Source organism: Lithobates pipiens, unplaced genomic scaffold, assembly GCF_037356315.1.
Source record: "Lithobates pipiens isolate NorthernLeopardFrog02 unplaced genomic scaffold, aLitPip1_a1.2 Scaffold_13, whole genome shotgun sequence".
Lineage (NCBI taxonomy): Eukaryota > Metazoa > Chordata > Amphibia > Anura > Ranidae > Lithobates > Lithobates pipiens.
In genome coordinates this window covers 440,884,052-440,956,140 of record NW_027507718.1, presented here as the reverse complement: position 1 = coordinate 440,956,140, position 72,089 = coordinate 440,884,052, and positions in this window count along the sequence as shown.

Here is a 72,089-nt window from a genome sequence, read left to right as displayed (position 1 = left end):
GGATGGATCCCTATTACAGAGATTAATCACTTTCAGACCGGACCATTTTGCTGGTCAAAGACCAGACCACTTTTTGCGATTCGGCACTGCGTCGCTTTAACTGACAATTGCGCAGTCGTGCGACATGGCTCCCAAACAAAATTGACGTCCTTTTTTTCCCCACAAATAGAGCTTTCTTTTGGTGGTATTTGAACACCCCTGCGTTTTTTATTTTTTGCGCTATAAACAAAAATAGAGCGTAAATTTTGAAAAAAAACGCATTATTTTTTACTTTTTGTTATAATAAATATCCCCCAAAAATATATAAAAAAAACTTTTTTTTCCCTCAGTTTAGGCCGATACGTATTCTTCTACATATTTTTGGTAAAAAAAAATCGCAATAAGCGATTATTGATTGGTTTGCGCAAAAGTTATAGCGTTTACAAAATAGGGATAGTTTTATAGCATTTTTATTAATAATTTTTTATTTTTATTTTTTTACTAGTAATGGCAGCGATCAGCGATTTTTATTGTGACTGCGACATTGTGGGGGACCCATCGGACATTTTTGACACATTTTTGGGACCATTGTCATTTATACAGTAATCACTGCTATATAAATGCAGTGATTCCTGTGTAAATGACACTGGCAGTGAAAGGGTTAACCAGTGGGTGGCAGTGTCTGGGTTAATTGTTCCTAGGGGTGTGTTACTAACTGTGGGGGGGTCGGGCTTTCATTTAGTGAACACTGATCTCTGCTCCAATCACATGGAGCAGAGATCAGCATCACTAGTTGCTAGGCAGAATGGAGAAATGCTGTTTACACAGCATTTCCTCCATTCAGTCGTCCCGTGAGACAATCGCGGGTATGCCCGCGGCGATCGAGTCCGCAGGTCCCGCGACCAGACTCACGGGGGTCCCGACCAGCGCGGGAGCGCGCCACCGGCGGCGCGCTCCCGATGGCAGGGCGGCATTGAAGATTGGACGTACATGTACGCCAATATGCCTGCCTGTGCCATTCTGTCGACGTACATCGTAGTGCGCTGGTCGGGAAGTGGTTAAGGAAGCTTATACCGGGATGATCACAGGTGTGGAGATTTCAAACTGCATGTCTTGATACACTTGCAAGGATGAGCAGATTGGATGGATCCCTATTACAGAGATTAAGGAAGCTTATGCTGGGATGATCACAGGTATAGAGATTCAAACACCGTTAGATGGATAGCGTTGCAAGTACTCTCCAATCTGTCCCATATACCAGCAGACGACAATTGTGTGGAAACGTGTTGGATCAGAGAGTACTTTCAACGCTATCCATTTAGTTGGCAGACTGACACCACCACTAGAGATATCATCCATTCTGGAATGTTTTACCTTTATGTAAGTTCATCTACATATTTTTAAAATAAAATTGACTGATTTACACTATGAGGCTTCTCCCTTTTCATATATGATCTTTGAACACATGGAGCTCATCCCTGCAAGTGTATCAAGACAAACTGCTTGAAATCTCCACACCTGTGATCATCCCAGCATAAACTTCTTTAATCTCTGTAATAGGGATCAATCCGATCTGGTAAGAGGCTACTCTCTTTTTTTGTGGATGAAACACTTTGTCGCTTTTCTTGAACACTGGTAGCCACAAAGTTAAATGCCATTTTCACTTGTCACACCCTTTATTAAGTGTATGGATTTCTTATGGGCTTGAACTTTTTCAATATAACCAAATTTTTTTACACACTGGAATTTCTGCCAATTTTTTGCACATTGACATTTTGAATAATGCATTTTTTATGAAATCTGTTATTTGCATCATTAAGTTGCTATCATTTTGTTCACACACACACACATACTTTATGTTTTAACACTTAGATAGATATCTTGTTTATTCACTTTATTTTGTTCATTATTAAACTTTAAACTTGAAATGTTCCTTGCATTACTAATGTTTACTAACTCCATAACCTTCTTAATGTGGAAGTAAACCCATCGATTTAAACAGTTAAAAAAAAAGGGATGCCGGGAATGCTAACTGCACATTGGCTGTGCTCTCAGCCAAACTATCAAACCATCCAATGACTGGTGTCATAACGAATCACATATGCAGCACCATAGCAGTTGAAGATTAAACAGAGGCAAAGATGGCAGCTTCCTTGGCTATAAACGATAGGGGAGTTTACTTCCACTTTAACACTGACATGATACCCCGCTGGTCTTATCTGCAATCACACATTACTTTGCTAAAAGGCTTCATTAAAGCAGGCCATACCCAGTTCGAATCTCGGCCGTTTCAGCAGGAACTGTCCGAATTTCAAAATGTGTATGGGCAGGCTCAATGTACCAAGTTGATTGATCTCCCGCCCCCCCCCCCCCCCCCCCGGAGAAGACAATCGCTCGGCAGGAGACACACTGTCTTTGCAGGAAAGAAATTCCCTCCCTGTGTGGTCGGCCTAATGTTGGAAACAGCAAATTTCGTGATCATGCCCTTTAATGTGTCCACTCTGGTTCCAAGTGCACTAATTATTTGTGGAAGATCTCTGCCCACTCCCTTATTTTCCATTTAGTCCAGTTTCTTCTACACTAGACATGTCAATCTTGACCTATAAGCTTGCCCTTACTTTCCATCTGCTCAACACTCCAAAAACCATGATCCCAAGATTCTGGAAAATGGCCACCATGTACAATATGAGAGACTGATACCATCACATAGATGTTGCAGAAATGTTAGAGATGATCCACATTAGCCATGATAGCATGACCCCATACATTCATACGTGGTCCAGATGGTTGATGTTCAAGGTTAATGACACTTACAAAAACAAGACCTAAATCCTATTGAGCATCTGTGGAGCATCCTCAAATGGAAGGTGGAAGAGCACAAGGTCTCTAACATCCACCAGCTCCATGATGTTGTCATGGAAGAGTGGAAGAGGGCTCCAGTGGTAACCTGTGAAGCTCTGGTGAACTCCATGCCCAAGATGATTAAGGCAGTAGACATGTGCATTCGTTTTCGTCCGAATGCATTTTCGTCCGAATTTCAGCTATTTTCGTTTTCGTTTTGACAAACAATAACGAAAGCACAAAATCCGAAAAACGAAAAATCCGACATAAATAAATGCTTTATTTTCGTTTTCATTGTTACAACAGTTCGATATAGAATAGGAGATTCGACATGACTCTGACAACAATCTGTGTCTATAGAACCTGTGTTCGAATGTGCCTAACCTTACCTCTATTAGTCCAAGATTATATAGAGAAAATATTCGACAGAGAAAAAAGATTTGACAGAGAGAAAAGATTCTGCAAGATGCTGTCCTAAAAAGTGTTTGGGGACCCGGGTCCTGCCCCAGGGGACATGGATCAATGCAAAAAAAAGTTTTAAAAACGGCCGTTTTTTCGGGAGCAGTGATTTTAATAATGATTAAAGTGAAACAATAAAAGTGTAATATTCCTTTAAATTTCGTAGGGGGGGTTGTCTATAGTATGCCTGTGAAGGGGCGCATGTTTCCCGTGCTTAGAATTGTCCCTGCACAAAGTGTCATTTATGCAGGAAAAAAAGTCCTTTAAAATCACTCGCAGCTATAATGAATTGTCGGCTCCCGTAATACAGAGAACACTCATTGAAAGTCATTGATAAAAAAATAAATAAATAAATAAAAAAAAAAAGCGTGGGGGTCCCCCAAATTCAATTACCAGGCCCTTCAGGTCTGGTATGGATATTAAGGGGAACCCTGCCTCAAATTTAAGAAAAAATTTGACGTGGGGTTCCCCCTAAATATCCATAACCAGACCCTTCAGGTCTGGTATGGATATTAAGGGGAACCCCGCGTCAAATTTAAAAAAAAATTGTGGGGTTCCCCCTAAAAATCCATACCAGACCCTTTATCCGAGCACGCAACCTGGCAGGCCGCAGGAAAAGAGGGGGGGACGAGAGAGCGGCCCCCCTCCCTCCTGAACCGTACCAGGCCACATGCCCTCAACATTGGGAGGATGCTTTGGGGGTCTGTGACCCCTCAAAGCACCTTGTCCCCATGTTGATGAAGACAAGGGCCTCATCCCCACAACCCTGGCCGGTGGTTGTGGAGGTCTGCGGGCGGGGGGCTTATCAGAATCTGGAAGCCCCCTTTAACAAGGGGACCCCCAGATCCCGCCCCCCCCTGTTTGAAATGGTAAGGGGGTACAAAAGTACCCCTACCATTTCACAAAGAAAGTGTAAAAAATGGTTAAATAAAACAAACACACTTTTGAAAAATTCCTTTATTAACCCCTTCCCGCTGAGCGTACGCAGATCTGCGTACTCGGCTTCCGGGGGGTATACCGGGATGATGCCCGCACCTGCAGGCATCATCCCGGTACCGTTTTTTACAGCGGGCGATTGGCTTTCCAGCCATAACAACCGATGCGGCTAAAAGCCGCTCGGCTGTTATGCCGGAGGAGCGGGAGGGGACGTCCCCCCCTCCCGCCGCCTCTCGCCGCTGTTACCGGTGCTCCCGCTCGATCGGGAGCACCGATTCCCTGTCCGACACCTCCGGCTGCTGCGGAGGAACTGGAACGAAGCCGTAATCGGCTTCGTTCCAGTCTCCTCATCGTAAACACGGAAGCGACGTCATGACGTCACTTCCCGTTTACTCGGCTGCCAATGGCGCCGGTTTTAAAAAAATATCCGGTATTCAGAATCGCCGTTTTCGGCGATCTGAATACATTGAAGTGTAAAGGAGGGGTGGGGGGTCTTTTAGACCCCCGATCCCTCCATAAAGAGTACCTGTCACCACCTATTACTGTCACAAGGGATGTTTACATTCCTTGTGACAGCAATAAAAGTGATCAAATTTTTATTTTTTTTTTAAAAACAATTTAGTCGTTTTAAAATAAATAAAATAAATAAAAAAATAAAAAAAAAATTTTCAAAGCACCCGCCGTCCCCGCGAGCTCGCGAAGCAAAGAAAACGCATACGGAAGTCGCGCCCGCGTATGTAAACGGTGTTCAAATCACACATGTGAGGTATCGCCGCGATCGTCAGAGCGAGAGCAATAATTCTAGCAGTAGACCTCCTCTGTAACGCTAACCTGGTAACCGTAAAAAAAATTTAAAGCGTCGCCTATTGAGATTTTTAGGTACCGTACTTTGTCGTCAATCTACAAGTGCGCGCAATTATAAAGTGTGACATGTTTGGTATCTATTTACTCGGCGTAACATTATCTTTCACATTACGCAAAAAAATTGGGCTAATTTTACTGTTTTGTTTTTTTTTTATTCATGAAAGTGTCCCTTTTCCCAAAAAGTTGCGTTTAAAACACCACTGCGCAAATACCGTGTGACATAAAATATTGCAACAATCGCCGTTTTATTCTCTAGAGCCTCTGCTAAAAAAATATATATAATGTTTGGGGGTTCCAAGTAATTTTCTAGCAAAAAATATGGATTTTAACTTGTAAACACCAAATTCCAAAAATAGGCTTAGTCATGAAAGGGTTAAAAATAAAAAAATTAAAAAAAGATTCCAGCGGCGGTAATCCACTCTTGCTATCCAGCGACGGACGGTCATCTCTCCAGCGATGTCTCATGTCATCCAGCGCAGCGAATCCTCCGTCCTTCTTCTGTCTCCGTGGAGGAGACACTGCAAGGATTCCGGCGGGTGACGTTTCTTATATACGGAGGGCGGGGCCACCCGTCACCTGACCCCGCCCCCTCTGACGCAAGGGGAAACCCGGGGTTCCCTGTGACGTATGGGTGACCCCGCACCCCTCTGATGTAACACAGGCAGGTTTCCGTTACATCAGAGGGGGGCGGGGTCACCTATACGTCACGGGGAACCCCGGGTTTCCCCTTGCGTCGGAGGGGGGCGGGGTCAGGTGACGGGTGGCCCCGCCCTCCGTATATAAGAAACGTCACCCGCCGGAATCCTTGCAGTGTCTCCTCCACGGAGACAGAAGAAGGACGGAGGATTCGCTGCGCTGGATGACATGAGACATCGCTGGAGAGATGACCGTCCGTCGCTGGATAGCAAGAGTGGATTACCGCCGCTGGAATCTTTTTTAATTTTTTTATTTTTAATAAAGGAATTTTTCAAAAGTGTGTTTGTTTTATTTAACCATTTTTACACTTTCTTTGTGAAATGGTAGGGGTACTTTTGTACCCCCTTACCATTTCAAACAGGGGGGGGCCGGGATCTGGGGGTCCCCTTGTTAAAGGGGGCTTCCAGATTCTGATAAGCCCCCCGCCCGCAGACCTCCACAACCACCGGCCAGGGTTGTGGAGATGAGGCCCTTGTCTTCATCAACATGGGGACAAGGTGCTTTGAGGGGTCACAGACCCCCAAAGCATCCTCCCAATGTTGAGGGCATGTGGCCTGGTACGGTTCAGGAGGGAGGGGGGCCGCTCTCTCGTCCCCCCTCTTTTCCTGCGGCCTGCCAGGTTGCGTGCTCGGATAAAGGGTCTGGTATGGATTTTTAGGGGGAACCCCACGTCAATTTTTTTTTAAATTTGACGCGGGGTTCCCCTTAATATCCATACCAGACCTGAAGGGTCTGGTTATGGATATTTAGGGGGAACCCCACGTCAAATTTTTTCTTAAATTTGAGGCAGGGTTCCCCTTAATATCCATACCAGACCTGAAGGGCCTGGTAATTGAATTTGGGGGACCCCCACGCTTTTTTTTTTATTTATTTTTTTTTTTTTTTATCAATGACTTTCAATGAGTGTTCTCTGTATTACGGGAGCCGACAATTCATAATAGCTGCGAGTGATTTTAAAGGACTTTTTTTCCTGCATAAATGACACTTTGTGCAGGGACAATTCTAAGCACGGGAAACATGCGCCCCTTCACAGGCATACTATAGACAACCCCCCCCCTACGAAATTTAAAGGAATATTACACTTTTATTGTTTCACTTTAATCATTATTAAAATCACTGCTCCCGAAAAACGGCAGTTTTTAAAACTTTTTTTTGCATTGATCCATGTCCCCTGGGGCAGGACCCAGGTCCCCAAACACTTTTTAGGACAGTAACTTGCAAATTAGCCTTTAAAATGAGCACTTTAGATTTTGAACGTTGGAGTCCCATAGACTTTAATAGGGTTCTAAAGTATGCTGTATACTAGCTCCGTCGAATCTTCTTTATACATTCGACAGACACCATAAGCCTTCAAAGACAGATTCGACCGTGATTCATGTGGATTTTCGGACGAATGCAATTTTTGAACGAAAAACGAAATAAATAAAAACGAATTTCGGGAGTAACTAAATAAATTAAGTTTTCAGACGAAAACGAAATTCCGAAACGAAATATTTTACTCTGCACATGTCTATAAGGCAGTGCTGGAAAATAATGGTGGCCACACTTGGACAAATAATGGTGGGCCCAATTTGGACATTTTCACATAGGGGTGTATTCCCTTTTGTTGACAATAATGGCTGTGTGTTGAGTTACTTTGAGGGAACAGCAAAATTACACTAAGCTGTACACTCACTACTTTACATTGTAGCAAAGTGTAATTTCTTCAGTGTTGTCACATGAAAAGATATAATAAAATTGTTACAAAAATGTGAGAGGTGTACTCACTTTTGCCAAATACTGTATATATATGCTTATTTCTTGCTTGTCAAATACCAGGGATGCTGATTTCATTACTGGACACCTGTGGAGTGAGAGGGAGCCTTTTTAAGGCTTAATGATTTAGTTGTCCCTTAGGTTTTGAAGAAGCACTAGTTAACTGTGAAAAGTGTCACCTCTTCTGTGTCCTTGTCTTGGTGGTAATCATATTGGCATGAATAAATCAACATTGGATCTATGGTGGTGTGCAGCATAACTTTTTCCTTTTTTACTTTGGTGGTGAGCCGGGGCTAGCACCCAGTCCATTTGATCTGTTCGATTACAATCACCTGGAGCAGTATTCACCCTTTTTTGGATTTTTTCCCAGACACTCATCCATTATTTATTATTATAAAAATATGGGGGCACATGACTCAAAAATAGGAAAAACGGCTTATGGACATGTTGGACCAGTGTCCGTAGTTATTGTCATAAAAATTGTTTGGGGACCTGGGTCCTGCCCCAGGTGACATGTATCAATGCAAAAAAAAGTTTTAAAAAGTGATGTTTTTTTTGGGAGCAGTGATTTTAATACTGCTTAAAGTGAAACAATAACAGTGAAATATTCCTTTAAATTTCGTACCTGGGGGGTGTCTATAGTATACTTGTAAAGTGGCGCATGTTCCCCGTGTTTAGAACAGTCCGAGAGCGCTACTTCCGGTTCCGGCGACGCATGGAGTAGCTGTCCTCCTCACAGCTCCCGCAAACCGCCCGCCACATCGGCCTAAAAAATCGGTGTTTTTCCGCCCAGATCGTTACAGCAGCCTCCCCCACGACCCCGGCCACGAGATGGACCGGTTTGTTGAAAAAACCGGGCCGCGATCGTATCGCCGCAAATCGAGGCCCCGGCTTCGGCCTACGTGGATCCGGCATGTGCGGCCCAGCCTGAGGAGATGGCACCAGCGATGGAGGTAGGAGACAGGCCCAATCTTCAGCCCACTATCAGAGACACACTACCACCACAGCTCCAGGCCCCCCCTCCTCCATCCAGCCCTGACACTTCTACCTTTATTCAGCAACCTCTCATGCCTTCACTGACACAGGAACACCACACGGAACTCCTGGCACAGGCCGTGGCTGCTCTCCTCTCCCCTATGATAGCTGCATCAGTGGAGAAGGCTGTCAGCTCAGGCATGCAGAAGATCCAAGCCCAGCTGGGGGAACATGCTTCTAGGCTGAATGAAGCAGAGCATCGCATATCCACCATTGAAGAGGAACTTTACCAGACGCAATCTCTGGAACATGCTCAGGACAGAACGAACAAATTCATTCTGGAAAAACTCGACGACCTCGAGAACAGGTCCAGGAGGAGCAACCTGCGTTTTGTTGGTTTGCCTGAATCGCTGCATCAATCTGCCTTAATGGAACTTTGCGCTCGTCGCATTCCTGAAGCTCTGGGTCTGGGAGGCCCATGCACCGTGGAACGTGCACACCGCGTGGGTGCCTTCAACTCGGAACGCAAATCACCACGCCCGATCATAGCCAAGTATCTTAATTACTCGGACAAAGCCGCCATACTACAACAATACCGGCAATCCAGATCCCTGCAGATAGACGGAGTCCGCATTCTGATTTTTGCCGACTATTCGGTGGACGTCTCCAAAAGACGCAAAGCCTTTCAGCATATTTGTGCAGAACTTCACCAGCGGCAAATCAAGTTCACACTGGCATTCCCGGCTACCCTCTGGATCAAAACGCCCTCTGGTGAACAACTGTCCTTTCAAGACCCGGATGAGGCATCTTCCTACTTGAAATCATCGCGCTCAAGCTCCCACCACAGCCCCACGCCCAAGGCCCCAGCAATCAACCGAGCCCTGGATCAGAGAAGCCCGCGAAAAGACTCTCCCAAACGCTTCAGGGCTTCGGGTCCAACTCAACACGGCCTGACCGCGCGCTGAGGGGTGAAGCCTGGCCCCGATGTTTCCACACACAAGTGCATCCTTCTTTAAGGCACTGTTTGGCCTTCCTCCATACCTGGGTTAGGTGCTCTGACTTTGGACTCTCCCTCCTGGACAGTCCACACCTCTCAGGTAATATCCGTTACTACTTGATCGGAAGTGCGACTCTGTTTGCCTACATACCGATTTGACTTTTTTCTTTCTTTTTTTTGCCTGTTGCACTATTTCGTTCTGTTTTATTTTATTTATACTCTTTATCATCCTTCAATGGTTCATAGCTATACAGGTATATTGCTTAACGTAGTATGCTATGTTTAATGACTTGTGTTGATGGTATCTTTTTGTGTATGCAGCTATGCCCTCTTCCCCCTGGGTTTCTTTGTGCAGACCTGCTTCCACGCACTGTTATCTCGCATGCCCAGCTGCTATCTTATACCCCATCTCCGAGGGGCGGAAGCCCCTGACATAATACTGGGCTGGTTATGGGAACTGGTCTCCACAGTGATCCCCATGCGGAAAAAAGCGAAGTTGGTTAGCTATAATGTTCACTTCTGCTTACCCTATCTTTGGTTACTGATTCAGTTCTACCCCACCCCCTCTACTCCTCCCCCTCTACTCCCTAAGTTTACTAATAGTACACACTTCCCCCCTTCTAGGGCCATACACATATGCTCCAGTGTAGACGACCACTACCCTCTGCGCTTCACTTCCTGTTTCCTAATGATTTTACTATTTGCTCACCATACCCCAGTCCTAATCCCAATATGCTGCAAATAATTTCATGGAATGTGAAGGGCCTTCGTTCTCCCTCTAAGCGAATGAAGGTTCTTCGACATCTCAAACGGCTCAAAGCAGATATAGCTTTGCTTCAGGAGACACACCTTTCTTCTCCCGACTTTGCTCGGATGAAGAAACTCTGGGTGGGAGCGGTGGCTGGCTCAGAAGCTTTAGGCCGTAAAGCGGGAGTCCTTATCCTTGTACACAAGCATCTCCCATGTACCATATTGTCAACGGACACGGATACTCAGGGCAGATTACTCTCTATCCGGGTCCGCATAGGGATGAAAGAAATAGTGATATCCAACATTTACGCCCCTAATAGTCTCACGAAACAGTTCTTCAACACACTGACCACTTGGCTCCTGCGCTACCCGTCACTACCCCAAGTCGTTGGGGGAGACTTTAACACCGTGTTCCACCCATTTGATGACAAATCACCGAAACGACAACTCGACTCTTCACTGACTCCTACCAATGTCACCTTGCTAGCGGACACAATGGAATCCCTTCGTCTCCATGACATATGGCGCTTACACCACCCGACTGATAGGGAGTTCTCATTTTACTCACATCCACACAAAGTATTCTCCAGGATTGATTACATATTTGGCTCACATGACCTACTCCCATTAATCCCGGACGCAGAGATACATGATATTGCTATCTCCGATCATGCCCCTATTTCTGTGTCTCTAGAGACTCCTGATATCCATCCAAATCCCAAACTCTGGCGTTTCCCCGCTTTCCTCCAACACAACGCGGATTTCCACACCTATATCACAAAAGAATGGCAACTATACACACAAACGAATGCGGATCATACGGATAATCCTAATCTGCTATGGGACGCAGGGAAAGCTTTCCTTCCGGGACGCATTATCTCATACGCATCGTCCTTCAAAAAGAACGCACACCTTAATTACAACACAGCCAGTTCCAGACTTCACCAGGCTCAACGATCACTCTATACCCATGACACACCTGAGAACCGGATAGCTTGGCGAATAGCCAAGCAGTCATTTGACACTTGGGCCGACACCCTGGAATCGATTAAGAGAGCTCACTTTGATGCCACTCTTCATAAATTTGGGAACAAGGCCGGCAAACTGCTAGCCCGACTATGTAAGGGTCCCTACCGCCCAACTATTATCCCAGCTATCCGGGAGCCGGATGGCTCTATAACGACTTTGCAACAGGGCATAAATTCAGCCATGCTGCGCTATTATACTTCGTTGTATGCGGCCGACCCCATCGACGAGTGCACGGCACGCCAGTTCATAGACAAAGTGACTCTGACCCAAATATCCCCCTCGCAACTGGACTCTCTTAATGCCCCCATATCTCTCGCGGAAATAACCAACACGATCCGGACTTTAGCATCCTCGAAAGCCCCTGGCCCAGATGGACTAACGGGCGAATTTTATAAATCCCTGAACTCGCTCCTAGCACCTACGCTTGAAAAGGTTTACCAACACATATGGATGGGTGGCCCCTATCTACTTACGGGCAATCAGGCAATAGTAAAACTTCTGGAAAAAAGGGGAAGGATCCTTTAGAACCAGGCTCCTATAGGCCCATCTCGCTTCTAAATCTTGATGTCAAGATCTTATCCAAAATAATAGCCACAAGGCTAGCTGACGTCATCCCTTTTCTGATTCACCCTGCCCAGTCAGGCTTTGTGAAGGGCAGAACGGCCACGATCAACATCAGAAAAGTGATGATGGCACTAGAGCACGCTAGATGTAACCCGAACGGGGATTTTGCCATTATTACTCTTGATGCCGAAAAGGCTTTTGACAATGTTAGTATCGAATGGCTATCTCTGGTTCTGAACAAAATGGGTTTCACCGGTCCTTTTCTACAGCTCATAAAATCTATGTATACCTCCCCGGCAGCCAGATTGGTTGCAGCTGGCTTGCTCTCGAATGAATTTCGCCTACATAAGGGCACGAGGCAAGGCTGCCTCTTATCCCCTCTCCTCTTTAATTTGGCCCTGGAACCACTTTCTAGGTACTTGTTAACAGTAGCCCCAATTCATGGCATTAAGATAGGGGAGCAACTTTTGAAGACGTCACTCTTTGCTGATGACGTCCTCATATTTTCCGCAAATCCTTCCGCAGATATGCCCAAGATAAATAACACATTTGATCTATTCAGGAAATGTTCCGGTTTACGCATTAACTATTCTAAGAGCGAGATATTGCCCCTCGGTCCCCTTCCACCTCCGGCCTGGACTCAAAATTCCATCTTTTCGATAGCAAAGTCACATATCACTTACCTGGGTATCAAGATATGGAAACTCCCTTCCTCCCTCTATCATCTGAACTACCCCCCCCCTCTTTGCCAAGATCATTTTGGAACTGGAAAACTGGATGGATCTGCCTCTCTCGCTCCTGGGAAGATGCCACTTGGTAAAAATGGTCAGTTTCGCACGCCTACTATATCCTCTACAAACGATACCTTTACTTATCAGACATAAAGACATCCAAATTTTGAACTCTGCAATATCAAAATTTCTTTGGCGAAACAAAAGACCGCGCATCGCTTTTTCGAAACTACATCTTCCCAGGACCGAGGGCGGTATTAGTCTTCCTAATCTTAGACTGTATAATTTAGCTTGTCTTTTGCGGGTAAGCCTAGATTGGATTGCCCAAAAGTCCCAATGCTCTAACTTTCGTCTGGAGACAGCAATGGTCCATCCCTACTCCCTTACTGCCCTTCTTCACTGCAAGTGGAAATCTATACCAACTCCGCACCAACACAACCTCTTGCTGAGAGACACTGCCATAGCCTGGAGGGAAGTGAGGAAAAGCCTCCGTCTGTCCCCTTTCATCTCCAAATTTCTCCCGATCCAAGGGAACCCAAATTTCACTCCGGGTCTGGAACGACAGCCTTATGATGAATGGCGCCAAAAGGGACTCGTTACTTTCTTCTCCCTGTGTGATCCAGAATCTGGTCGGGTAGCATCATTCAGGTCCTTAGCCACAAGATTCTCTCTCCCGGATGCCTCGGCCTTCCATTATGGCCAACGCGTTAGCTTCCTTCAGAAAACCTGCAGGAACGAATCCACAAGGTTCGCGCCTTCGTTCCTTGAAACACTCATACAAAACGACACCTGCAAAATTTCGGACATATACAAACCTTTACTTTTGAAAACGACTCCCTCTTTAGCCTCGTCCTCTGTGTCAAATTGGGCAAAAGACTTTCCAGAAGAAGACATAGTAGACAAAATCTTGCAAGGCCTCAATTCAGTATACAATCTGGTTCCTAACGAATCGTGGAGGGAAACACAGCTGAAGATCACACACCGCGCCCATATTCCTTTTCTTCCTACTTCTAAACTTCCCTCAGCCTCAACCTTGCCCTCCATGTGCCCATTGTGCCAGCAACCCAAGCCTTCTCTTGTACACCGATACTGGACTTACACCTATATTGCTACCTTCTGGGACCAGGTTCTGGCTTATATATTCCGGATTACATTGTTGAAGCTCCCCAAGAACCCACTCCTCCTCATCTTTGGACACTGGGACCCCACACTACTCCTCTGGTCCACCGCTCCCAGCCCTCCGGGGAAAGATTGGTCCTTGATCTGCCTCCTGTTAGCAAGAAGGGCCATACTGGCCAACTGGACCTCTACAGCCAAGCCTTCCATCTCCCAGGTCGAAAGAGACCTACTACAGCTCCTTTTTTGGGACAAGATCAATACCAACCTGGACCAACAGAAGGCTTCCAAACGCTTCCACGACAGATGGGACCTCTTTATTAGGGCGCAGCTCTCTCCACACGACCGAACTCACCTTGACGAACTCTCCTTTGTCTACAAAGATCCTTGTTGAGCATGACCCTTTCTACTACTGGATGTTTTCCCTCCAAATGGAGTATTGGATTTAGCCTCCCTCCCTTTTATTCCTCCCCCACCCCTCTCCCATCCTTCCATCTGTTATATACTGCACTTGTTGTTAGCCATATGAGGTTAGTTTAGAGCCTTATGGTCTTTAGATCCATCCAGCTACAGCCTCCTCGTATTTTTCCAGTCATACTTGGGAGGGGATCAGTGTCCGCTCTCGATTAAGTTCCTTTTGTCCTTTTCCTTCTCTTTTATGTTTTTTCTTTGAGATGATGCGAGACTCGTCTTGTTGTCTTATTTTGCCTTATATACTGTACTTTATGAAAAAATGTATACCTATACCTGCTGATGATATTATGTACTGTTCTAACTCTTTCAATAAAATTTTATTAAAAAAAAAAAAAAAAAAAAGAACAGTCCGAGAGCAAAACGACGTTTCCAAAGGAAAAAAAGGCATACAAAAGTATAATGAATTGTCGGTCCCAGAAATACACATAAAAAGCATTGAAAAAAAACGTCATGGGATTCCCCCACTGTCCATTACCAGGTCCTTTGGGTCTGGTATGAATATTAAGGGGAACCCCGAACTAAAATAAAAAAAATTGTGTGGTTGTCTCCTCAAATTCGATACCAGGCCCTTCAGGTCTGGTATGGATATTGAGGGGAACCCCATGCCAAAATGTAAAAAAATGGTGTGGGGGTTCCCCCAAAAATCCATACCAGACTCTTATCCGAGCACGAAACCTGGCAGGCTGCAGGAAAAGAGAGGGGACAAGAGAGCACCCCCCTCTTCCTGAACCGTACCAGGCCACATGCCTTCAACATGTGGAGGATGCTTTGGGGTAGCCCCCCAAAGCACTGTGTCCCTATGTTGATGGGGGACAAGGGCCACACCTCCACAACCCTTGCCTGGTGGTTGCTGGGGTCTGCAGGCAGGGGCTTATCGGAATCTGAAAGCCCCCTTTAACAAGGGGACCCCCATGTCCTGGCCTGAACCCTCTGTGAAATGGTAATGGGGTACAAACTTATTCCTACCATTTCCCCAAAAAAGTGTCAAAATGGTAAAAATGACATGATGGCTTGGGATAAGTCCTTTATTAAAAAAGAAAATGTCCCACAAAGTCTTCTTCTTCTCTTGCTCTGCTGACGGACCGAAAAAGAAAAAAAAAGCAACCGACCCGCCTCTATGGGTCCCCCCCCCGTGGCATCAGAGGGGGGACGAGGCCATCCGTTTTTGTAAATGGGTGGATCTGCCCTCTCTGACTACGGGGAAGCTATAGGGAAGTCCCTGTGCATCAAAAGGGGTGAGTTCACCCCGGAACATCACAGTGTGGCCCCGCCTTAAATTATAAAAGAACTGTCAAAGCGAAAGCAGGGGCCTCCCATAAAAGCTGACCATTGTAAGATCCCTGGTCAGTGTAAAATGTTTTGGCTCAACCCTCTAACTCTTAGCCCTTGTACACACGGTCGGAAATTCAGACGGAAATGATCCGATCGGATTATATTGTCAGAAAATCAGATTGTGTGTGGCCTCTATCAGACTTTTTCCGTTGGAAATTCAGATGGAAAAAATTTGAGAGCAGGATCTCAAATTTTCCGACAACAAAATCTGATTGGACTTTTTACGATCGTTTGTAGAGAATTCTGATCGGACAAAGTCCCACGCATGCTCAGATCAAAGTACGAGAGCAAAGCTATTGGCTACTAGGCTGAGCGTAGTCCCGTCGGAAAGAACGAACGTTATCACGTTCCGAGCAATCGGATTTTCCGACAACTTTGTCCGACCGTGTGTATGCAACACTAGTTTCGGACAAAATCCGTCGGAATAAATCTTTTTCTGTTAAAGTAAGTTTAAAAATAACAGATTTATTGGCTGGATCACTGGGTGACAATATAAAAAAAATGCCTGGGAAAAAAAAAGAAAACAAATGCACTCATCACAAGGACTGATAAGCAGCAACTTAGTACAGTTTTGTTGTTGGGTTTAATACCGCTTTAAGCTATAATGCTTGCATATTCCGTATCACCCTTTTTGAATATACGTATGCAATAAAAAATAATTTGATATAAAAAGTCAGTGAAGTCTGAACTCTTGGTCAGAATACTTGTTCCAGGTCACAAACTAAAAAGGGGTTAAGGCCAATGGATCAGAATAAGAGACAGGCAATTACGATTTTCAGGAGAGGTTAGCCAAAGAAACTATGTTCTCAAATTATAGATCTCTATCTCTATCATTTACATATAGGAACTAGATAAAATCAAGGCAGGTAAGTCAGGATTTGTGGAATATTTCCTCAGTACCCAGAGACATGAGCAAGATAAATACTTTACAAATGCTCAGGCTGAACCTATGGATCCACTTGATGATTTAAAAGTGGAAAAAACTGGCATAGATAGAATATGATAGAAGTCAGCATTTAAACCAAGAAATACACAGTTTCCAGCAAACAAACCACTTCATTAAATTAAATCTGCAGCTTTTATTAAAATAATTTTATTGTGAGTGTCGGTTCACATTGGGACGACTTGTCAGGCGACTTAGCTGTCTGACAAGTCATGTCCCGTTCTGTACAATGGAACCGTTCTAATCGGAGCGACACAAGTCGGTCCGACTTAGAAAAAGGTTCCTGTACGACTTTGGGGGCGACTTGCATTGACTTCTATAGAGAAGTCGTTTTGCAAGTCGGCATAGCAGTCATGTCCAGGTCGCCTGAGGCAGTCGCACTGCCTCAGTGTGAACGACACTTATGCAGTCATTGAGGTCCTTGTTCAGGCACATCCCCTTATGAGTTGACAGCTATCTCCCAGTTGTAAAGGGAATTATTCCTGCGCCTAATCAGGAAGAAGTCTGATTGTTGTACCGCTGCACACACTGGGATGGGGTACTAGAACCCCAATAAAAGAAAAAAAGGGGGCAGAGAAGTAGTGATGCGCAGTACTATAATGGAAGATCTGGCCGGAACAGGTTAATAGGTACACTAGGCTCTCAAATAATTAGTTAATAAGTATAGTATCGTTCATCCTAAAAGGTGCTATATAAGAACATAAAAGCCAATATGTGTTTGAAGAATAGTGAGGAGCCCTCACAGCTATACCGTAATAGTATTTTGAGTAAAAATCATGTGAATGTTCAAAAAAATTCCAATAGTTTAAAACATAATTCCCAATGCGATTTTATAAGGTTAGCGAAGTTGCATAAAGTGGCAGTGCTGGATATAAAGAAGGTCCGTGCAGGTAACTACTACATCATATAGTGATTTAAATAATATATATGAAACAGTCGACAAGATATATGGTGATTCCCAATGCGATTTGTTCAAACTGTCAAAGTCGCATAAAAGTGCCAGTGCCAGACAGAAAATAGGTCTGTGAAAATATCTATTGCATCCAAATATGAAAATATAATGTACAAAAAACAGTCACTAACTAAATAAAACAATGGTGCAAATAATGGTTGACTTGTGACTGAAGAAATCGCATAAAGTGACAAATGCAAAAAAAGGGGGGGGGAGTGAATATGTGCAAGTGTCCTATGTGGTAAAAAGTAGTATCAGTTAAATACTATCATCAAACACAACAGAATATTAAATCCAAAGCAGAAAAAAATATAGAAAAAAAAACACATAAATTAATCTTGGTGTTGGGGGAAAGGAAAGAACCTTCTAAAAAATAAATATAATCCGAACAAGAGAAGGGGGTGTGCACAATGTTTTAAAACTTAGTAAATACAGAAAATTGAGCAATAATCTTTGTTAAAAATGTCCATTCAACTTGTGCGACACCCGATAGCGATTATCTCGAAAATCGCATGTAACGAAGTAATCGCATACAGTGCTGGTGCTTTAAATATCTGTGCACTACAAAGTAACAGCTTAAGCGGTGGTGGTAATAGTGATGGTGAATGTATCCCACGTGGTCCTGTGTGATCGAAATATGGGTGTCCCCTTACCTTATGGCTGTAAGGTAACAGCGTATGATATATATGTCCTCAGGGTTCCTGGTGATCGTTATCCCTCGAGGTACTGTTCTTATGTCCCCGGGTCGTGGCGTCTCCTGCCGTCTCCTGCCTATTCTGCCGTACTGGACTCTTTATGTGGTCACTCAGCAGTACTTCAGCGTGGGGGGTACAAACAGATAGGTTTCTAGTATAAGGTATAAACGAGCCTCGAGCTCGATTGCGTCACTTCCGGTAGCGTCCCGACGCGTGTTCGTCACGGTCACGTGACTTCATGAAGGGGTCCGTATATTGAGGTGATAGTACTTACTATCAGTGGAGGCTGTCACTGGTTTGAACGTTCCCCCTGCCTGTTATTTAAAGGATCACTGTATATGGACACTTGATGGTGCTCTCTTATGGACTTTTATAGGTTTTTCTTTTATTGTTTTGTTTGTTAAAGCGCTGCACTGTTTTTATTATAAAGATCCCTACTACCGTGCTCCTACTGCCCAATTTCACTAATTAACGTTGACGTCAAAATCCTTTCTAAAATTCACATCACACTTAGCTCCCCGTCTCCCCTCTCTACTACACCCAGCCCAATCCAGCTTTGTTCCAGGATGATCAGCCACCCTGAACATCCGCAAGGTCTTGATGGCTCTAGAATACACTAAAACACACCCCAACCAAGACGTTGATATTATGTCACTCAATGTTGAAAAAGCCTTCGACAACATCAGTTTGTCCTGGCAATTTCAGAGTAATGAAGCAATTCAGCTTTACAGGTCCAATTATGCGATTTTTAATACAAATGTATGCTTCACCAACTGCGTGTCTTGTCACCCCTGACTTTGTCTCTGACATGATCCCCTTAGCAAAGGGAACGAGGCAGGGATGCCCCCTATCCCCTTTGCTTTTCAACATTGCCATTGAGCCCCTATCTAGAATACTCAATTCCCCCAACGGGATTAGTGGCATCAACTTGGGTAACCAAACTCTCTGTTCTGCTCTGTTCGCGGACGACATACTGCTATTCTCTACCAACCCCCTATCCAACTTTGACAGACTCCAAGAACTTTTTGCGGCCTTTCGACTATGCTCTGGCTTTCAAATATATTTTGACAAAAGCAAAATTATAGCACCCCACCCACACCTATCTATTAAATGGAGATATCTACCCCCGCTTGCCCTGGCAACCCTACATATCACACACCTGGTTATTTGTATAGGTCGGGAGCCCTCCTCTTTATATCTACTCAGTTATCCCCCCTTAATAACCAAAATTGTGAAGGAGTTGGAAGCTTGGGCGGCCCTCCCTCTCTCACACTTTGAGAGATGCCACCTTTTCAAAAATGGTGTCATTTGCGCACCTGCTCTATCCAATGCAGACCATACCTCTTCTACTAAGACACTCTGATGTACAAAAAATCCACGGAGCTTTAACTGCCTTTCTATGGTCTTGCAAAAAAACATGCATTGCGCTATAAATATTATGTCTCCCAAAGGGTGAAGGCGGGGCTGGACTACCCAATATACATTTTTATAACCTCTCATGCCTACTTAGACAGGGCCTAGATTGGCTGGCTGGAAAGTCTTAATACTTCAATACTGTACTAGAAGGTGCTATGGCCTCCCCATATGCCCTTTCTGCCATCCTTCACTCTAATCATGATACTCTGCCACCCCGCCTCAAGTCAAGTGTACACTTCAGAGATACAGACATCGCCTGGAGAGAGGTCCGGAAACTAGTGGGACTACCATCTAGTATCTCACGTCACCTACCAATCCAAGGGAACCCTATGTTTCCCCCATCCACTCTGCACAAAGCTTTTAGTAAATGGCAGCCAAGGGCCTTACGAGAATAACTTCCATGTACCATGACAAACCTGGTGAATTTAAACCTTTCCAAACCTTGCTGCGGGAATTCTCATTGCCACAGACACATATCTTTTTACCACCAACTATCTGACTATCTAAGGTCTTGCTGTGGATCTAAGTCCGACCCCCTTCAAATGTCCTTCATTGACACTGTGTTTCAGAGAGATGCCTAATTCATCTCCAGTATCTACTCCTACCTCATCCAACACCAATCACAAAAATGCCATCTCAAACCATCCCAAAAATGTTCTAACATAATGGATGACAACGATCTGCCGGAAAAAAAGCCTGGAGGGATACAGACATATCCACAAAGGTACTACCTCAGAAACATGGCAGGAAACACAATTTAAGATCATTCACAGGGATTACTGCCCATTCTGCTTCAACTAGGCAGACCCAACTCAAGCACAATGCCCCTGGTGCTACCTACCTCACCCCACATTGCTCCACTGTCTCTGGGAATGCACAGCTATCACTACCTACTGGAATTCAGTGATGGCCTTCATCAGAAAAATCAATAAAACACAGATACCGAAAGACCGTCTTCTATGTCTGTTTGGTTACACACCACCACCATCCTCTTCATCAATAATGGGCCTACTAAATATTCCACAATGGGCTCATTTTTGTCTTCTGATTGCCCGCAGGACTATCATGTCTCACTGGATCACATCAGCACCACCCAATCTACTGGTGGTTAATAAAGCTATGGCATCACTCTTTTACTTGGAGAGATTGGACACCATTACACTGAACTTTCATTCTACTTCACGCTTCTTCTAATGATGGCGTAAAAAGACATAATGCAATCATTCTGTTTCACAGACTGGTACTTAAAGAAAGATCTTACCAATTCACTTGGCAGCCTCAAAATATCCAATGTTTCTGACCCCTCTACTTTCCTACCGCCACAGGGCAACTGCAGTTCCATGATGCTCTTTGACGTCCATGGCCCTTATCTATTTAAAATCAGTATCACCATTCGGTATCACTGATATAACTAGACCAATTTATGAGATCACTAGTTAGTCATATCCATATTGTTGCTTCCACTCCTGTAGGTACTAAGGTGTAAGGTACAGCCTTTCTGGGCACTACATTGTTGTACTACTGTCATGATGGTAAATGTGATTTATCGATTCCCCCCCCCCCCCACTTAGGTTTAAAACTCATATGTAGAATAGAGAATTTACGTGTACATGCTTTGTAGCTACCATGTTTTATACCACTGTACTGTGCAAAACCAAATAAATATATATATATATTTTTTTAAAGCTTTTTATGGGGAAAAAAATCAATTACTTTTTAGATATAATGCTTTAGAAAACATGGAATATCTAAAGTCAAAACAATTGTTTTCTAATTTTGTGTAAAGTAGGGAAGATAAAGTAAGAAAAGGTTTAGAAGCCCTGTCAGGTTTAATTGAGTGTCCCCACTGGGGAGAATACTCTCTGTATTTGTCCTGGTGACCCCTATCTAGAGGCTGAAAAATGATGGGAAATCCTATATCTTAATTTTGTCATTGAACAGGAGGAGAGGGTTGAACAGGAGGAGAGGGGAATCTTCAAATGGGTACATACTGTGTGTTCATAGAAAAACTATCTTAAAATCCCATTGGGATCTCTTTAAATTCTCTTTATTTGTTTTTATTCTGTCATACAAATTTTAATACTAAAAAATACACAATATAGACATAGAACAGTAGGATTAAATCAAACAGTTATCTTCCATACTTTCTACCTTATTTTATCTCATAATTTCTTATTTATTTACATATTACACCCTTTTAACTCCCATCCCCCCTCCCTCCCCTAACCCCTCCCCCCCCCACCCACCTCAAGATTTCTTTCATACCAAGTTAATCACTATCTCCTTTGTTCTACCTCCAGATGTTTCACTCTACGGTGTTCAACTGAACTTATCGTTTATCCTATTCCTCTTCTACTGTTATTGATCAAGCGGATACCCTATTTTATTCAGCCAAGGTCTCCATATTTTCTCAAATCCTATATACGGTTTTCTCCCTCCACACTAGATCGTTAATTACCTGGGCCCATTCACCCAAAAGAGGTACCCTCTCGGACTGCCATTTCTGTGCTATCAATTTACGTGCTTGAAATAAGCAATGTATAACTGCGAGTGTAGTATTCTTCTGTTCCCCCAAGCTTCCCCTATATCATAATATACATGTTTTAGGGTCCTGATCCAACTTGGTCCTGAATATCCTATTTATAGTTTCAACTATTCCTTCCCAATACCGAAACAGCTTTGGGCACCTCCACATCATGTGTATAAGATCTCCAATGCCTTGACATCTAGGGCAATTAGCGTCTGTCCTCTTTCCAAAAGAGTACAGCCTCTTGGGGGTGAAATAAGCCCTATATACCAACATCAGATGTGATACTTTTTGTGATGGAGAAACCGATATCAATGGTCCCAATTCTAATATTCTCCTCCACTGTTCTTCTGTGATTCCTCCTATGTCCTTTTCCCATTTCTTTTTTAATTTTACTAGTCCGAGCTCCGTATCGGGGCCTTTACATAATAATTCATATATAGTGGATATAAATCCCCTAGACTTATCTATTTTAAGTATCTTCTGGGGTAAGGATATCTTGTCCCACTCAGGTATCTGTGGGCCGAACTGCGCTGTCAGAGCATGCCGAATCTGTAAATATCGATAAAATGTCTGCTGTGGTATATTATATTCCCTTTTTATGTCCATGAATGTCTTCAAAGTTCTACCATCGTATAATTGGCACAGCCTAGTTATACCTTTCTTCTCCCATATGCTAATTTTCCCAATTAACAATACTTCCTGCAGGTTATTGTTATCCCACAAGGGTGTATATTCTGACCATCCTGTACAGCCCGCCAACTTTTTTGCCATTTTCCACACTTTGCTCATCATATTAATTATGGGATCCTTGCGCTGGAAAGAACTTGCCTCCAGTGCGTCCACCAGTGTTTTATGTAGGGCTTCTGTCAATATTGCTCTACCGTTCAAGTTACCTTCCCCCTCCTGATCACTACCCGCCAGGTGCTGCAACTGCACTGCCAGATAGTAATTCCTGGGGCAGGGTACCGCCAATCCCCCTCTGTCCGTTGGGAGCTGCAGTGCCCGGAGCCAGATCCTCGCCTGCCCTTTTTTCCAGATCAGCTCCCGAAAAAGGGTTTCAAACTTTTTAAACCACTTTGTACATATCCAAATCGGGGCATTATGTAGAACATATAGTAGTTGTGGCAACCATATCATCTTTATCAAACTACATCGACCTGCTACCGACAAAGGGAGCCGACTCCAAGCATCACAACTCCGCTTGAATTTTCCCAGTAACGGAACTATATTTTTGTCAACATACTGATCTAAATATGTTGTTAAATATATGCCAAGGTATTTCATTACGTCTACCACCTCCAATTGCGGTATCCCCAATGCAGTCACAGCGCATGGGGTATCAACTTGGAGCAACTCCGACTTCCCCCAGTTTATCGTCAGACCCGTGAATCCTCCGAACTTTTCTACTAATTGAATTGCCTTCTCAAGAGATTGACCAGAGTCCCCTAAAAAGAGGAGAACATCGTCCGCATATAATGCGATTCTCTCCTCTCTACCCCCTTCCCTTTGGAACCCAGTTATATCGGAGTTTGACCTAATGGCGATCGCCAGCGGCTCTATTGCAATTGCAAAGAGCAACGGGGAAAGCGGGCACCCTTGTCTCGATCCTCTACTCATTTCAATTCTTTCAGATTGTTCCTGATTTATTCTTACTTTTGCACTGGGAGCGCTATACATCATTTTTATCCGTCCAATGAACATGGGACCGAATCCACACCATTCTAGGACACACCACAGATACTCCCACTCTAGGCTATCAAAAGCCTTGGTCATGTCCAAAGACAGGATGGCCCTCGAGCCCACATTTACCGATGGCTTTTGAATATTCAAAAATACCCTTCTTATATTCATGCTGGTTGATCATCCCGCAATAAATCCTGTCTGATCTGGATGTATAAGCTTATTAATAATTTTATTTAACCTATTTGACAATACCTTGGCCAATATTTTAACATCGGAGCATAAGAGTGAGATCGGCCTATACGAGGCTACCTCTTGGGGGTCCTTTCCTTCTTTAAGAATCACAATAATGATCGCTTCCATCATGGAGGCTGGTAATCTCCCCTCGGATTTTGCTCCTCTCAGGGTCTTAAGCAATTCTGGGAGTAGGATTTCACTATATTTCTTGTATATCTCCACCGGGAGGCCATCTGGCCCTGGAGATTTTTGAGTGGCCATTCCGGCCACTGCCTGCTGTAACTCACTCAGGGTTATAGGGGCCTCCAAGTCCTCCCTCTCCTCTTGGGTAAGGGCTGGGAGCTTCACTTTCTCCAAAAATGTACTCATACCTCCTTCCTTTCTCTGACCTCGAGTACTGTATAATTCCCTGTAAAAAGCCCCAAAAATTTCTACTATCCCGCTTGTGATAGCAGTCCCATTCATGGACCTAATCATTGGGATAATAGATGAGGGGGAGTTGGTTTTCACCAATTGGGCCAACATTCTCCCCACCCCCTCTCCCTCCCCAAAATGGCATTGCTTCTGAAATAGTCGCTTATTTTCTTCCCTTTTAATAATTGCCGATTTATACCCCTGCTGTTTATTTAACCATATTAATTGTTTCTCATGCGTAGGGTCCTTGACATAGTTATCCTCTGCCTCCATTACTTCCTTCCTAATTCTCTCCTCCCAGCTCCTGGATTTTTGTTTGATTTTGGCTACCTGGTGGATCAGAATACCTCTAATATAAGCTTTTAATGTATCCCATATTATACTAGTTGGGGCAGTATCTGTATTGAACACTATAAACTCTTTTAGTCTCTTTGGGACTTCTTCTACATCTTTCATTAATTCAAGCCAGAATGGACTTATTCTCCAACCCCCAGGTGTTTTTTTTCTTTCCCCTATGCTCACCGCTATTTTCAGAAGTGAATGGTCCGAAATCCCTCCGGGTATGTACTCTATGTTCCTTACACTTTGTAGCGCTTCTTCATTGCCCAGGGCCAGATCTATTCTGGAGAGTGTTGAGTGCGAACTTGAGAAACAAGAATATTGCTTAATATTCACATTCCTCACTCTCCACAAATCCAATAATCCCACTTCCTTCAGGAAGTGACTTAATCTTGTTATCCCTATCTCCCCCATTTGAAGTCTAGTGGGAAATCTATCAACCCGGCTGTCCAATACTTCATTGAAATCCCCTAATATCATAACTGGTACATCCTCCTTATCCGCCATGAAATCCATGAGTCTATACACTACCTCCATTTTAAACGGGGGCGGTATATAGACGCACGCCACAACACAAAGTTTTTCCTCCAGGACACAAAACAGGAAAACATAACGACCCAGTTCATCGATACTGGCCTGTCTGCAGGAGAACCTCACCCCCTTTCCTATCATCACACTTACTCCTCTCGAGTAAGATGTATGAGTGGAGTGGCACTGATTTTGGTACCTCCTGTTTTTAAATTGGGGTATCGTTGATTTCATTAAATGTGTCTCCTGCAGACAGGCCAGCCCAATCCCGTGTCTCTCCAGTATAGAAAAAACTGTCGCTCGTTTAATCGGGCTTCCCAAGCCTCTTACATTCCAAGAGGCGATATTAAGTATTTTATCCTGCATATCTAGACCATAGGATAATAGTGAAACAAGTAGGGATGAAAATATAAATTTTAAAAGAGGGGTTCCAATAGTGTCTCATTCCACCCGTGCTCCATCCACTTCCTCTTACATTACAAAATCTCCACGAGTGTATAACCTTAATGATAGTGACTTTCACTTGAACTAATGTAACTAATGTTTGTATAACAACTGTGCAATAATTAACATTAAAATCCTCTATATTCAACGTTTCTTGACCCTTTTTTTCCCGCCCTCCCCTCCCACCAACTCCTGCCACCCCCTGCCCTGCTATCCCCCCCAACCCACCACCTATCTAGGTATTCCCCTGGGGGATTACACGTGACCTTCTCACACACTTCCCTTCCATCCCTCCCTTCCTTCATTTCCCCACTTTCATACCGCCCTTCCTCCAATGGGAAGGGGACAAAAATCAAAAATGATAACAAAAGAGTGAAAAAATACAAACCCTTTTCCCCTTTCTCCCTTTCTATCATAACTCCAAGCCTCATTTGAATCTCCTTCAACTCTCTCCCTGTGTTCCAAAAATTCAAAACCCCTCTCTTCCTCCCCTCTCCCTCCGACTGCCTATCTCCATTTCTGTCCCCTTAATACATCTGTAATAGCCCCTTATTAGCTTCCAGCCATGAGGTTACATCAACCGGAGAGTCAAACATCTGGGTTCCACCCATTGCTGCTATTCGCAGCCGCGCTGGGTATAGAAGTGCATATGTGACTTTATATAACCGCAAAGTACGTTTAATTTCCAAGAATTCGGCTCTGCGCCTCTGCAGATCCGGAGAATAGTCTGGGTAAAAAGATATCTTCGCACCATCATAGGTAATATTTCCCAAGACTCTTGCCCTACGCATTAACGTCACTTTATCAATGTAATTTAAAAATTTCAAAATCATTGCTCTAGGGCGGCCCCCAGGTGGTGGAGCTTTGAAAGGAACTCGATGGGCCCGTTCTATTGAAAAGAAAGATGAAAAATTCTCTCTGCCAAACAGTTCTATAAACCATGACTCTAAAAATTTTACAGGATCAGGGCCTTCACTTCTCTCGGGTAGTCCCAGTATCCTTTACGTTATCCCTTCGAAGTCTATTTTCTATTTCGTCCATTCTAGCGGTTTGACTAGCCAGCTGTTTTCTCATACTATTGACCTCTTGATGTAATGGGTGCAAGTCATCTTCCATTCGGCTTATCCTAGTTTCTAATACTGCTGTTCTTTCCGCTGCCTTCTGCATGTCCTGTCTGATCAATAATAGCTCCTCCTTCATGCTTTTAAATTGGCCACATAACTCTCCCAGTGAGGATTTACATACATTAACAGCTTGAAGAACCTCTCTTAATGTCGGGTCCTCCTCAACCTGGGAACTACCCTTGGTAACAACTTCAGTCTCACTTTAAATTACCCCTTGGCATTTACTTGCGTTCTTTAAACCTGAAGCTGTTGCAGAATTTGAGCCTAAATGTCCTTGACTTTTTCTATCCGCTGGCCCCCCTTGTTGCATTTTAACTTGTATAGATTGAACCTGTTGTGCCGTCTGTTCTCCCTTTGTTGGGGACTGACCAGGGGTGCGCACATATCGTTCTAATTTCGCTGCAGCTGCTTGCGCTACCTGGGTATTCTTCTCTTTTGAGGAGCGGAGATGTTGTGTCCCATCATTCTCCTGAAGTACCTGCTCCTCTCCTCGCCGCCTTGACATTTTTGCTCAGGATAAGGATACAAGCTTTAATCAACAACAAAAAAAGCACAACAGAGGGGAAAAAAAAAGAAAAAAAAAGAAAAGGGGGGAGATGGCAAAAGAGGGGGAAGGAACCCCTTGTACTGGGTTATCTGACTGTCTGTAAGTCAAGCAGTTTTTCTTTCAGTGATACGCAGTTCAGGGTCGTTGTCCTGTTATAAACAGTTATGCAGAACTTATGGCATATTGGCGTATGATAACTGTTATTTCAAAGTTTTTATTACACCAAGGTTTTTTAAGGGTTCCCTTAGTGCGCTGTTTTAACTTAGCATAAAAGTACATAGAAAACTTCTTGCCAGGAGCAACTGTAACCGAAGTGGGAGATATAGGTAGTGTATACTCCTTTGCTAATACAGCCTGCTCACCGCTTTGCCTCCTCTAGCTTTGTCCAATCTCCCCACATCCACCTCACATACCTCGGAGGCCTTCAGACTTATTCCAAGTCCCACCAGGGAAGGGAGGGGAGAGATGTCCTTTTCCGCCCGTGCACAGCAACCAGAGCGTCCTGCAGGGCGATGCTCAGCCCGCAACCGTTTGTGCCGTGTCCCGCTGTACTGTCACGGCTTCACTCCACTTCCCGGTTGCCTCGGCTTCTCTCGTCCGCCTTCGGTGAACTTCGGGAGACCTCGGAGACCTTCGGTGATCCTCGGCAGGCTCCGGTTGCACTCGGTAACGCTTGGGAGTTTTCGGAGCTTTCCGGGAATCTCGCGTCGTTCTCTCTTACGCTCCTATCGCCTCCGCTTTGCCTTCCCAGCTAGGGCACGCCAAACAGCAGGAACATAGGGGGAGAGCCCGCCGGCAGCCTTCTCACATCACCTCACTCCTCACTCTGCGTCCTCCATACACACCACTCACATCCGGCCACGCCCCCCTCCCCCATTGGGATCTCCAATGGGATTTTAAGTGTGTCCCATTGGACACAACTGTAGTATTAGTTTCAGATGTTACTTTAGTAAATATGAAAAAAATAAATTCTGTTTAAACAATTATCAGTCAGCTTGTCAGTGATCCCTACAGTATATTAACAAAGTTTTACATGAGTGATTATGGATTATTTTCAGCTGTAAAACATACTTGTAATATGATTGGCTATGTTATTTGTTGTGATGATATGTGCACTTTTCTATTCATCCTACTGCTGTTAATATAAATGGTAACACACCTAAAATGTGAACCTGGCCTTAAAGTAAAACCATCACTTTTTTGAGAAACTTATACCTCCAATTCTCCTTGACCACTGGAACCAGAGAAAAATACTTGGTGCTTCCAGGCTGTATTGCTCACCCCAATAACAATTATCAAAGACTATAGATAGCTAGTGTATCTTCACTTATAGCAGCCCCTGTTCTCCTAAGATGAGCTGGCCTACCAGTACTCGATTGCCACTAGGACTTAATACACAGTGCTATAGTCACTGTTAAAGTGGTACAAGAGGTGTAGCAAAGATATATGTATCGCTACCCCCCGGAGGAGCCTTCCTAAAGTGGAGCTCCCCTGGCAAAAATAAAAGTAATACAAATACTGCATGTCTCCCAGAAGACAGCGGTGGAGGAGGATTGTTGAGGCAATTTTCCTCGGACATGGGAGAAAATACCTGGTTTTGAAAGGTGACCACTGAAAGGTGCCAAATGTAACATCGGAGGGGGGAGGAATCCGAACAGCGGAAGTTCCATTTCTGGGTGAAACTCCACTTTATGTTTGTTCAGTCCGTTACTCTGCCTCTTAACCCTAGTATCAGTCTCAGCCCCCTCTGGCACACCTAGCAATAGTGTAAGTGCAATAACCAATGAGACATGCACACATTATAATAAAACACAGAAATTGTCTTTACTGTAATATTTCTGTGGCGTCTATATACAGTGTTTCTCTTACCTGCAAATGGGCAGTCAAGGCCCAAACGAACGTCCTAGAACAGCAGGCTCTCCTGGTGGCCCTACTGGTTACCTCACACTGGAACACTTCACCGGCGGTGCAGGTGAACCTGGATGTGCACCTGGGATCCACTTCCCACAGGCCGGATGTCCCGACTGGTAGCAGAGGCCTACATTGTGCGGTGAAATCACCTGCGAAACAGCATCTCTCCCTCAGGTCTGATCTCTTCCTCCGCCTCATGCTGTCTGAATTTTCCTTAGAGAGAGCCCCCTCTCTTCTCTGGGCAATAACATTTAGTATTAAGAAACTCTTTTTTTCTATTTGCATTTGTAACATTGACATCTCATGTTTGCATACCATGCATACCAGAGATCATGTAGTTTTTAATTCTAGTGCTTTTTTTCCTATATCTGTACTCAATAAAGAACTTTTTTTGATATATTCTATTCAGTACAATTTTTTCTAGCTGCCTATAGGCCCTTGGGAGCAATTTTTCAAATTAATGAACCTTTTACTTTGCCCTATATTGGCAAACACAAGTATAGCATTAAGTATTTTAAAAGGCATAAGCCAGTGCTAACAATTCTTTATTAGCTGCTCAAGGAACAGACACACTTTGTGTACCTAAGAAAAAAATGACAGTTTCCCTATAATTAATAGCTTTCTTTTCTTGTTTCAAAAGTGAATTGTGAAATTGTAAACTTTATCCACATAATAGAATTTGAAAGTTTGCTGCATTATTCCAACAATCTACTTTCTGATATAAGCTTTGCCAAAACAGAGGTGACTTGTTTCTGAGCACCGTATGTCCAATATTTTAGAGCATATCTACCTATTAGCAATATTTAGCTGCATGTGGCATGTAGTTACACCTAATTAATTTTTGAAACCAGTGACAACTTCCAAAATAGCATTTTTCTTTGCTTTTGTCTTTTCTTTTGACCTACTTGTTATATTCAGGATATTATTGGCACAATAATATACTGAACCGAAACAGAGAAAGAGAGAGAAAAACCAATTACAGAAATCTTTAAATGAACTCCTTACAGTTTGAAAACTGGCTCATCCATCGTCTTTCTTATACATCAGTGTAGCACGGATCAAACATAATTTCATGCTAATTTAATTTAAATTCAGCTATTGACTTTAGTCACAAATTTACCAGGCATTTTAAAAATGTAATTGAAAATAATTTTGACTGCTTTGACTGCTTTCTCAATTCCATGCCGCCTCTCTGCCAAAAATGTCTCACACCTGATCTCAGCTCAAAAAATGGCGCCAGTGCCAGGTGTCATCAAACCAGAATGCTCATTAAACTGGCAATTTGATAAGTTGGGGAACGGTCTACAGCCAAATGTCATAGCACTTTCCTTAATATAACACTGGTAAAACAGGATTCCACATCCTTTACAATCATCATAATGTCTTCATTAGTGGGGCCTTATTTAATAAACGTAATGAAATTCTAGTGTGCTCTGGCTCCCATTAGGGGTAGACTTCTTCCGTAAAAGTCAAGCTTGTGATAATTGATTTGAATGACCAATTGAAAGTTTTGGGAGAAGAAGAAGGCGGGCCAGGATTGATTTTTACTTCCAAAGTCAATATTTGTATATAGTTTTAGCTGTGTTTATTTCGGAATGTATTATTAACTGGGCAGCACAGTGTCCTATCCAGGACACTGCCTGCATGGAGTTTTCATGTTCTCTCCTGCAATCATGCTTTTGCTCCCATACTCCAAAGACATGCTGGTAGAATAATTGTCTCCTGTCTAAATTGGCCCCAAATTGTTTGCATGTTAGGTTGTAAGTTTATTGAGGGCAGGGAATGATGTGACTGCACAGTATCTAAAGTGCTACCTAAATTGTTGGTGCTATATAAATATCTATAAGACCCCTTTCACACTGGGGCACTTTGCAGGTGCTACAGTGCTAAAAATAGGGCCTGAAAAGCTCCCTGAAAGAGCCACTGCTGTGTCTCCAGTGTGAAGCAGCATCTTTGGAGCTGTGTGTATAACACTCCTCCACCGCTCCTGCCCATTGAAATCAATGGGGCAACACAGCTGCAGCAGCACTTTGTGGGTGATTTTACTTTCAAAGATTTTTATTGGTTTTGACAAACATGAGAATTTAAACAGAACAATACAAAACAAGTGGACATACATACACGATACAGGTAACAGACATTGAAAAAAAAAAAACGTTTCAGGGGTGACCTAGTATACCGTCTAGGATGTAAAGCATAGACACACTACTTAGGAGACTTTTACTTGCTAGCTTAAGGAAAAGCGAGGTCTAATCTGGAAAACACCAACTAACCCTCCCCCGCACCCCGAGTGGGAGCACACTGTGCGGTGGAGGGGATTCTCGGTAGCCATCGCTATCCCCCAAAAAGGAGGAGGTCTCCTGGATCCAGGTGGAGAGGTATCATATAAGTGGTGTGAGAGCCTTGCCCGCACCTCGGTTCAACAGTGGCATATAACATTAAAGGGAAAACATAGGAGAGCCGAGCAAGTCTTTGAGATTGAAGCAACCCACTGAAACCCAACTAAACCAAAAACAACAGGCTTCTGTACCTGTGGACAGGGGGTGAGAGGGGTGAGGAACAGGAAAAAAAAAAAAGGGGGGGGGGGGAGGCGTGTCCGCAGTTGAGCGTCCTTCACTATCGAGGGTAATCCAGAGAGCTAGGGTGGGACACCCGGAATTAGCGAAATGCCCACATGGTGAGCCCAAGGCTCCCACGTAGCTTCAAACTGAGCCGTAGTGTCTAGTAGGATTCCGGAAAGTTTCTCTTGCACCATAATCCAAGAGATTTTTTTGACTGCGGCTGCAAAGGAAACTTTAGGGAGTTTCCAAGCTTTGGCTATTGTCATTTTGGCTCCCAGTAATATAAAGTGAATTAGTTTACGAGAGTATTTCGGAATCCCAGGGAGATTAGCATTGAGTAGTGCAATGGCAGGACTTCTCGGGATAACATGGTTAGTGACAGTCTTTATTAAGGTTAGGACTTTGGTCCAGAAAGGCCTAATTCTGGGGCATTCCCACCAAATGTGGGCCATGGTCCCCGTCAGAAGACACCCCCGGAAGCAGCAGGGGTCAGCTGAGGGAAACATCAAGGAGAGTCTTGAGGGGGTTAGATACCACCTGGTGAGGACCTTAACGTCAGCCTCGATTAGTGAAACATTTTTAATGCCTTTAAAGGCTCTGGAGAAGGAAGTCTGCCACTGCTCTACCGTCATGCCAAATGCCAGTTCAGTCTCCCAAGCCGTCATGTACGAGGATCTATTAGGTTGATGGGCCAGGGCCTTGTAAACCACTGAGACTGCCCCTCTCTGTTCTGAGGCTTGTCCGCACCATGATTCGTACGGAGTGCAGCTTGGGGAGGTTTGCTTACCCGACCAAAGCTGTAGGAGGAAATGGCGGATTTGGTAGAACCTGAAGCGTTCTGAGGGAGGCATCTCTAGTTGGTTCACACAATGTCCCAGGGTAATAGGGCCCCGAGCGTCCATAAAATGACCTATGCGATATAGACCCTTATCTCTCCACCATTTAAAAGCCGTGGAGTCCAGGCCCGGAGGGAAATCTGGGTTGTTGAATATTTGAGCTAGTGGTTTTATATGAGAGATGAGGTGGGGGGATTTTTTCAACCTGTCCCACAGGAGGAGCGATTGTGAGAGGGTCGGGGAAAGAATGGGGGGCCGAAGCCTTGGGGGGGACCAGAGTAGCGACTCAATGGTGTAGTCTGGGGCAGCTTGATTTTCAATGGATACCCAGTCAGGTTTTTCCGGGCTATTATAGATTACTGAGAGCTGAGCTATTCTGGCCGCCTGAAAATACCAGAGCAATCTTGGCAACCCCAAACCACCTTGTGATTTGAGGACGTACAGAGTTTGCTGGGGGATCCTATAGCCTCTACCCCCCCAAATGAATTTGTTTATTTTAGCTTGGAAGGACCTTAGATGATCCAATTTGATATTGATGGGTATAGCCCTGAAAAGGTATAACAATCTTGGCAGTAAAGTCATTTTAATTGAATGTATTCTACCCAACCATGATAACCCTCCCTTCTCCCATTGTCTCAGATCTTCCTCGAGTTTTCGATAAATGGGGGGGAAGTTTGCGTCGTACAACTGTTCTATCTTGGCCGTTAGGTTGATGCCCAGGTATTCTATAGAGGAGTCATTCCATTTAAAATTGAATGAGCTCTGTAGAGCTAATCTGGTTTCGTGTCTAAGAGAGATATTCAGGGCATGTGATTTAGTGTAATTTACCTTGAGACCCGAGACGTTTGAGAAATCCTGGAGGAGTTTGCATAGATTGGGTAGGGAGATTGTCGGTGAAGTCAGGAAGAGGAGTAAGTCATCTGCAAAGAGGCCGCATTTGTGAACCCTTGTCCCGTCTGAGACACCTTGAATATCTGGATTTGAGCGGATTGCAATAGCCAAGGTCTCGATCGCCATAGCAAAAATTAGGGGGGAGAGCGGACATCCCTGCCGAGTGCCCCTCGCTATTTTTAGTGGTTCCGAGTGTTGACCCTGAATTCGAATCATGGCAGTAGGAGTCGAGTACAACGTGCCCAGGATTCCTTTGAAGCGGGGACCAAATCCCCATTTGTCTAGAAGAAGGAAGATATACGACCAGTCTATTGCATCAAAGGCCTTGTGTAGGTCTAGGGATAGAATCATCCCTTCCTGAGCCCGTTTACCGTTCCAGCCAGATTGGAGTAAAGAGACAATGTCAACTGCTCTTCTAATCTGGTCAGGTCCCTGTCTTCCCGGTATGAAGCCTACTTGGTCTTTGTGGATGTAGTATTTAATGAAAGAAGAGAGGCGATTGGCTAAAATTTTGGTTAGAATTTTGAGGTCGTTGTTAATAAGGGAAATAGGGCGATAATTTTCAACTTCTTCATGGTTTTTGTTGGGCTTAGGGATTACCGTAATAAAAGCGGTGTTGAGGTGTGGGTCTAAGGGGGATCCTTCCGTTTTAGAGTTAAAGAATTTTGCCATGTGTGGAGCTAAGATGTCTCCGAAGGTCTTATAGTATGGGGTAGATAGTCCGTCAGGGCCGGGGGCTGAGCCAGTTTTCAAGGCCTTAATGACTGCCAAGACCTCTTCCTCCGAGAAGGAATCTTCCATAATGTCTTTATGTGCTGAAGACAAAGATGGCAGGCTAAAGCCCTGAAAGAAGGCAGACATATTTGGGGCCTTCCCTGTGGTATCTTGGCTATATAGTTTAGCGTAATACTCCTGGAAAGCCTTCAGGATCTTAGTTGGATTAGAAGTAGGGGGTTGGCCGTTCACTCTAAGTTTGGGGAACGCAAGCGAATGGACTTTAGGGGTGAGTTTACGTGCAAGCATGGTTCCTATTTTGTCTTTATGTATGTAGTATTTGGCCCCGCTCCATCTAATATGTTTCTCTGCTGATGCGGTTAATTTTAAGTTAAGTTCTAATCTAACCTTATCTAGTTGGTCCGCCGATGCCTTAGAGGGATGTTGCTTATGTGCCCTTTTTAGGTTCGCAAATGTGGATTCTAGAGCGCGTATCTCTACGACCCGTTCTTTCTTGAGACGAGAGGATAGTTTAATCAGTTCACCTCTGATAGTAACTTTATGGGCCGCCCAGATAGTTTCTGGGGAGATACCTTCTGTAGCGTTGATGGAAAAGTATTCCTTAATGGAATCGGCTATGCATTTGGCGTGTATAGGGTTACTGAGGATAGACTCGTTTAGGCGCCAGTGGGTTCCTCCTTTGGTGGAAAAGACATTGCGGATGGACAGAAAGACCAGCGAGTGGTCCGACCATGAAGAATCAATAATGGATGCTTTCAGGGCCAGAGGAACTAGCGTCGGGGGGATCAAAATATGATCGATCCTGGCGTAGGATTGATGCGGGGGAGAGTAATGCGTGTAGTCCTTACTCTTAGGGTTTAATTCCCTCCAGATATCTACTAGGCTTTTAGAGTGGAGGAATTTTGCAATTTTACTGCTCATTTTTGAGGGTCTGATCACTTGATCTTTAAAGGGTTTAGTCTTGTCGAGACCCTGGTCGAAGGCTACGTTGGAGTCCCCACCCATAATGATTTTGCCTTCCAACATTGGCCCCAATGTTGAATAGAGCGAATTGAAAAATTTGGCTTGACCCTTATTGGGGGCATAGTATGAGACTATAGAATATAGTATTCCTTCAAGCGTACCCTTCACTAGAATGAATCTGCCTTCTGGATCCCTATATTCTGAAATATGTGTATAGTTGCAGTGTCTAGAGAAGAGGATTGCGACCCCCTTAGTTTTTGTAGTGGCATTTGCCAGGAAGAACGTGGGATAGGAGGAGTGGATAAAGTTAGGTCTATATCGCGTAGGGAAGTGCGTTTCCTGTAGCAGGACGATATCAATTTTAAGGGCTCTATACCGGTCAAATGCTATTCTCCTCTTCTTGGGGGAGTTAAGCCCCTGTACATTGTGTGAGACCAATCTCAGTTCCCTGTTGGGATTAGGTGTATCAGCCATGAGAACAGAGAGGGGAGATGATCAACCAAATACATCCACTAACCTTTTGGGTGATGACCCTCCGAATCGAAGTCCCCAGATCGATTCCGAAAACACGGATGACCCAAGAGCCAGTCACTTTATTTGTCTGCGGACACGCTTGGGGGAAGAAAAGGAGAGAACATGAGGGTTGGGAGGGAAGGGAAACACAAAACACAGAAACATGTCTTCTACGAAGACTGGTGTAGGGTCGGTGCGACAGAACCCACCGACCCCCAACAAAAATGCTTTGAGCGATCCCACGGATCGTCCAAAGGCCCATGTCAGAGAGGAGAAATCTACCTCTATGATATGGGTGAGAGCACATTGGGCCCACCCCGGACCCTAACATAAAACTATATAAAACAATAGAAAACATGACTACTGAACGATAAGAAGTTAAGAGCATCAGTATCCTGCCAGCCGTTGGACCCCGACTGAATCTGGAGAGTAACTGTCGTGGGAGGAGAAGGTCCGACCTGGTCTAGCTAGGTCCAAGCCTAAGGTGCGGAAGTCTAGGGCTGTGGTGAGGAGACATTGAAATAATGGGACAGGCTACCGCCCATCCCCGAGCCCCTGGTCCTATTAAACTATTTCCACCTCCTGCCCCCAAACTTAGAAACTAAGAAGCTACAGGGTGTCGAGTAGGAGGAGGGGGAGCCTGTGGATCTGAGGAGCCATCAACCCAAACCTACCATGTAGACTTATGAGTCACAGAGACCTTCAATTGCAAAGTGGGTCCGTTCCGACCCAGAGGGACAGGACCGGGTTAGGCCTGGGCCCCCAGGCGGGTAGACGGACTCGTCCTAAGAGAACCAGCAGCTACCAGTAAGGTGTTCCTAGAGCCCATCCACGACCCAACCGTAGAGGGGCTAAAGGGGGATAAACCCACGTAATCGCCCGGATGCCAACCCTATGAGCAAAAGTTAACATGTAAAAAATACTTATGTAAACAAAACCAAAACCAAGTGCCTTAAAAGAACAATCGGGAACAAGGATGAAAAGGTCAATTCAACCGTGAGGTTGGAGGATATCCCTCCGGCCAGCGAGTGGGCTAGTGCCCGAGGAAGTCCACTCGAGGTTAGGAAAAGAGATGGAAAGGTCAGCTTCGCAGTAGGCATCCGTCAAGGGGGACCACCATCCTTGCTCTTCTTGTTGCGACCGTTAAGCCAGAGTGGAGAAACTGGGCTAGATGGAGGGGGTCTCTTGGCTGACCCGGCTGAAGACGCAGAGAAATCCATGGGGAGCTCCTGAGAAATCAGCTTCAGGTGTAGAAAGAGTTTTTCACCATCCGTCAGATTGGAGAAAGAGAAAGATTTACCGTTGAAGGAAAACTTCGCTGCAAACGGGAAAGTCCATCGGTATTTAATGTCGTGCTGGTTGAGCACCCCCAGAAGTGGTTTAAGTGCCCTTCTCTTTTGTATGGTGGAGGGAGCCAGGTCAGCAAAAATCTGTAAACGATGGCCCTGGAATTGGAGATCTGACTGCAATCTAGATTGACGCATCACTTCCTCTTTAGTGGAATAGTAATGTGGTTTCACGATAACATCCCTGGGGGAGCCATCTTTCCTGGGGGGTCCCAAGGAACGGTGCGCCCTGTCTAGGTCCAGGCGTTGTGGAGGGATTTGTGGGGCCAAGTGGGAGATGATGTCCCGGACTGTAAGGGGGATGTCCTCAAAGGACTCTGGAAGGCCACGGATTCGGAAGTTATACCTCCTAGACCTGTTCTCAAGGTCATCGATTCTTGCCATGGCAAGGTCAAGTTGGTCCTGGATAGTTTGGATATGTGCCTCGTTTTGGTTGGTCCTGGCGACCGTAGTGTCCATTTTGTTTTCTATGGCCTCAATTCTGGAGCCCAGATTGGCAAAGTCAGATTTGATGTTGTTTGTGATCTGAGTAGCAGTGTTAGCAAGTCCCCTGTCCAAAAGCTCAGAGAATTTGGAGAACAGGTTAGCTTGGAGAGTGGAAATGTCCGTCATGGAAATGTGCTGAGGTGCAGGCCCCCGTGGCTGCGGAGTGCCTGGGCTTTCTGGAGAAGGGGGGAAGTCCTCCATGTGGTGGCCTATAAGGGATTCGGTGGAAGCAGGTGACGGTACCTGAGGGGAGCAGGGATCCTCAGGTGGGTGATGCTTGCGTTGGGAGCCGCTCCTTGCCACCTGAGAGTAGGACAGTGTGGCTGGGGTTAAGACTTGCCTGGTTTCTGGCGGTTTGTCCGTGTAGGCCGCGAGAGACTGTGTGGCTGAGGCGCCGGCGGCCATCTTGGTACACCCTTTTCCCGCTGAACGGCTGAAATGCGGTCCGAGATCGCGTCGGGCGGGGGGACCAGGCATCCGTCGATGTGCTCCGTTCTTTCCCACGTTCGGGGGAGTATCTGGGGCGATGCTCAGTGCGCTGTGAGCGGCGTTAGGCTGATCGGCGGTCCGGGGTGGTGCGGAGCTCGTGGCTTAAGCGGCCATGTCGGAGCTCTCGCGCATGCGCACTCTTGTGGGTGATTTTAACACTTTTTTTAGCTGCTAGCGGGGGTTAAAAGAGGCCAGCTGGCAGCCAAATACCTCTGCAAATACGATGGTAAAACGCTGCTATAAATAGCGGCGATTTACCGGCGACACCGCCCCTGCCCCAGTGTGAACGGGGCCTAATACATAAAAGAAAAAAAATATCCATCAAGAAGTGCCAAATAAAGCCAAAAGCTGGAAGCCAGTTTGAAGTAAAATAACCATTTTGTTGCTTCTTTTACTGTATGTTGCAGTGTACTTGTTGAATGCCAGAGTGACCAGGATGCTTGTGACCTGGCCTGACCATTTCCACTTTTTACTTTGAAGTTTACTTTTCACCTTCCTCTTTCCTCTCTCTTTGCAGTATGTTTAATTTCTTAATTACTACAGCTCACACGTAGCATATTGAAAGCTGCTTCTTGCTACAGGGCAAGAGAAACAATTCTGAGACATGTTGTGGAGGGAAGAAGGAGGTTTGGGGGTAAATTTAGATAATACCTAAACATACCCTTTAAAAAAAACATATAGGCTAAGCTTTTTTGGCTATTCTTTTCTTCTGGGTCACAGAAGTGCACAAACTTGTTCTCTCCTGGGACCCAGAATCAACCAACAATGCGGTTTAAGCACACCAGGCTCTGGAAGGATCCTGACAATGATATTGGGATCCACCTACATGCCTGATTGGAAGCTGGCTTAGCCTCTCGGCTCATTGCTGAAAGCCTGAGCCAGCCATTCCTGTCCCCTCTCCAGCCTGGTGCTCCAGTGAGTGCTGGAAGGGCAAGCAGAGACAGTGACTGTTCTCTGCGCAGAGCGGACCAAGAGCTGAGCAATCAGCGGTCTTGTGATTGATGAGTTCTCAGGCTTATAGCCTGTGGGGGATAGCTGCAGCATCACACTTATGCTGCAGCATAGAGGTGAGTATAGATACTGCAACCCCAAACTTCAAACTTCTTGATTTTCACTTTTAGCTAGAGTGTACATTTTACTTTCAGTACTTTACTGTCAGCAAATATTTTTGGTTTTTCCAACACAAGCTATTTAGAAATAGTCTCAATTTACTCCTGACTATCCACCCTTTGCACCCTGGTCCATGCTCCTTGCAGGGATTTACTGAAGGATCTGGTTTGAAATGCATATTGACTGAACTCTTCTACCCTCACATAGACAGGCTTTAACAATCCTACCACTCGCTACCTGACGGGATGATTTTAGCCACTACTGTTAGCCAGTCAGCTAGATTCATTGTATATTCCACACCAGCATAAGAATCAAATGATATATTTCAGGTTTTCAAGTTAATGCCAAGTGCATAGCTGATTTATTGAAAGAAAATACAATAGAGCGCAGTGAAAATGAAAGGTCTTTAGTCAATAGGAGATGAATATGGGATGAAATGCCAGCCTACTTATAACTTAATATCTATCATCCACAATAGCATTCATCAAGCAGGAAATCATCATAAGATATAGAATCTGCCCAACACCTGTGCTTAAAACAGTCTTGAGTTTACATGGTACTCTGCAATTTATAGCTAACTATGAGCTCTTCCTTTAAAACGGAACTGTGGGCAAACATAATAAAGAATAATTCATGAGGTATTCATTAAAAATCATTTGTAAAAATGTACCGTAGTGCTACCCCTGTAGAAGACACTAGACATTTTCCTGGGTTCTTTTTCTCAGTAATTCTCCCACAGTCAGGCACACAGTCACTCTTCAGCTCAATAAGCAGCCCAGGGTGTTCTTTTTGATGTTTTTATTTTTGGCATAACTTGGATAGGGTTGGGTTATACAAAGTATAAACTTCCACCTGAAGAACTGTGAGAAAAGTCTTTGAAAAGCAGACTGTGGAATTGGCTTTGTAGTAATAGTAACTAACCACACAAAAGCCTCATCAGTTGAGAAATCAGAGCAGAGTCCCTTCACAATGAATTAGATAGACTGAGCTCTCTCCCCTTTAAACACACACAGCTGGCTCGCTAGCACTAGATTGGTGGCTGCAGCCCACAGTCTCTAAGATCTCTCTCAACAGTCTGTACTCAAAAAATGTTCTTGAAAAGTTGGTTGCCTCTTTCCAATATCCATGCAACACCTTTTTCCTCTGATAACAGGCTAGATCTTCAGATGACAGCCCATCAGTCAGCTCCCTGCAACTTCAGCAGAGAAGACCCTCAGGGCGCCCACCTAAGACATCAGCAATGTGCAAACACATGACAGGATAGCCTAAGGGGGCAAGCAGTATCCCCTTAGGATGTGTTCCTCTCCTACAGGAAATGTGTCTCAATTTGTGTCTCAAAGTATTTATATAGACTCCCAGCATCCTCCCAGGTATTGGCCAGGGCTGTATATTTATTTTTGCTGCCCATTTGCCTTGCTCCATGTCTATGTTACAGACCCATCCACAGTTCTCTAGAAAGCAGAGAAAGTAATCAAACCTGCAGCAGGTGAAACACTGAACAGGCCAGACTAATCAACAGCAGCTTCACGGGATACTATTCAGGAAGGAGCTACAGTATTAAAAAAAACAATGTAAGCCTCAATATTTTTCTTGATATTAGCTCTCTGTATTCTCCTGTACAGCAACAATTGGACTGGAAGAGCGAGGCATCAGAATGAGAAGGCAGGTGGGATCTGCTTCAGGATCCATGTGAGGAGGAAATAGCAGGACAAGTAGACTGATGGCCTCAGCAATGCTCTACTGCTTAATGCGTTGCTATGAGACCAGCGCACAATGCAAATCACATGAAAACGTATTAGTCTTTAGATAAGTAACGTGATGAATTTATTGCACTAAGAGTCAAATATAAAAAGTTGCAGCAACAGTCAATAGTAGTATAGATACTTGTAGATGGTTGCAGAACAGTCATAAAAGCATATAGCTAAATAAGATACTGATATCATACATACTAATTTTAAACCACCCTCTATTTTTAACCCTACGCAGTCTAAAGGCCCCCATATTGAGACATTCTATCAGGCAGTGTACAAAGATTTTGTACACTCGTGCGATAACCTGGCCAAACAGAGCTCTTGTAATCTTGTTGTAGCTGAACGTCAAGCTCTCAAAGACCTTACAGCTAATAAAGACATTACGGTAAGACAGGCTGACAAAAGAGGCAGACTGGTTGTTCAAAATAAATCAGACTACCTCCGGGAGGCATATCAGTCATTAGCCGATACTGATACCTATTTGAAGCCCCGCGCTGACCCTCTCCCCCAATATCAATTGGAGCTCATTATCTTGGTGGATACAGCCCATAGTAGGGGGGTAATGAAGAAAAGAGAGAAGCTTTTTGTGTTACCTAAAGTATGCAGTACTCCATATTTCTACCATCTTCCCAAGGTGTATAAATCCTTGGTTGATCCACCCGGTAGGCCTATAGTTGCCAACACAAATAGTTTTACCAGTGGACTGTCAGTGTATATAGATCACTTACTGCAACCCATAGTCTGTCAATTGTCTTCATATATTAGAGACTCTAGCCATGTAATCAATATTTTACAAAATTACTCTTGGCAGGATGGATATTTGTGGGCCTCTCTGGATGTTGCCTCACTATACACATCCATACCCCATGAGGTGGGCATCTCGGCTGTGCAATATTTCCTTACTAAAAATGGCACAATGAATTCTATTCAATCCGAAGTTTTACCTAAAAGCATAGACTTTTGCTTTGCTTACAACATAATTATTTTACTTTCCTGGATCAATTTTACCTTCAACAGAAGGGTACCGCGATGGGGACTAATTTTGCCCCTGCATACACTAACCTTACTATGGGATACTGGGAAGAGATGCATGTCTGGGCCAAGAATCCTTTCTTTGAGCACATCGTCTATTATGGGTGCTACATTGACAATGTCTTGCTCATTTGGAGTGGTGGCCCAGACGTGTTCTCTTCTTTTGTTGAATACTGCAATAACAATTTGTTAGAATTATCATTTACGCACGTGTTGGACCCTGTAGAATTAGTTTTTCTAGACTTAGTTCTTTCTCATGACCAAGAAAACATCTCTACCAGCAATCATACTAAACCTACAGGTGGTAATTCGTACCTACATTATGAAAGCTGCCACCATCTGACTTGGAAGAATAATATCCGAAAGGTCAGTTTCATAGATTACGAAGAAACTGTATGAAGCTGGAAGACTATATGGCCCAGGGCACCCGCATTCAGAAGGAGTTTGAAGAGAAGGGATATCCCTGAGATTTGATCTGGGATGACTTTCTCTCTAATATGAACAAACAATCTAAGACTAAAGATAAATATAATTAAAGAAAAGGAAAATACAGCCAGATTTGTATCTACTTTTAACACTAAATACAGGGCCAATTCTAAAATTATTCATAAACATTTTAATATTCTTAGACTAGACCTATATTTGGCCCCTTTGCTCCCCTCTAAACCAAAAATTACTTTTAGAAAACCCCGTACTAAAAGGAATATTATTGCTCCAAATAAACTGCAAAATCCAAATAAAAGACCTCCCCTTGATATCAGATCATTTTTCGATAATAGGATTGCCATTTTTCAGTGCCGTAAAAGAGGGTGCTTGACTTGTCAATCAATTACCCACGGATGTCCAGAAATTACTAGGAAAGGTATTTCTTTCCAGATAAAACAATTTATTACCTGTTCGACCGAATTTGTCGTTTATGTTCTGCAGTGTCCATGTAAACTTTTGTATGTGGGTTACACGATACGTACCCTTCACATTAGGGTGGGTGAGCACCGAAAACTTATTAAAAAGGGCTATGTTAAACATAGTGTCCTGCGCCACTTCCTCCAAGCACACAATAAAGATTTTAGATGCTTGGAGGTCCTGGCAATTGAGGCTATCCCCAAGGGGACACTTACTGACAATGAGAGTTTTTCTCTCCTTTGCAGGAGAGAAACGTTTTGGATCTTCCGGTTGGGTTCACTCTCGCCTGAGGGCTTGAGCGAAGAACTAGACATCCTTAGTATCATCTGATTGTACAGGTGACGCTTGTCAAGCACATATTTAATTTTAATTTAATGTTTATTCTAAATCCATTGTTAGTATAGTGGGTATACAGTTGTTTACTGACCTTTTTGGGGCACCTTCACATGTGCATATAATGTATTTATGCCATGTTCTGTGCCAAGTGCATGCTGCTATTAATTTACTAATTCAATTTTTTTTATACCATCTATACCATATATAAGTATAGTAAATAGTATGAGTAGTCGTCACATGATGTTGTCACATGATGACGCTCTTTAGGTCTGTTATTTTTGATCTTCACCCTGGGTCCTTTCATCTATTTTGTCATTTATATTTAAAACAATATTATTTATTTATTTGTTTATTTATTTATTTTTTATTTTAATTTTTTTTCTTAATTTATTTTATTTGATTTTAAACAAGATTAATGTAGTATAAATGTAGTATAATAAATTTTTTTAATTCATGATTTTGCACCACTCATCAAATGTGTGTTTTTATATACACTTTTTTTTTTTAATATATAGATTTTTTTTATAGATTTTTATAATCTATTGGTATCCATCACTATTACTATTTTGATTGTTCTTTGGTTTAGGTGTATATTCCTATATGTGTGTTTTTTTCTATTTGTATATGTATTTATGTATTGAAGCAGTCTGCACATTCTTTTTCAATGGATTTCCATTGATTTCTTATATATATATATATATATATATATATATATATATATATATATATATATGCAATAGGTTGAGTAAGGGGTTAACATCAGGTCTTGATTGTATCCTCCCCGCCCCTCCTCTTCCCTGTCAATGTGCTTAAATGAATGGTGTTTCCATCCATCCTGTGACTTTGATAAAGCGCTGAAGCGTGAAACATGTAGTCACGGCTTCCCCTGAGCCTATGAAGCGTGAAACATGTTTCCGGCTTCCCTTTGTTTCCGTGGTAACGCTGACATCACCCAGTGCGTCTGGCTCCTAGTCTGCCTGCTTCCTTCCCCCTTGCGGTTGTCGCTGTCTAGCCTTTACACAGCTCAGCTCAGCTACACAGCATCCTCATAGGAGTGTCATCCCACGTCCCATGGTAGGGCTTTCTCTGCCCATCTGAGGATCCTCCTTACTGTGCCCTGTATGTGTGTTTGTAGGCTGAGCGCTTTCATCTGGCAGCTACAAGATTTGAGACACCATCCTCCCCCCCTGTCATACTGGGATTTTCATACCATCTATTAAGAGTTGTGATAGCCCTCTCCACGGTCCAGCCTGAAGCCGATTGGTTGATGTTAACCCCCTCTCATCTGGATTCACCAGTGGTATAGTTTATTATTTATACCGGTATCTTATTTAGCTACAGTGCCTTGCGAAAGTATTCGGCCCCCTTGAACTTTTCAACCTTTTGCCACAATTCAGGCTTCAAACATAAAGATATAAAATTTTAATTTTTTGTGAAGAATCACCAACAAGTGGGACACAATTGTGAAGTGGAACAAAATCTATTGGATATTTTAAACTTTTTTCGCAAATAAAAAACTGAAAAGTGGTGCGTGCAAAATGATTCGGCCCCTTTAATTTCAGTGCAGCAAACTCACTGCAGAAGTTCAGCGAGGATCTCTGAATGATCCAATGTTGTCCTAAATGACTGATGGTGATAAATAGAATCAAGTCTCTGTATAAATGCCCCTGCTCTGTGATAGTCTCAGGGTTCTGTTGAAAGCGCAGAGAGCATCATGAAGACCAAGGAACACACCAGGCAGGTCCGTAATACTGTTGTGGAGAAGTTTAAAGCCGGATTTGGATACAAAAAGATTTCCCAAGCTTTAAACATCCCAAGGAGCACTGTGCAAGCGATCATTTTGAAATGGAAGGAGTATCAGACCACTGCAAATCTACCAAGACCTGGCCGTCCCTCTAAACTTTCAGCTCAGACAAGGAGAAGACTGATCAGAGATGCAGCCAAGAGGCCCATGATCACTCTGGATGAACTGCAGAGAACTACAGCTGAGGTGGGAGAGTCTGTCCATAGGACAACAATCAGTCGTACACTGCACAAATCTGGCCTTTATGGAAGAGTGGCAAGAAGAAAGTAATTTCTCAAAGATATCCATAAAAAGTCTCGTCTAAAGTTTGCCACAAGCCACCTGGGAGACACACCAAACATGTGGAAGAAGGTGCTCTGGTCAGATGAAACCAAAATCAAACTTTTTGCCCACAATGCAAAACGATATGTTTGGCGTAAAAGCAACACAGCTCATCACCCTCAACACACCATCCCCACTGTCAAACATGGTGGTGGCAGCATCATGGTTTGGGCCTGCTTTTCTTCAGCAGGGACAGGGAAGATGGTTAAAATTGAGGGGAAGATGGATGCAGCCAAATACAGGACCATTCTGGATGAAAACCTGTTGGAGTCTGCAAAAGACCTGAAACTGGGATGGAGATTTATCTTCCAACAAGACAATGATCCCAAACATACAGCAAAATCTACAAAGGAATGGTTCACAAATAAACATATCCAGGTGTTAGAATGGCCAAGTCAAAGTCCAGACCTGAATCCAATTGAGAATCTGTGGAAAGAGCTGAAAACTGCTGTTCACAAACGCTCTCCATCCAACCTCACTGAGCTCGAGCTGTTTTGCAAGGAAGAATGGGCAAGAATTTCAGTCTCTCGATGTGCAAAACTGATAGAGACATACCCCAAGCGACTTGCAGCTTTATTCGCAGCAAAAGGTGGCTCTACAAAGTATTAACGCAAGGGGGCCGAATAATTTTGCACGCCCCACTTTTCATTTTTTTATTAGTTAAAAAAGTTTCAAAAATCCAATAGATTTTGTTCCACTTCACAATTGTGTCCCACTTGATGGTGATTCTTCACAAAAAAATAAAAATGTTATATCTTTATGTTTGAAGCCTGAAATGTGGAAAAAGGTTGAAAAGTTCAAGGGGGCCTAATACTTTTGCAAGACACTGTATATGCTTGTATGACTGTTCTGCAACCATCTACAAGTATCTATACTACTATTGACTGTTGCTGCAACTTTTTATATTTGACTCTTAGTGCAATAAATTCATCATGTTACTTATCTAAAGACTAATACGTTTTCATGGGATTTCCATTGTGGGCTGGTCTCATAGCAACGCATTAAGCAGTAGAACATTGCTGAGGCCATCAGTCTACTTGTCCTGCTATTTCCTCCTCACATGGATCCTAAAGCAGATCCCACCTGCCTTCTCATTCTGATGCCTCGCTCTTCCAGTCCAATTGTTGCTGTACAGGAGAATACAGAGAGCTAATATCAAGAAAAATATTGAGGCTTACATTATTTTTTTTAATACTAATATGTTTTTATGCGATTTCCATCGTGAGCTGCTTTTTGTTTTCTGTATCCTGATATCCATTTTTCCAGTGGTTTCATAGCTGCACTGGAACTTAGTTTACTATATATTTTTTCAGGTTGTACATGCCAATGCACATGACTAATAGTTTGTAGCGCTAATAGGAACTGTATATATGTTTGCTATGAGACCAGCCCCATTTTGTTAAAGACCATCAGTGAAATACATTCTCAGGCTCCATTTAACTGATAGTCTAACTGTATATCTCATGTTCATATATCATGATAATCCCTGTAGACCTCCAACAAAATGGTGCTGGTCTGTTAGCATTACAGGAAATGTAAGTACGGTATGAATTGGGAGTTAGACTATCAAGTCAATGGATACTGAATAAATATTTCATGGATGATCTCCATCATCATGGCATTGGTCTAATAGCAAAGTTGATGAGTCTGGCAGGAGCATTCATGATGGACTGAATAGAGGATAGCCTATTTAAAGGTAAGCCAATGAGGAGTTGTAGTAGTCGAAGATAACCAAGGAGTGAATTAGAAGCTCTATGGTGTCTTTCTGGTTAGAAAGAGGCATATTTTGGAGATGTTGCAGAGGTTGAGGTATAAAACTTTGGCAAGTGATTTGATGTGGAGCAGAAAGGAAAGTTCAGAGTCTAGGATAACACCTAGCACCCTGCCATGCTAGGGTGGGTTGATGGCCATGCCATTGATCTTCACAGAGAAGTCAGGGGAAGGGGAACGTGGGCAAGGAAATATTGAAATATTGTGAGCTTGGTTTGGGACAGGTTGAGTTTGAGGAAGTGGTGACATTCAGACTGATATGTCTGTTAGTAAATTAGTGATACGTGAGGAGACTATGTTGTGAGCTGAAGGGTAGAGAGCTAGATTTGTCATCAGTGTACAAATGATATTGAAAGCCATGGGAGGCAATTGACTGATCCAGGGAGGAGGTGTAGATTGAGAATAGGAGAGGTCCAAGAACAGAACCTTGTATTCACACTGCTGCAATACAGTTTGATCCAACTTTATTTCAATTCTGTAGTGCTACTGGGAGGCAACTTGGATTCAACTTTGAAACAACTTTGATAAGGTTTGTATATTTTATGGGGGCAAAATGGCACTAGAATCGTACCAAAGTCCTATAGGAACCTTTTCCAAAATCGCTCCATGCTGAGTCACATTGATGTGAACAGACACTACTTAAAGTAAGGCCTTAGATTGAAACATACCTTGCTTTTCTCTGATCATTTCAAAGAGTAACTTCGAAAGAGACACTTTTTTTTTTTTTTTTTTTTACATTTGCTTGGTACAAAAAGCTACAAATAAATGAAATACAACTATATAAGCCACTGTCATATCATTTATAAAATGTTTTTTTTTTAACATTTTTCTTTTCCATAAAAATGAATAATGGGCAAATTGTATTAAACTTACTGAGTTATGAATAATATATGGCTCTAATCACAAGAGGCATGCACAGTGATGTAAGATTGATTGTCACGCAAGATGAACAACGGTACAGAAGAAAAAAAGTACAATTTGTTTTCATAATGTTTTTCTGTTGCGATTTCACATGAAGATATAAGTAGAGTGGCATTCATCTGATAAACTCTCTTACCTCTCCGAAGTATGCTGACAACCATATTTAAAAGAAAATAAAGTAAAACACCTGTTGAACTTCTAAAAAAAGAATGAAGTCATTCAAGTCCAAAGCACTGCCTATAGATTTAGATGTCCATACATGCAGCCTTCTTCTCCTCCTCAGATGTGTACTTCTGGGGAAATGACTCAGCTCCCAGGTTGTGGACAGAAGGAACTTTTTAGTACAATTTAATCTCTGATGCTGATTGGATAGCTATGTCGCTTCCTGTTTACTGAACTGTTTTTTGGCTTTTCTATATTTGAACTTGAGCTCATTGTGTGTCATGGATCACATTATCAGCAATAGTCTACTGTCATTTAAAGTTGAAACCTGCCCAAAAGATATGTATTTCCATGCAGTCTGGCAGGGGAGGGAACATTACTTTATTGCAGTTTCACTTTCACTTGACTGGGCGGTGAAAGGAAAAACAGCACATTAGTATGCTCACCTCTATGTCACTCTTCTTTCTCTTCTTATCAACACATCAAAAGGTCCCCTTTTGCTGCCACCCCTTTTTTGATACCTGCTATACCGGGAGTGCAAAAGTCTGAAACTAAAGCCAAGATTTGAGGTAACTTTATTGTGATGTTTTCTTGCAAAATTAGTCAAAAAATAAAAAAATAAATCTAAGAATGTATCATTGATTATACAGTTAAATTAATATCTTTTCGGTTGGAATTTGGTGTGATCGTGTGTACGCAAGACAGCTTCCGTCGGAAAAACCTTCAGAGTTTATTCTGATGGGAAAACCGGTCGTGTGTACAGGGCATAAGAGTTTGCTATCTGTAAGCCTGTTGGGGGGACTCAAAATTATTTCCTGTCTTAGTGAATGAACAAAAACTGTATAGATCCCCCTAATGACAGACAGCAATAACAAATTGACAATGATTTTAACCATAAACACACACGCACGCGCACGAGCGCACGCACGTGCACGAGTGCACGCACGCACACAGGCACACACACACGCACACGAAACATCTCTCCAACTTTGAAAGAATGAATGAAGGGTTTGGCCAAAGTAGTGCTTGAAAGTTATTATTATTATATTATTATTTATTTATTTTTATTTTTTACAGCACCGTTTTTGCAGTGACATTTTGTAGTCTTTATTGACCATAACAGAGATTGTTCGTTCTGAGCAGCTCACTTAACTGAAGATTAAAATAAAAATAAAAACTAAGTGGAGTAAAAATGTCTGTGTCTAAGGCCATAAATCCATACGCATGCACGTGTTTACGCAAGTACCAGCATATACCCACATATAGCCACATGCAACCATTATTTTTTTATGGGTGGCTGTATGGAGTATCTGTGGCTCCCGGGTGGGAAAATATGCCTGAACTTTACTTTGTATGACCCCAGGTGCCCATGTACAAGAGGCTAAAGTGTATGTTGCTCTTGGCCAACCAGTCATTTCCATTCATTACTCTAGCCAATTAGAAAAATAGCAGCTGGAGTCAGATTACAGTTGCAAAGGACAATATATTTCTCTAGTTTTATACAAATGTCACTGTAATAGGAAATGTGTGAACTTTACTTTGTATGACTCCAGGTGCCTGTGTGCGTGAGGCTACAGCGTATGTTGCCCTTGGCCAACCAGTCATTTCCATTCATTAATCTAGCCAATGAGAAAAATAGCAGCTCTAGTTTTATACAAATTGCACTGTTATAGGAAATGTCTTTTTCTGCCCTGTTTTTAAAGTCTAAAACAGAAGGAAAACCAGAGACAGCTCATAAAATATTAATATTGTGTAAAAATATTAGATAAAGGCAGAGAGCTTGTGTGCAGCTCTTTAACAAACAACATCATTTATTTATCTCCCTGCAAATTTGGTGGATTTAAATTGACCGTAATTTATAGTAATAACTTAATAGTGGAAAAGCAGCTGTTGCCAAAAAAGAACCCGCATTCATCAAAAGTTTAGCAATTTCCAGACATTTTACCAATAATTCTTTCAGATCAAATTGAATGATTTTTAAAGAAGTCTATTCTTCACCCTCCAGTTAGATTTCACCAGTAAATATTGGAATTTATTGCCAATGTAAATACTTGTTTACTGAAAGTGGAGTCTAATGCAATGTACGTTTCTATGCTAAAGAAACAATAATTCACAGGATGCTAAATTTGGATCCAGGAGCCTTAGGAAAAACATTCATTTTCTGTTGACAAAATGCCTGTAGTGATACACATTGAGTGGCATATGGGCAGCTGGAGTCTGTACTTAAAGGAAAATAACAACAAATACTGTATTCTAATTGCCGCATGAGGTTAATGACTCAACGAGGCTGATTTACTAAAGAAGTTGAGAATATTCACTTAATAAATCATTACTTTAAATACCCAATAATGTGCAGATGAAAATAGTAAATAAAGTGAATATTACTACAATTTATTGAATGAAGATTCTCAATCTCAGCCAAAGTATTCCTTTTATTGTTATTGCCTTCATGTGCCTTAAAATGTAATCCTCATGTATATGCAGACCAAGCTGTCCAACAAAAGTGATGAAGATAGGGGTGCCTAAAATGTATTGTATTTACACTTTTGCACTCAGATTTAGAAAACCCCCACTATATTTTGATATACACACAAAGGGGGTTATTTACTAAAGGAAAAATCCACTTTGCACTGCAAGTGCACTTGGAAGTAAAGTCACTGTAATTTCCGAGGGGGATATGCAAGGAAAGTAAAAAACAGCATTTTAGATTGCACATGATTGGATGATAAAATCAGCAGAGCTTCCACTCATTTCAGATCTACCCCTTAGCCCTTGTACACACGGTCGGAGATTCCGTCGGAATGTTTCCTATCGGACCATTTTGTCTGATATTTCGACTGTGTGTGGTCTGCATCGGACTGTTTCCGTCGGAATATCCGACGTACCAACTTTTCCAACTTGCCGGTAAAATTTTCCGACAAAATGCTCCGATCGGACATACTCCGATCATGTGTAGCCTACTCCGACGGACAAAGTGCCATGCATGCTCAGATCAAATTCCTAGACCAAAGCTATTGGCTACTAGCCTGAACGTAGTCCCGTCGTAACGAAATAACATCATCACGTTATGTACAATCGTATTTTCTGACAACTTAGTCCGACCGTGTGTATGCAACATCACTTCCGGACCTCTTCCGAAATTAATCCGTCGGAATTACTCGGTTGTCGGATTTGGTTGTTGGAATCTCCAACCGTGTGTACAAGGGCTTAGATTTAGAGCAACTGCACTTCCAAGTGTAGTTTCAGTGCAAAGTGGATTTGCCTTTCATAAATAACCCCCAGTATGCCTAAAATTGTTTTTACAAAAATATTTCTTACCTTTCTAGTTTCTTTAGAGCAGGTCTCTAGGAAGACTGAAAGCAATTCTTAACCATTTGAAATGAAAGTGGAGGGACAGAGAAGGAACAGACTAAAGCAGGACATACTTTAGTAATTTTTTTCCTTAAACCAGTGGGTTGAATGATAAAAAAAGGACCTGGTTCCCCCATCCACACATTTGAAGTGGATAAGGCAATCCTCACCACTGTGCCTTTGTATTCTGACAATGGGAAGACTTCCCGGCATCAGAATTCCCTGATCGGTGCTGCTGGCTGTAGTCGCTGGCACAGATCGAATTGCTAAAATCCAACATGCCTGTTGCACCGGAGTTGATTGGTAGATCGACTTCTGTACAACCACCCTGCCCATATGGCTTTAGTTTCCTCTCAATAATGTACAGTGCAGAACCCAAGGCCTGAAATGTAAAAACATTTTGTTAGGACACAAATGACACAAAAGAAAATCCAAAGGGTGCTGGCACTTTGTTGTGAGTGCATACGAAGTAGTGAGAGGGCAAAAACATCTCAAGAGCTCAGTGGCTCAGGTTAGGCTGCTCACAACAGACAAGGCTATCCTCTAGTGGGTACCCAAACAGGTTAAGAGAAATTAAATATCCACAAATGGAAAGAGCGCTAGACTAAAGAATTAAAAACAGCCAACACGTTTCAGAGGTCAAATAAACTCCCCCTTCATCAGGACTTTATTTAAAATAAGAATCTTGAATGGACTCAAAATAGAGCTTTCTTTTGTAAATAATCTGTGCAGGGAAGTTAATTGCTGGATCAGGAGAGTTACTCAGCATCTGCGTAAGCAATCAAAAACATTCCATATATGGAAATCCATTCAAGCCTCTTTTTTAAACTGAAGCCCTAATGTGGGGGGGGGGGGGTTCTCTGACCCCCAAAACACACTGGAAGTTTTTAAAACAAACCAATAAAATTATTTGTACTCCTTTGGTCTGGGACTCCTTTCATTTGTGCCTGTTTTTTTTCTGGTTCAAATCTAGTTTGCAAGTAGTAATGCGATCTGGCAGTACAGTACAAACAGAGTTATTTATGGTAAACATTAATTCCCTAGCCTCCACCTTAACATTACCTAGCAGAGGAAAAGTGGTTGTAAAGGCAGAAGTTTTTTTTATCTTAATGCATTCTGTGCATTAAGATAGAAAGTCTTCTGTGTGCAGCAGCCCCCTCAGCCCCACTAATACTGACCTGAGCTCCCTCTGATCCAGCGATGTTGCTCAAGAGACTCGGCTGCCCGGGACTCTCCCCCCTGGGGTATTTTCGCCCATTCTCGGCTATTTTCAGACGTTCTCGGCTATTTTCAGCCACACCCGGCCGAGTGTGGCCGAAAGCCGCCGAGAACGGCTGAAAATAGCCGAGAAAGGCCAAGTGCAGCCGAAAATACGCGAAAGCCGCCGAGAACGGCCGAAAATTACGGAGCGCCGCCGAGATACACAGGACATCCGCTCTTTCTAAATGGCAAACACACTGACAAGACTGCAAATGACTGGCAAGGCTGCAAATGATTGACAAGGCTAAATGGAAGGCTGAAAATGACTGACAAAGCTGCAATGGAAGGTTGCAAATGACACTGACAAGGCTGCATTGATGGGCATTTAAATGTAAGTTTTTTCCTTAAACTTCCCTCCTAAACTTGGGGTGCATGTTATAAGTCGGCGCGCGTTATACACCGATAAATACGGTATGTGTTATCCTAATTTGGCTGCAAAATTAAAAATAGACTTCAAAACAGTTTTTTTTCTCATTAAAAAAAAAAAAAAAACTGTTCAAAATATTTTGCTACAGTGGCTCAAGTATCCCTGACAGTGTTATAGTTTGCACCAACCTGTATCAATGACAGTTCGGCTGGGCAGCTTAGTATGCATGTAAATGTGAAGCAATGTAAACAGAGGCATTTAAAATAAAATAAAAATATTCATATACTAAACACAATAAATATTAAGCACATGTTATCAAAATACCATAGTTATTATAATGGTAACCCTTTGACCCCCTTTCACTTGCAACATGGTTCTCCTTGACTCTTCTTTTTACTCACTTTATCATTCAGCCCCCCTGGCCTCCTTCCCTGCACTCCGCATTGCTCTGCAGTATTACCCCAAGAATAGGCTGCTTAGGCCCAAGTACTGCATTCTGGAAGGAAACCCCATACCTCTCATACCTTGAAGCATGGGGCATTTTGGGGTAGCTACAATAAGGGAAGAAATTAAGAGGGAGCCCTGCAAATGTAAGTGGGAGGTGGATGACATATCTTAACAGTTGATAAAGTAGAACTAAAAGCAAAACTTTTTTTATTTTTTTCATTTTGGATGAACAGAGGTTTATAATAATATATTTTTTTCACCATCATTATTCTATTGGGGAGAGTTACCTTCACTTCCTGTCTACAGCCTAAACAGGAAGTATGAGGAGATCTCTCCAAAATTAGGGAATTTTGGGTTGTCACCAGGGTCACCAGGAATAGTGTCCCCATTGGAAGATTTACCCTCTTTTTTCTGTTCTGAGGACTTCCTAAGATTTGATATTTTATTTCACTTTCACTCTCTGTGATTACGGTAAACTGGAAAAATCTATTGAATCACCCTAATGGGGGCACAAACCGCAATAAAAACTGATTGGTATTCAAATTCCTATCTACTGTATCCAAAACTAAAAATAAGTTTTTCTTTTAGATATACCTTTAGTATACCTGTAGTACAGTAGTTAGAGTGGTGGTGGAACATACTTTAAAGAAGGTGGTGCAACAGCCTTTAAAGAAGACTTGAGCCGTGGAAGCTTTAGCCCAAAAGAAAATGCAGGCAGAGGGCAGACATAGGTGAACCAAAAATCTTTTTGATTTTTGCTTAATTTAATAGCACAAATATATGAAAAAGCATGCATGTAAAAATGTGAACATTACATCAAAAATTACTTTACTGTAAACACTGCATAAATTACTCAAAATATATTCTCAGTTAAATGTTATGCTTATATTTTAGTCAGATGTAAAAAACAGTAACATAGTGGGAAAATCTCTGGTTTGAAGATAATAACTAGAAGTACAAATAGAATTATTTGCCAAAAGGACTAGTGTGTTATTAAGAAAATATCTGGACTTTTCATAAGCCCGTTTGTAGATTTTTTAAACAGAAACAGTAGAATTCACGGTGCTCTGTACTATTTCTGTACTTGGCCTCTAGTGCTACACAGTAGTGCCAGGCAATAAACATTAATGATCCCCAGGGCTTAGAAAAGTTTAGTCATGGCATGCCTAAAATGCCAAGGCTGCTTTTTATTCCCTGCCTGGCACTGAAATTGTCACAGTGATTTTAGGTTATAGCCCTGGGGTTTCTTCCTATTCTCTGTTTTACACATTTAAAAGAAGGTTCCATAATCTTAGCATATAATTCTCATGGGAATTTTCAAGTCTTCATGACAATGTGATTAGCCCTCTACACAGAGCATGCACATCCACTTTGTTTCTAGTATGTTCTGCAAATTAAGGTTACCAGAGTTTCAAATGAAATAAGGGACACCCAAGTGACCACACCCACTTATAACCACATCCAAAAACATGAGTCTTCTCTGCTAAGGGTCAAGAATGCCCAATAAGCAAAAAAAAAACATAGAGTGCAAGCATTAGGAGTAAATAAAGCACAGCATGCAGGGGTCAGGGGTAGGTAATGTACCGATTTGTATCGCTCAAGAGCAGTTGAGTACAGGGTTCAGGAGTAAGTAATGCACAGAATGCAGGGGTCAGTCATGAGTAAAGCATAGAATACATGGATCAAAAGCAATGCAATGCAGGGGTTAAAAACAGTGGCGGCTGCTCATGCAGGGTGCATGGATGCCACCCCCCTATCCATGTGTCTGCCCCCCTAATCTACATGTGGGGCACCGGATGCATGAACTTCAATGTTTTTTTTTTTTTTAACCAGTTCCCTACTGCCGTATTGTAAAATGATGGCAGCAGGAACCGTTCCTCCCTCCGGGTGGGCGTCATATGACATCCTCTGACTCCCAGCATTGTGGAGCGTGATGCACGTGCCCGGTGGCCACCATGTCCATTGGGCATCCATGATTGCCCGGTAACAGAGCCGGGACATGGATCTGTGTGTGTAAACACACAGATTCCCATCCTGTCAGGGGAGATGAGAACTGAGCGTATATTCCTTGTACAGAGGAACACCGATCGGTCTCCTCCCCTCATCAGCCCCCCCCCCCACAGTTAGAATCACTCCCTAGGACACACATTTAACCCCTTCAGCACCCCCTAGTGTTAACCCCTTCCCGCCAGTCACATTTATACAGTAATCGGTGCATTTTTTATAGCACTGATCACTTTATGAATGTGAATGGTCCCAAAATAGTGTCAAAAGTTTCCGATCTGTCCGCCACAATGTCAGTCATGATAAAAATTGCAGATTTCCACCATTAGTAGTAAAAAAATATATAATAAAAATAAAAATTACAAACCTATCCCCTATTTTGTAGACACTATAACTTTTGAGCAAACCAATCAATATTGGGATTTTTTTTTATCAAAAATATGTTGAAGAATACATATCGACCTAAACTGAGGAAAAAAATATATATATATTTTTTAAATTATAGCAAAAAGTTATAAATATTGTGTTTTTTTCAAAATTGTTGCTCTTTTTTTGTTCATAGCACAAAAAATAAAAACCGCAGAGGTGATCAAATTACACCAAAAGAAAGCTCTGTTTGTGGGCAAATGAAACAATCAAAATTTAATTTGGATAAAAACATTGCATGACCGCACAATTGTCATTCCAGGTGTGACAGCGCTGAAAACTGAAAATTGACCTGGGCAGGAAGGGGGTCAAAATGCCCTGTATTGAAGTTATTAGGCACATGATTAGAGCCTGAGTCTCTAATTGGCTTAAAAAAAAGGTGGGCTTAGGATGCAGAGCACAGCACCTGAGCCCATCCACTTGTGTAACAATAGCAAATTAATATTCACTATTGTCTACCTAGTTCTCCCCCCAGCCCAATCAGGAAGCATGTCCTGTGACTTATTGTCTAGGGAGTCTTAGGACACCCTGGCCAATCGTGTCTCAGGACCCACTTCCTGTTCGCCTGGGAGGAGAATCAACGGCTCTTCATTCTCCCTGCCTCCAAAGGTAATGCCCTGATCGCCGCTGTCCCATCCATCTCCAGTGGGGTGGGTTGATTGCCGCATTCCCATCCATGGATCGACGGATGGCGGAGGGGGGGTTAAATCCCGGTTTTCACTTTACGGGGCAGATGTCAAACAGTGTGCATGAAATCATGTGGGTGAGCAATTTGATGATGTCAATGTTGTGGATCGAGTGGCCCCATGGTGGCGGTGGGGTTATGGTATGAGCAGGCGTATGCTATGGACAATGAACACAGGTGCATTTTATTGATGGCATTTTGAATGCACAGAGATACCGTGATGAGATCCTGAGGCCCATTGTTGTGCCATTCATTCACAACCATCACCTCATGTTGCAGAATGATAATGCATGGCCCTAGGTGGCAAGGATCTGTACACAATACCTGGAAGCTGAAAACATCCCAGTTCCTGCATGCGTAGATGACAGCGTGTTCCAGTTCCTGCCAATATCCAGCAACTTTGCACAGCCATTGAAGAGGAATGGACAACATCCACAGGCCACAATCAACAACCTGATCAACTCTATGCAAAGGAGATGTGCTGTACTGCGTGAGGCAAATGGTGGTCACACCAGGTACTGACAGGTTTTCGGACACCCCCGATCCCTCAATACAGTAAAACTGCAAATTTTAGAGTGGCCTTTTAATGTGGCCAGCATAGGCACACCTGTGCAATAATCATGCTGTCTAATCAGCATCTTGATATGCCCCACCTGTGAGGTGGATGGATTATCTCAGCAAAGGAGAAGTGCTCACTAACACAGATTTAGATGGATTTGTGAACAATATTTGAGAGAAATAGGTGTTTTGTGTACATAGAAAGTAAGTTCAGCTCATGATAAATAGGGGCAAACACAAAAGTGTTGCGTTTATAATTTTGCTCAGAGTATATTGTATATATACACATATGTAGCGGCCATAACCCGTTGCAGGGCGGCCTTGACTAAATGGGCTTACCGGTTACCTTCTCTTGGCCTGCTCTTCTGCGTCTAGGGTTCCCAGGGTTGATACCCAACGACTTGTATACTGACACAGATAATGCCCTTTCAGAAGGTTTTATTTTGCAGTAGAACTTTCACAAAACACAGTCTCTTAGGGAACAGAGGGCATGGTTGAAGAACTCGCAGCTGGGTACTTCAAGGCTGACGTTGACTCAAAACATGAACAATCAACTGAAGGTGAACAGGAACCTTTTTCCCGCCGTACCTGGAACATTTCCCGATTCCTCTATGTTACTGGAAAAGTGTGAATTCCTCAATGGCCTTCCCAACTCAGTAACCAGGCACTTCTCAAGATGCCACTTGCCGGCCCTCCTCCGAAGAGTCCTCCCTGGTCACTTCCACGAGCTGTGGTGTCCCTCCAAGCCGAGAGCATACCCGGACACTTTGAATCCTCCCTCAGTTACTGTGCCTTGGAACAATCGGCTCTGAGACTCGGGAACAGACGGATCCCTACCCCAGACCAGACCGGTCTATCAGGGGGAACTGACAGGAACATGCTGCGGGATGTCAGACACACCGTGACTCACAGGGCTACCCCGGTCCTGGAACCAGAACAGACTACACGGGTTTCACAAACAACTTTGGAAAAACCCAGAACATATGACCCACACCTGCTTAAGTACCCCCTCCCAGACTCCTCAGCGGGCTTGGCACTCCCACTGATTGGCTTTGAGAGGGCCATACCCAAACATCCAACCAGGCCTGGTTCTAGCCTGTCTTGTGCACCTCACCGTTCCCATGACCAGGCAGAACTTCAAACATGGCCTGGCCAGACTGGTGTTAAGGCTTACCTACACAATTAACCCTCAGCACCATAGGGTCCTGAGGCAAAAACTAAATTTACAATGCGTGTGACATTTGATCCTAAATGTCATCTGCTACACATACATACAGCATAAGTAATTTTGAAACATTGGTAACATGCTTAGGAATTATATACAATGCGTGACAGCGTGAGAAGAAAAAAAAGCCGATCACCAGCTTATGTTAAAGGGACATCAGTCCCGAAGAGAAAGTAGGTAAAGATGCCTCCTCTGTGCCATTCAGTACCCCCTGCCAGTGCCACCTATTATTGTCACCTGCCATTGCCCATAGTGCCCACCAGTGCCACCTATCAATGCCAATGACTGCCACCTATCAATGCCCACAAGTACCACCTATCAATGCCCACCAGTGGTCCCAATCAGTGCCACCTAGCAGTGCTGCCTGCCAGTGTAAGCAATCAGTGCCCATTGCTGCCACCCATCAGTGCCCATCACTGCCATCTATTGGTGTCCATCACTGCCGCCTTATCAGCATACATCAATGAAGGAGAAAAAATACCCGTTTACATAATTTTATAACAAAATATTAAAAAAAATTAAAAAATTAAAAAATTTGGTCTTTTTCTATTTTTTTTTAAATATGTTTATTGAGCTTATACAGTCAAGAGTACATAAGTCAACAATGCAGACGTAATTAACCAGAAAACAATTATACAAATAACATAGAATAGAGGGCAGGGTAACACTGCAGGATTTGGGGCCTTTGAACATTAAAGATACAGCTAGGAGTGTTTTATCTGGTCTAACACAACAACGTTTTTTTCAATGTTTGTAACAAAAAATAAAAACTACAGAGTTAATCAAATGCCACCAAAAGAAAGCTCTATTTGTTGGAAAAAATGATAAAAAAAATTCATTTGGGTACAGTGTTGTATGACCGTGCAATTGTCATTCAAAGTGCGTCAGCACTGAAAGCTGAAAAAAGGTCTGGACAGGAGGGGGGTTTAAGTGCCCAGTAAGCAAGTGGTTAATGCTATTTTTATGTGCAGACTATGTTAATGTTAATTTTTTTATTTTTTATTTATTTGTATTGGAAGAGCTTAATTTTTGTAAGTAGATTATGTTGATGTGTATGGCTTTCTGTGGGACTCTCACTTGTAACTCATTATAAGTAAAGTCATTATATAAAAATTCATATAAAAATATTTTGTGGGTTTAAGGACTGTGGCATTTGTGTGCCATGTAAATATTGAGTAGGCTCAGATTTAATGTAACCATGCCTGAGTTAGCCCCTCCCCTGTTCTCTTGTTGGTGCCTATTTAGCGTTTTTTGAGAACCCTAGGCTGCCAGGTCTTTCACAATCCCAGCAATGCCAATTGTGACATCTCTGAGTCTATTGGGGTTGCTTACATCACATCCAAGATGCCCAAAAGCAGTCTCAGGACTTTTGGATATCAGAAGGGAGTTTTTTACAGGTAAACAACACAAATAAAATATGTTCCATGTACATATAATCTTATGGGAAGATTTTTGTCAAAAATAAATGATCTGGTGACAGAGTCTCTTTAACCACTTGCCAATCAGCTTCCGTCATTATAATGCGGCAGGTCGGCATGATCCAGCAAATCGCCGTTGGTGTACGTTGGCACCTTTGTTGTTAGGAACAGCGATATGTCAGTCCCATCCCCCCACAATTAGAAACACTCATGAGGGAACACATTTAACCCCATTCATTGCCCCCTGGTATTAACCCCTTCCCTGACAGTGATATTTATACAGTAATCAGTGCATTTTTATAGCACTGATCGCTGTATAAATGTCAATGGTCCCCAAAAAAATTCAAAAGTGTCCGATCTGTCCGCCGCAATGTTGCAGTCCCACTAAAAACTGCAGATCGTCACCATTACTAGTAAAAAAAAAAAATCTATCCTCTATTTTGTAGACGCTATAACTTTTATGCAAACCAATCAATATACGCTTATTGAATTTTTTTTTTTACCAAAAATATGTAGAATACATATTGGCCTAAACTGATGAAGAAATGTATTTATTTTTAAATTTTTTGGGGGATATTTATTATAGAAAAAAGTAAAATGTATTGTTTTTTTTTTTTCAAAATGTTTGCTCTTTTTTTTTGTTTATAGCGCCAAAAAAATAAAAATAAAAAAAAATTCAGGGGTGATCAAATACCACCAAAGGAAAGCTCTATTTGTGGGGAAAAAAGGGACATCAATTTTGTTTGAGTACAGCATTGGATGACTGCACAATTCTCAGTTAAAGTGACGCAGTGCCGTATCGCAAAAAATGGCATGGTCCTTAACGGTGAAAATGTTCTGGTCTGTAAGTGGTTAATGTCTGCTTTTGTGCACTAAGAATGCTCTTTTTAACTGTGATATGCAGCAAGCCCTCAGCAAAAGGTTTTTCACAACTTGCTGCTTGTTACAAGCAGTGCTGGTAGGGCTTTAATAGTGAATCAGACTGCATTGTGTGCAATGACTAGTTGCACTTTAAATGACAAATACACAGCAATAGACAAGCTTCATTGCCTTATGAGGCTCAAAATGTTTTTGTTTTGTTTTTTGTTTGTTTTTTCCTAAATAACTCAAATTCCAAACAAAAAGCACAGGTAAACAGCCTTTCACTTTACATATTGATTGCCAATTTGCAATTGAGGTTTTCCTTTAAATACAAATTATAGAGTTTGTTTCTCATTAATTTCTCTTTATGTGCGTATGGAATAGATATCTCTTCCACTTTTTTTTTTATAAATGGATATCTGTGCCAGATCTACCTCTATTTCTACTTCTTCATCTTCTATACCGGGCACTTGGATGCAAAATGTCTTTGAAATCCAGCTGGATTTTTTCCATGGCAAGCAGTTCAGTTTCCTTGCTGCGCACCTTTCTACATGCTGTGGTATTCCTAATTTGTCCATAATTATCTTTATTGCGCATGCTGATCTGCAGCCCCTAACCCAGCTTTGTGTCAAGAAATCTAGGCCATGATTATGTGTTATCATGCAACAAAAGCTGATAGGAATCAAATTGAAAGTGAATCTATGGCAGTTATTTCAATGTACACAGAGTGCTCCTCCTCCCCATTTTATTCTTCACACATAATCGCACTGAAGAATCGTACTATATTACTTATCGCACTTGGAACAGGCTGTATACATCTAGATAAAGCGGCAGACTTACAAGGCACCGGCATAAAATGCATGAGATTATTCATGGCAATATGAAACAGTTTTTACACTTCATACAAATTAAGAGTGCTCTAGAAAAAGGCACCACGGGGCTGGCGGCTATATATTGGTTAAACATATGGGTCTCATTTGTCAAGTAATAACATTTTACAATAATTGCCAGAAAACTTTATTTTACAAAGCTTGTCATATATTGCACTCATTGACTGACTGCATTTATTCTAAATGAACACCCAGCATACACTAGGGAATGCTATGTTTCCTAATATTTGTTTTAAGTATATGTGTGTGTGTATACTGTATACGTGCCTCTATGTCTTTGTTTAAAAAAAAATAGAGATATACTATATATATATATATATATATATATATATATATATATATATATATAGTATATCTCACTTTTTTTTTTAAAACAAAGACATAAAGGCACATATACCGTATACCTGAATAGTGAAATTAAAAACCATACTTTTAATAGCATTTTCAGAGTAAACTGCTATCCACAAAAATGTTATATATTAAAACTATAGTTGCTTAACCACTTCCCACCCGGCCAATGTACATATACGGCCGGGTAGGAGCTCTCTACTTCTGATAGGACGTTCAGGCACGTCCTTCAGAAGGAGGGGGATCGCGCGCGCGCGTGCCCGCGCAGCGGCGTGATCCCCATGTGCTCGTGTCACCCGGACACGGCACATCTCGGATCGGCAGGAGGGCTCTGTGATTGGCCCTCCTGATCACATGACGGCCTGTCCAATCACGGCCGTCATGTGATGTAAACAAACAGCCTGTTGCTAGGCAATCGGCTCCTCCTCTCCTCACACAGAAGTCATCGCTGAGGAGAGGAGAGCAGATCGCTGCAGCCGGCTGGTGATCAGTGAGTATGAGCTGTTTTTACAGCTTTATACTAATTGATCACCAGTCTAGTGTAATACACACATCACCACACAGTGTAAACACACATGTCCCCACAATACACATGTCCCCAAATAATAAAAAGACATGTCCCCAAATAAAAAAACACATGTCCCCCACATATGTCCCACTAAAATCACATGTTCCAATGATTATCTGCACACATCTGTACATGATCATTTGCGTACATATGTCCGTGATCACACAAACCAATTATTATACACGGAATTTTTTTTACCAAAAACATGTAGCAGAATACATTTTGACTTAAATTTATGACAAAATTTGATTTTATTGGATTTCTTTTCAAATAGAAAAAAGAAAATATTGTTTTTTTTCCAAATTTCCGCTTTTTTTGCGCTTTCATTTGGGTACAGTGTAGCATGACCGCGCAATTGTCATTGAAAGTGTGAGAGCAATGAAAGCTGAAAATTGGGCTGGGAAGGAAGGGGGTCGAAAGTGCCCCGTATTGAAGTGGTTAAAGGAGAAGTGCAGGATATCAAAAAACAAACAAACATGCATGCTCACCTATGTGGCTACAACATCATTCCAATGCTGCAGCTGTCTCCATCTGGCTCTAAGACCGAGAACTGAGTGATCACATGACCACTTATCACTCAGTTCCCGTTAGTTCAGATTGGAGATTGGTGACTATCGGTGCAGGGGGTGGAAACAGCTCAGACATCTGCAGGTATAGCTTCTTGGTGGATCCTGAAATTATTAATGGGATACATCCAGAGACTGGAGTGGCACTGTGATGTCATACAACAGTGGGCTTTAGTTTGCTTTTGGCTGAATCTGGGTCAGAGAGGTGCAGAAATAAGTTCACTCCTGTGACCCAGAATGGCCATACTTTTCTTTTAAAGCAGAATACCAAGATAAAATGAAATAGCCTATTAAAAGATAAAAAAACAAAAAAACAGCCTTCAGTATACAGCAGCCATTTTCATCCAGGGATCTGTTGAACGTTCCTTCAGAGGTTGCTAGGCGTTCCATGAGCTGTGGTTGGTTGACCTCCCAGTTGACTGTACAGTTGTGGGGTTAACACCACTTGGCAGAGCTAGCAGCATGAATTTTTAATTTTAATTTACCTTTTTTTTGTAAGGGTGCATCCCAACCACCATTGTAAGTGGTGCATTGTTCCCACTGATCACCTATTAAGTTTAGCAGGGGTTGGATGAGACCTAACATTTATATCCAATGGTTCCTTTGCAGTAAAAAAAAAAAGGTTATGAAAGGTTAGTTTACATATTTCATTGTGGTAGTGTTTTATTGTTTTTCTGCCACTAGATGTATTTAGTCTGATAGCCAGCATAATCGAACCCACTTCCTGTGAGCCCAGGTCATCCTGGACATGTCTCAGCCCGGGACTCCTGATGAGCTAATTTCTCTGCACTCACTTTAAGACACTGATACCAGATCAAATTCAGGTACTTACACTGCTTGCATTATCATGATGTGTTAATGACAACAGAGTTGCAATGTGTTGTGTTTTTTATATCTGCCTAGAGTTCACCTATATATTCACATTTCAAGTCCCACAAGTAGCTCAATATCTTCCTTTGTTCTTATATGTTTTCGGCTTCCTATTCCAAAAGCGTAGGAGGCAGCATCTTTTCATCTATCTATCTATCTATCTATCTATCTATCTATCTATCTATCTATCTATCTATCTATCTATCTATCTATCTATCTATCTATTTATCTATCCACACATACACATACGTTATACAAGTTTATATTCCTATGCGCTAGTTTGACCACCTATAGTCAAATTACATGTTTTGCTGATTTCTTCAGTAAAATATTAATGCAGCCTCTGCAGAGAGCAAGTGTAAACATTATACGTTTCTGCAAATATTAGAGCATAATTACTATTTATTTGGTGAATTTAATTATAATAAATTATTGACAATCTGTAGGTAGAAGTCAAACACGCAATGCATGTTAGACAACCTAACAAATAAAAGTATTCAGAAAGGATGTGTTGGGAATTATGTAAAACAAGAACAGGGAGTATATGTACTCCTGCAACACCATACAGTACTGAAAGAGACTTTCTCATTCCATTGGTATGTGCCCCTTGGTCTTGCCTCCTGTGAATTCCAATGACCTCAAGTTAAATGGAATCCAACCAATGCTAATTCTAGAATTGACTGAATCCTATTTGGAATATAGCTATGAATGTGCATAAGCCATCTTGGAAAGAAAGGTGATAGGATGTGTCAGCAAGTCCATATAGTGTGCAAAATGAAGTAATATATATGACTGGTTAATACATCTAAATCTGCTTTGATAACACATAAAATATATGTGTGTGTGTGTGTGTGTGTGTGTGTATATAGTATACAGTATATATATATATATATATATATATATATATATATATATATATATATATATATATATACACTTTACACATGCACTGTACACATACACCTGTATTGAGGATGCCTGCCTTTACATGTACATTAACTTTAATGGCATCCTAGTCTTAGTCCATAGGGTTTGATACCGAGTTGGCCCAACATTTGCAGCTATAACTGCTTCAACTTTTCTGAGAAGGCTGTCCACAAGGTTTAGGAGTGTGTCTATGGGAATGTTGACCATTCTTCCAGAAGCACTTGTGTGTGGTCATGCACTGATTTTGGATGAGAAGGCCTGACTCAAAGACTCCACACTAATTCATCACAAAGATGTTCTATCAGGTTGAGGTCAGAACTCTGTGCAGGCCAGTCAAGTTCCTCCACCCCAAACTCGCTCATCCTTGTCTTTATGGACCTTGCTTTGTGCATTGATGCACAATCATGTTGAAACAGGAAGGGACCACCCCCAAACTGTTCCCACAAAGTAGGGAACATGACATTGTCCAAAATGTCTTGGTATGCTGATGCCTTAAGAGTTCCCTTTACTGGAACTAAGGGGACAATCCCAACCAATGAAAAACAACCCCACACCATAATCCCCCCTCCACCAAATGATTTGGACCAGTGCACAAAACAAGGTCCATTAAGACATGAATGAGCAATTTTGGGGCATTAAAGTTAAAGTTCATGTGCATGTAAAGGCAGGTGTCCCAATACTTTTGGTAATATAGTGTGTATATATATATATATATATATATATATATATATATATATATATATATATATATATATATATATATATATATATTACTGACCCCCAAAGGAGCGGCTGATTTGATTGGGCTTACCGTTACCTTCTTGACCTCGTGTATGTCTAGGGGTTTCCCGAGGTAGATGGCCCAAGAACTGCAGAGACTGATGCCATATCCGCTTAAGGGATTTTTATTTGCATACAAGAATAAACAAACACAGTCTCTCAAAGTAGGGTTAGAGGGTTTAGGTAGGAAAGTCCAGGTACTCTTGAACTAAATCAAATGGACAAAAGAGTCTCTCACATTAGGGAATCCAGAGAATAGCCATCCACAGCTGGATCCTCACCCTTATCGGATAGTTCTTCTCTCACCAGGCCTAGCAGCCAACAGGGTGCCTAAAGTTAACAAAGTCTCTGCCACAGACTTGTTGTAGAACACTTGAATAAAGTTTCTGCCACATACTTGTTGTAGAACACTTGAATAAAACTGAAAGATGTAAACAACTCAAAGAACCCTCGTACGGTACCAGTATCTTGCAGCTGGTCTGGCGATACCATACAAGACCAGATTCACTTGGGGTCTTTCAACTTAGCCTCCAGGCTCCTGCTGAGAAGTCAACCTCTGCGTGGTCTTCTCCCAAAGAGTCCTCCCCTGGATGCTTCCACAGTTGCTGGGCTTCTTCATAAACCGAGACGGCACTGGACTACCTTTGAATCCTTCTTTCAGTTCATGTGCATGTAAAGGCAGGTGTCCCAATACTTTTGGTAATATAGTATATATATATATACACACATATATATATATATATATATATATATATATATATATATATATATATATATATATATATATATATATATATACACATATACATATGTAGCACTGATCCCCGAAGGAGCTGATTTAATTGGGCTTACTGTTACCTTCTTGACCTTGTGTATGTCTAGGGGTTTCCCGAGGTAGATGGCCCAAGAACTGCAGAGACTGACGCCAGATCCGCTTAAGGGATTTTTATTTGCATAAAAGAATAAATGGACACAGTCTCTCAAAGTAGGGTTAGAGGGTTCAGGTAGTTAAGTCCAAGTACTCTTGAACTAAATCAAACGAACAAAAGAGTCTCTCACATTAGGGAATCCAGAGAATAGCCATTCACAGCTGGATCCTCAGCCTTATCAGATAGTACTTCTCTCACCAGGCCTAGCAGCCAACAGGGTGCCTAAATTTAACAAAGTCTCTGCCACAGACTTGTTGTAGAACACTTGAATAAAACTGAAAGTTGTAAACAACTCAGAGAACCCTCGTACGGTACCAGTATCTTGCAGCCGGTCCGGCGATACCATAGGAGACCAGATTCGCTTGGGGTCTTTCAACTTAGCCTCCAGGCTCCTGCTGAGAAACCAACCTCTGCGTGGCCTTCTCCCGAAGAGTCATCCCCTGGATGCTTCCACAGTTGCTGGTCCTCTCCACAAACCGAGATGGCACTGGACCACCTTTGAATCCTTCTTTCAGTTACTTTGCCTCGGGCCAGCCAGCCCCGAGACTTGGAGTCGGGTGGATCCGCACCCTAGGCCATGAGAGCCCTGGGGGCTGGTCAGGAGCACCAGGACCAAACAGCCAGAAAGCATTTCTGGACTGGAACCCCCGAAGCACGTGACGTCTGTACCTTAAGTACCCTCTCCCAGAATGCACAGCAAGAGTGAAACTCCCACTGGGCTGGTTCCGAGAGAGAACTGACACTTAATGCACCCAACTGGACTGCGTTCTAGCACCTGGCAGGGATGACAGCGCCACCTATGGTCAAGCAGAACACAGTGCAATCCAGCCAGACTGGTACTGAGGCCAACATTTAGAGTAATTAAACCCAAAACCAAACTACGGTTCCAGGAAGATTAAATGCCAAAAACACATAGCGCATGCTCTTCAGGAGCCGGCGATACATATACATATACACATACAAACACACACATACACACCACACAGAACACACATGGACACATGTATATCTTTTACGTTATTGTCATGTAAGCTATGTAATTTTGCTCTCCTTTAAGTGGTTTTATGTTTTACACATGCAGCAACAAAATCAATCTAGAAAAAAAAACACAATACAATTACACAATTCATAGCCTTTAGAAAAACACCATTCATTAAGACTACTAATAAGGCCTAGTGAGTTTACTGTGGTAAAGAATATCAATCTTCATCAAAACCGTTCCTCTTTCTATTTTACAATAAAGCCCAAAAGGTCAGATTGACTCTCTGTGGGTTGAATTAATGCTTAATGTACTGACAACCTTTTCTCCACATTTAAAATCGTGTAATACCAAAGAGATCTATTAATGAATAAAGTCAGCATTCTGATTTGCATATTCCTGCCCACAGTTTCTAAATACGATGCAGATAATAGGGTTATAAGTTAATTGCTAAGGTACAAGATTGTTACTGTAAATTATAACTGTTTGGCTGTTGATCCTTTTGTGTTTAACCTATTTTATATATATAGATGGGGTCCCTCAATAATTCCCGCAGAAAATGTGGTTACCCAATTGGCTAATAAATGAAGTGACCAAATGATTCACCCGTTTTACCCTGAAAAATGACCAGGTTGGAAGATTTAAATAAACCATTGTTGAATATCTGTTGAGAGAACAGTTACTTGCTTGCTGCAAGTGATATCTATGTAAAGCTTTCACTTGACTGCAGTGCCCATGTAAGGGAAGTTATAAACTATATGGCCAAATGTATTTACCCCCCCCCCCCCTCCAAATTATTGAGTTCAGTTGTTCCACAAAGACAAAGTTTGATAGTTTGGTAGGAAGGAAATCCAGAGGCCTGCACAAAGTCTTGATCTTGACCCTACTGAACACCTTTGAGCTGATTTGGAAATATCACTGTAAGGCAGTGCTTCCCTTATAACATTCCCTTAGAACAGGGGTCTCCAAACTGCTGCCCACGGGCCAAATGTGGCTTTTTGCTTGCTTTTATCCACCACTTGGGGCATTATTCCTTCTACTCATACGGGGCACAAATCCTTGCACTGACACCAAAGACAGGACACTATTCCTCCCACTGACACCAATTATGGGCACTATTCCTCCCACTGACACCAATGATGGGGCACTATTCCTCCCACTGACACCAATGATGGGGCACTATTCCTCCCACTGACACCAATGATGGGGCACTATTCCCCCCACTGACACCAATGATGCAATTTTTCTACTGCAATTGACCGCCAAGCCTATGTCATTTACTCCCACCATTGCCAAAGCATTTTTACTATACTACTATTAATATTTCTACTCTTACTAACCACATTCCAGCTCCCCTAATGTTTAAAGGGCAGTTAACTGGCTCTTTGAAAAGTTTGGAGACCCCTGCCTTAACATTAAAACCTGACCTCACAAATGCTATTTTGTCTTAATAAATCCACAACATTTACTACTGATTTGTTGAAGGCTGGAGTAATTAAACACTGTGCTACAGACTAGACTGGGGACAGGGAATTCATCACTTAGCCTGGATACATTTTTAAAACCCCCTATTCTATACAATAACATATCTTTCAGTAATAATTATAACAGAATAAAATGAATGGCTTCTATATTGGTATATCTCATTAACCTCCCTGGCGGTATGATTATTTCAGATTTTAGGTGCTGAAAGCGGCACAATTATTTTGCATGGAAATTTGGCGTTTTATATTGTAGGCCTGTAATTCTTAGGAATAACTCTCTTAAATCTGTTCAAACAAGAGTCTAGTAGACATCCCAGGTATGATAAAGTTTATAATATAATAAATAATGATAATAAATAATAATACAATTATTCAATCATGTAATCAAATCCAAAAACACTGAAATCTGATCATTTGCAGAATTGTCGCTGTCATTAGATTTAGTGTTTGATGACGGATCTCCCCACAAATTGCTTTTTTTTATACAGTACTGTAATCTGTAAGATTACAGTACTGTATGTGTTTTGTGTATTTTTACTTTTTTGAATTTGGCGTCGATCTCCGCTCCCGTGCGTTCGGCGGCACCATGGCACTGTGTGAATCAAGTGGAGGAGCTCGCACACACAGCGGGGAGGGCTTCGCTGGATCAAGGGGACAAGGTAAGTAACCTCTCCCTGTATCCAGTGATGCGATCCCGAGTCCGGCTCGGGGTTACCACTCGTGGTACTGAAATTGCAGCCCGAGCCAGACTCGGGATTACTGCTGGGGAGGTTAATGGTTATCTGTGGAATATTGCTTCTCATACAACAGGCTTAGTGCAAAAGTGTGCCTTTATATTGGAATCTAGGGAGACATGTTTCCCATTAAAGTGTTAGTAAGTAGGAGCGGTACCTCCTACATTGGTGTTCGGAGGGAAGAAATACCCGATTCCATTGGTGATCATAGTAGTTCTTCCTGTCAAGTGTTGTTGGCACTAGAACTAGGCAGGCACCATCAGGTAAGAAATCTATCCACCATTGTTCACCATTGTTCATTGTTCAAGGAACATCTAGCAATCTCTGAAGGTAACCAAGGGGTTTTATGTAACTTTGGTTGAAAAAGGCTAGACTATCAATGCATAAAGTATGCATTGAAGTATGGAAATTTCCCTAGGGGGTTTTGTATTGCAGCAAAGTAAGTCCAAAAAGTTTTATGATAAAAGTTTATTACAAAAGATAATAAATACAAATACAGCTGTCCGTCAAGACAAGAGCTCAAAAACCAAATGCTAGAAGACATAAAATGCATAATTATACAATGGTACAATAGACATACAAATAGCATAATAACTGTAAAAAGTCATACAGAAAGACCCCAGCGTGTTTCGACCATAATATTGTATCGGTCTTCTTCAGGGGTGAAAGATATGGAATTCTAAGAGATACAATATATCAATCAATATGTTTAAAACCAAACAATGTCATAGATTAATTAGCAAAGGTTACAAACTAAGTACTAAGATTTATATTTACCAAAGAACAGTTTATTTTGGCCTTCCAGCAATTTTGTTTTGGACTGTTTCCCAAGGATCCAGACAGCGCAGCAGAAGCCCTCAAAAGAGCAGCACATCCAACAGGCCACAGAGAGAACCTACAAGAGGTTGCACTTACTATATGTGAGGGGGGGCGGGGACAAGAATGGCAAAACCAGGAGGAGGGAGGCTTGAGATGAAAAATGCCTGAACAGACACAAAAAGATGGGCCTCACGGGGAGGTCACCAAGCACCAAGGGAGATCCCAATTCACTGTAAAAAATTATATAAATGTCCAATTAGTAATTATAGAAATAAGCCCATATGTTAGACAAACTATGTGCAAGCGGAAAAGCCAGTGAAAAAAAGATGAATGTGAGAAAGTGCAAAACCTGTTATCTGTTAAAACCTGTTACGTTATCTAACCTAAACCTCTTTTCCACCCAGTGATAAGACTACATTAGAATTTTTACTAAAAAACGATATGCTTACAGCTACGAAAATAACTCAGCTTTGCAACAAATCAATGTAAAAGAGTTTAAGGCCACATTTCTAAGTGTTAAGCTACGTCCAATTTCAAGGTAAGACATCCAAGGAGGATGTTATTATAGCAGTTTGTACTGGTAATAATATCTGGTAAAATTTTATTACAATTATGCATGGGTTAATAATACCATTTAACATTAGCATTTTAGTGGTTTGCTTTTCCGCTACTACATTTCGGAGTGTTGCTGTTTGACTGTATAAGGTACTTAATATCATAGAACTGATAACATGCACAACTACTCATTGCATATATGAAATAAACATAACATCTGAATAACATAAGGCATGCACATGCTATCACCCTGCTCTACTCACAAAGCACTGATGCAGAAATAAGAGCACGCGAGATGCTGTTTTATGGAAGAATGAGCTGCGTTTGGTTAATGTGTCGGATTCAGTGGGTGCAGGCACTCTTCCTTAAATATCAAGTGATCGCTGCATGCTACAATTACTTGCCTATGCTTAGAAATAGATATTGATGAGCGCTGAGAGTTTAAAATATTCAAAGGTACACATATGGCCACAAGTTATAGACTTTCTTCTTGCAAGCAGTAATTTTTTTTTCAGGTTCGGTAAATATAACACAGAGAGTCAAATCCACACAAATACAAACATAGGCTATATCATAATGATTTCCCAAAAAACACCATTATTAGTATGATGTTTTTGTGTTCTACTTGTCATGAAAAGCTGGAAATCACTGTGCTTAGGCTCTATGTTTCTGAAACGCCAGGAGTTAAAGTGGAACTAAACACCCCTATCTTTTTCAATCAAGGAAGCTGCCATCTTAGCTTCCATTTGATCTGCAATTACCCATGGTGCTGCACATGTGATCAGTTATGACACCAGCCATTTAGCCATTTGATGGCTTGATATTTCCTTTGCAAGCTGACAAAATCACA